The following is a 70,923-nucleotide window of genomic DNA, read 5'->3' as shown; positions in this document are numbered from 1 at the left end:
TCTCTCCACTAAACCGGAGCTATAAATATGAGAAGATGGAAAGGGAAAAGGTTGTTGGAAGGTTCTCAAAAAAATAGAGAGTAGAGAAAAAGAGTGATTTAAAGAGAGGGAGAGAGAGATAGCAGAAACTACGTTGAGTCTCTGTGACGAGAACGACCTAAAGTAGGAAATCCTAAGCCCACCTTACAAGTAAGTTATAAGCCCAAGGGAGGTCAGCTCAACAGTCTCACTTCCGACGTGCACATAAAGAAATAATTTATCTAAAATAGGAAGAAAAGAAAAGATACAAGAATCCTTACTACATCCCTCAATAACATTCCCTCTATCTCCTAGACTAACCCTCCCCCTATGAGTATGACTACTCTCATCTCAAAACTACTCCCCCTTTTTGTCACGAGTGATAAAGGGCAAATAAATCAAGTAGACATCTCATCATCACTAGGTGAGCCATCATCATCATTCTCATCAGCATCATCATTACTGGAGCCATCATCACTCTCACCCTCAAAGGCTGGCAGAGATGGAGAGGAAGCGACAGTGAAACCACCCATGACAGCCTGTCGTCGTGCGATATGACCAACACGGGTTCACCTGACACAACTCATCACTAAAAGTGTCAAGGTGAGCATCCATTTGCACAAGTTGTACCATGATGGCCTCAAGAGTCACTCCACCCAATGAAGACGAAGGAGCAGAGGTGGATGGAGCGGTAGAAGCTGGAGGAGCTGATGTCTCTGTTCGGGGCTGCCTCGAGCAAAGTTGTGCAATACTCCGCTTAATGGTAGTAGCGTCAATGGCACACATGAACGTGAAGTGAGGAGACTCGGGATAGGAGACATAAAAATGGCGAAGGAGCCGCGTGATAGCCGAAGGAAAGATAAGCTTATCATAGGTCGTTGTATCCTTATAGACATCTATAAGAGAGAGTATAAAGTGAGAAGGGAAGTTAATAGAGAGATCCTCAATGAGGGATAACAAAAACTGAGCACGAGGCTTTGTGATAGTGTTATATTGAGACAAAGGATAGAGAATGATTGTCATCACCATGTTTAGGATTCTCGGACCTTTAGCAAAGGCTGAGCATGAGGTGTTTTGACGATTACCCCAAGAAGAAGGTGTCTCACAAAATAGAAATGAGAGTTCGTCTTTGGACATTGTCCTTAGACGTTCACAGCCAGGTAGCCAGGATGCGCTACCCTAAGGACATGTAGTACCTCGGATACTATACCCGGAGTAACTACCATGCGTATACCCAAAACACAAGTGACAAACTGGGGTATAGAGTAATCAAATCTGTGCATATTGGAGTAGAACTCTTGTATGATCACAGAAGGTGCCATGACACAACTAACGTAAGAAAGAGAGAAAGAAGGAGAGAGAGAAACAATCAGAAAAGCAACAACAAGATACAATATAACAAATATCGAAACTTGAAGGTACGTATGCATGAAAATGCATGAACATGTGACATGCAAATATAAATGCATCATGGGCTCAGCCCAATCCAAACCTACCAAACATAACATAGCAACAAAGTAAACACATATCTAAAATGCATGAAACATTGTTATAATGCATATGTGATGCAATGCATGAAGATTTAGAAATCATTTAAACAAGACCCATCCCAAAAATTTCACAAGAACTTCATTAATTTTCAAAAATCCCAAAATTTCTAAAAAAACCAAAAGTTAGGTCAAAAAACATGATAGAATGAGTGAAAAAGATCATACCAGATGAAAGAAGATGATCTTTAGGCTGACAATCTCTTGGGAATGAAGTTTAGAGTGAGAGAGAGGTGTTTGGGAGGTGTAAAGGTTGAAAGCAATCAAGAGAGATCGAAGAGAAATGATCTGAAATTTCAAGGAAGGCTATATATAGAATCTTCATAAATCTCGATCGATCGAGAGCTATCGAAATTTAAAAAGGCATGTTTTAGCTATCGAACCAGCTATCGAGGATCTAACGAGAGGTTTCCTCAACAATGAAGCTCAATGGATTGAGGTAGTTATCAAGGAGACAGAAAATTTCTCAATGGATTGAACTAGCTATCAAGAGCTATCGAGAATGCGATAAAAAGCAGTTGAAGGGTCTTGATAGATAGTCTAGCTATCGAGAGCTATTGAGAAGCTATCGAGATTGCTTAAAACGGTTTTTCAAAGAAGAGAAAAACACAGATATGAATGCAATCAGGTATGCTACTCAACCAATGATCTAAACAACATTTTGAGCTCTCAAAAACATCTCTCAACATGAAAAATGTTAAGCACATAGATCCCAAAACACACACACACACACACACACACACACACAACAAGTCTAACCAATTTAAAAAATAAGTTAAGACAGTTTAGTGAGCATACATTAACACAAGTATTCCTTATGATGACCAAATCACATTGTACCTACACGTATCAAAAGTAGCAAAGAATATTGCATGTTGTGTGTGAAGAACATCGCAAGATTGCATATGTGTTTACATATTATGATGATTTTAGATATGAGAAAATCACTCTAACTCACACACAATCATAATTGTTTGATGGGGACTATCACCTTCGAGGTACATCCCATAACTCCCACATCTCCTAGAAGACATGCTTACAATCATATATAAAGTATTTTGATCTTTTTGCTTTTATTTTTCTTTACATATTTTTCTTTTAAGCAAACCACGCATGGGCATATAAGGGATCGAAAAGAATTATCCAATGATGTTAAGCATTTGACATTCCACTTTTGCTATGTCGAAGCATACAAATGTCATTTCATGATTGGCGGGCAACAGTGGTGAGATGGTTATTTATGCATTTCTCTTAGGATTTTCTAGTCCTTTGTTAGGACATATGTGTTTTACATGTTAGGAACATATGTCATTATTTTACTTGTATTTAGATAGATCTAGGATGTGTTTAATACTTCAAGAAACGTTGTCTCAAGACCAAGTGTTAAAACCATGCAAGTTTGTCCAAGATTCAAGCTGAGAAAGTTCCTGTCATTAAAGCTCGACAGCTAGCATCTATTGAGCTTTAAGAGTTGTTCCAACCCCGTGGCTCGACAACAACTCGATAGATAGCTATCTGTTGAGGTTTATGAAAAAAAGAGTTTCAGATCTATTGTGACTCTAATCTGTTATTATGTGTTTGGGCTTTCTTTTCTCACAACCCTAAACATAAAAAAAGATTATTTTAAGGGCCATCAAAGGTGACACAAGTTGCACAAGTGTTGAGCAAAGTTTGTTCAAGCAAATTGTGACCGGAGATAGAATTTGCCCTAGTTTATCTTTCTTAAGTAGAAGTCATTGCTGTGTTTGTGCATTGTAGGGTTTTGTTACCAAGGAACTTCTCGATCTTCATTGTCTGGATGAACTGAAAAACTTTACAGCCAACAACCTTCTCTAGTTGGTGATTGAAGTCGCGTACTAGGATCTACACAGTTGGTTAGTCACGTATTGGGAGTCGTGCATTACAAGAAGAGATTGTTACTACAAAACAAGTCCAATTGGGTATTAAGGTAAGGGTACAACTGTAGGTTGGTATAAAGTACTGGGATTCCTTTACTTGTAACCGCTTATTGTTATAATAGTGGATTCTCGGGAGTGATGACCTTAAAATCACCCAGTAGGGTTTTTGCCGTGTTGGTTTTCCTCTTTCGTAAACAAATCACCATGTTAATTTAATTTCCGCTGCACTTAGTTTAATTGGTGATTTTTGTGCTACCATGTGCTTTGCATGTTAATTTGATTAATTAATAAACTTGGCTAATTAATCAATTAATTAATCACAAGAGGTCAATACATTTTTGGCCTATCAGGTGGCATCAAAGCAGGCACACTCTAATTAAGTTTTAATTTTTGCTGTATGATCTATTAACCTCTGTTTGTCATGGATAGAGGACAGTCTTTAATTATACCTCCTTTATTTGATGGCATTAACTATGCATACTGGAAAGTACGCATAAGAGCTTTCTTGTAGTCTTTATATGAGAAAGTGTGGCAAGCTATTGAGATAGCTGGACCAAGCTGAAGGAAGCACTAACCAATTGGGATGATACCAAGATCAAGGTGGCAAACTTCAACAGTAAGGCACTAAATGCCTTATTTTGTGCGGTCACTAACGAAGAGTTCAAGAAGATATCCTTTCTGAAACTGCTAAGGAGGCATGGACCATTCTCCAAATAACCTATAAGGGAACCAAGGCTGTCAAAGGCTCACTACAAGCTTTGAAGAAATCAAGATGGAGGAGGATGAGTCGTTTGATGAGTTCTATACCAAGCTCAAGGACATAGTGAACTTAGCCTTCAATCTTGGGGAAACCATTCCTAAACCCAAGATTGTGAGAAAGGTGCTCGATCTCTACCCGAGAAATTCCATGCCAAAATCACGGCGATTGAGGAATTAAAGGATATTGACAAGATCCCTTTGATAGAGTTGGTTGGTAATCTGTAGACCTACGAGCTAGGGTTAACGAGGATTGGTAAGTCGGGTAAGAGCAAGAGCATGGCATTGAAGGCCAAGAGTAATGACACAGATGAGACTTTAGACGATGAAGATTCTAAGATGAAGTCTTATATCACCAGGCAATTCAAGAAGTTCATGAAGAATACCAATGGGAAGGGCTTCGACAAGGACCATAGGCAATCCAACTCTTCTCAGTTCAAGAGCCAAGATAAAGGGAAGAATGATGCTAAGGATGGTGGTCAGTACATTGTTTCTTCAGGACCAAAGTGCTTTGGGTGTCAAGGCTTTGGTCACATGAAACAAGAGTGCCCCATATATCTCAAGACCACTGGGAAGAGCAAGGCACTTACTGCTACTTTGAGTGGCACTGAGCCTGAGAATGATTCCAACAATGAGGATGACGGAATCCTGAATGCCTTCACTACCATTGTCAATCCTACTGAGGGGATTGTTGATGACGTGGATGAAGAAAAAGAATTGGTGCAGTCCAAGTTTGAGAAGATGGATGAACAAGATGACATCCATACAGCCTATGCAAAGTTATACAAGGTCTTAGAGAAGCATGAGAAGATATATAGGTTGACCACCAAGAAGCTTAGTGATGTAGAGCTAGAATGAGAAAAGCTTTCCACAAAGTTTGATGAAGCCAATTAGACTAATGGAGCACTAAGGTTTGAGAATAATTTCTTGGCTGAGAAGACTAAGAAGCTTGAAGTGGAGCTGTTTCAAGTTAGAGCTTAATTGGAGAGAATTTCAAGTGTAAAACTTGATGAGATGCTTAGCATTCAGAAATCAGCTTCTAATAGAACTGGTTTAGGGTATGATTTCTCTTCTCCTAGTGTTGTTTCTACAAGTACTACTGTTTTTGTTCCTCCTGCTAATAATAATGAAATTGAGAACAATGATATTAAAACTGGATTAGCTAGTGAGAACATAGACAAGGGTAAATTTATTTTAGGAACACCTCCTAAGCAAGATAAGAAAGAAGTTAAAAACCTTAGGACTAAGAAGACTAACTCTCAAAAGCCTAAATAGAAGAAGCAGCATTTCTGTCATCATTACGGAGTTGCCAGTCATATTTGATCAAATTGTGGTTAGCCACTCAATAAAGTAATGGCATGATAGCTTTGGGAAATCAAAATCAGCTTCAATTCTCTATTACTTCACTTTGAGATCTTCTCAAAGCCCTCATGTTCCTTTTGAACTTGAACGGTTTTAATTCTTCCCCCTCACCGCCGTTTCAAGGGTTTACGCAAATGAAAGGTTCTTCCAAGGTGTGGAAGGAAAATGGCTCCAAGTAATTCTATCACTTTCTTCTCTCTCTTCTTGTTTTTGTTTTTGCATTACTTGTGTGTTTTGCTTTTTATTTTAAGTTAATCTAGTTTTATGGTTTGCTTTGCTTAATATGTTTTTGTCTGTTTATTTTTAGTTTTGTTTATTTTGTTTTTCATAAAAAAAATTAGAAAAATTAGAAAAATACAAAAACAGTGTGTGTTATGCGTACATTGGCACCTATGTACAACTAAGCAAGTGAGCTTTGTGGCTCGTGTTTGTGATGAGTAAGATTAAGTTATCACTTGTACTTAACACTCATATCACTCTTTTTGACGAAAAGGACTACAAAATCCTAAGAGAAAGTTATAAATAATCATCTCACCACTGTTACTCGAAATCATAAAATGACATCTGTATGCTTCGGCATAGCAAAAGTGCAATGTCAAAAGCTTAACCTGATTGGGTATTTCTTTTCTATCTCTTATATGCCCATGCATGGTTTGCTTAAAAGAAAAAATATGCAAAGAAAAATAAAAAGAAAAAAGAATAAAATGATTTAAATATGATTGCAAGTGTGTATTCTAGGAGATGTGGGAGTTATAGGATGTATCTCAAAAGTGATAGTCCCTATCAAATAGTTATGATTGTGTGTGAGTTAAAGTGATTTTCTCATATCTCAAATCGTCATAACATATAGACACCTTTGCAATCTTGCGATATTTTTCACACACAACACGCATTATTCTTTGCTACTCTTGATACATGTGCAAGTACAATGTGATTTGACCATTACAAGGTTCACATGTATTAATGTATGATCACTAAACGGTCTTAACTTATTTTTGGAATATAAAATTGGTTAAACTTATTTAGTGTGTGTGTGTGTGTGTTTTGGGATCAAAATGCTTGACATTTTTCTTATTAAGAGATGATTTTGAGAGTTTAAAATGTTGATTGGATCCTTACTTGAGTTGCATATTTAGTTGTATTCATGTTTGTGTTTTTTCCTTCTTGAAAAACTGTTTTTAAGCAATCTTGATACCTCATCGACACCTAGCTTATCTATCGAGCTTTTCAGCTGTTTTTTTTATCGCAGTCTCGACACCTCTCGATAGTTAGGTGGATCGATTGACAAACTTTCTGGGTCCTCTTGTGAGAAACTGCGCCCCCGGCCCGTTTTTATAGGATGTTGGGCCAAACTCACGTGAATGGGTGAAGTCGTGTTATTGCCTCTCAAAATGGAGGTTCGATTGGTTATATTTTTCCCTTTAGATTAAGGGTTTTACAATGGAGTTGCCACTTATTTAATTATTGGAATAAATAAGAAAACGAAAATTGAAAAATTTCTCATTTTATTAATTTGTAATTGAATTTACATCGATCATTGGAAAATTACATGACTTTAGTTCTAAATTCAATTTAAGATAAAGTGCATGGGTTTGTTTCCTATTTACAATCTAAAAATCGAAAATTATATGGATAAAAATTTGATCTACTAACCCTTGATCTAAACTCGGAGGCTATGTTACAAGGTGAGAAGGTGTTAGGCACCCTCCTTGCCTAGTGAAACCGGTCTTCTAGACTATGACGGCCAACATTCATATCACAACATCTAATATGTTATCTATCAATTTACATGTTGAATTTAATGTCTGTGAATGTGATAAACCCTAATTCAATATATTAAGCATTGCATTTGGATTGAAAATAAACTCTAGTAAATGTGTGGGGATGGTGATATCCTAGATTCAGGAATTTAAAAGAATTATTAAACAAACATCTTTTTCATGTTTTTTGATGTGGATTTAAGATCGAAACTAGTGTTATGCATGAACATGTGATGAACAAGCAAGAACATATAAAAAACACATAAGAACATTTAAGAACATTTAAACATATTCAAGGGAATTTAAATAATTGTTATCATGCTTTAATCTTAAATTCTCATTATGATAACATAAACAAACAGTTAGGGAAGATGATTATATCTTCATGCAAGATCCATATGGTGGATGAGGAGACTCTTGAGGGATGTCCTAAAGAAAGAGGAAAAGAAGAGTTGGGAGAGGAAGAGTGAGTCTCACTCAATACCTTGAGTCTCAAGAATACCAAGATATAACAAGACTACTCAACTTCACTAGAACTCAAGAAAGGAAATGAGAGGGGTTTTTTTTGTGTGTTTTGAAATGAACGAGAGGAGGGGTTTATAAAGTAGTGGTGGAGGAAATATGAATGGAAGGCTATTTAATGAGAGTTGACAAAAAATCATGAACCTAGACCTCATTTTAGCCTTTAGGGAAATTTGGTGTATTCAAAATGGAGATTGATGAGAGTGAGGAGCAAGCAAAGTTCAGTTTTCCCGTAGCTGCTGTAACAGTCTATAAAGCTAACTTCAAAAAATCATATCTGACTCAATTCTGATCAGAATTGTCTCATTCTTATGCTCAAATTGAAGCCCCCGGATGTCTAGTTTTTGGAAAAATTAACTTCATTCACAGATTCAAAATATCCTGAGAGATATTGATGAAATAGTGAGCAGAGGTCATTTGTTAGAAAATTGTTTCAGCACAATTAACATTAATAGGTTCCAAATTAGCCCCCAACTAACATTAAATGGCTTCAATCACTCCCATTTCAAACTTAACTGGTTCCAAATTTACTCTAATTGAAAGATAATTGCACAAATTACTCATTTAATAATTAATGTTTAATTATCTAGTTAATTAGGTGTGTGCAACCCTACCATATAATGTAGTCTAACCAATCAAATTATGACACATCATTGATCTCAAATTGATTATACTTATAACCAATTGAAATCAATTGTTCATAATTACATAGAGTTGGACTCAATTTGTGATATTGCATCTCAGCCATTAAAACTTGATTTGATGATAACTTTCAATTTGGTAGTCCGATTCGGGCTTATGACGAATTGATTTAATCCTTACAACATCAAGATCATTTTGGTGAAATAGATTAAGGATCTAATGACCAAAATCAAGATGCATATTTCTAAGGTGAAATTACCCTTTTGCCTTTCATGTGAGGTTAAATACGGGTTGCAAAATAGGGTCTCAATACCTCGATAGCTCCTTGACAGCTAGGTGGATTGATCGAGCTTCTTTATAAACTTTTCTGTTGAATTGATCCTTGACAGAACCTCGATGGATGGCTCGGTAGCTAGTACATGTGTTTAAACCTTGATACCTCCTCGACACATCCTAATCGATTGAGCTTTATAAGGTTCCTATTTAAGTGTTGTTTGCGATTTCTTTCTCACTTTTCTCGATCTCTTTCTCGACAGGTCCTTCTCCTCACCTCCCAAACACTCACTTCTCTCTCGAAACCTTCAAACCCATGTGATTTTCGGCCTTTCCTTGCTTCAAATCACTTGGTATGATCTCTTTTTCTGTCATTATTCATGCATTTAGACCTAGGTTTTGGGGTTTTTGAAAAATTTTGGGGTTTTTCAAAATTGTTAAGTTTTTGTTGAAATTTTGGGATGGGTTTTTGTTTAAATGATCTTTAAACCATATGCATTGCATCACATGAGCATTATTACAGTATTATCATGCATTTAGATGTGTGCTGGTAGGATTGGATTGGGTTGAGCCTATGATGCTTTTTATATTGCATGTCATATGTTCACGCATTCCCATGCATACATTCTTTCTTTTCAATATATCTTGATATATTTGAATTGTTTTTGGGACTTTTCTGATTGTCTCTTTCTCTCCCTCTCTCTTCTATTTGCATTAGTCTATGTCTAGGGCACCCAAACACAAGTCTACTCCGTCTTGGAACCCTCTTCGTTTCGAGGCATCCACTTCATATGATCCTACTCCTTCATCTATTCTGTTTCATGATGAGGATGCCCAAAAGCCCTTCTTGGAGAACTTTTCTCGACGAGGCATTCATTCTGAATGCCAAGTCATCCTAGCGGACTTCACCGACACTGACCTACCCACTCTCATTCACAGTCGGGGTTGGGAGTCACTGTGTGACGTCCCAATCACATGGCCATTCGTGCTGATCCAGGAGTTTTACTCCAACATGTATGGATTTGATTATTTAGTACCTCATTTCATTACACGCATTTGAGGTACACGTATTGCTGTCACACTACAGATTGTTGCAAATGTGCTCCGTGTCCCCAGGGTAGAGTTTCCTGACTACCTTGGTTGTGATCATCTAAGGACTGTGTCTAAAGGCGAGCTCATATCTGCTTTTTATGAGCACCCTTTTGAGTGGGGTGAGCATCCGTTCACTTACTATTCGGGTTTTGCAAAAGGCCCTCGGTTTTTTAACATGGTTATGACTTTTTTTTTTTCACCCTCTATCTCATTATAACTCTACCACAGAGTCCCGAGCTCGATTTTTTTTGTCTCTTCTTGAGCATCTTACTATAGATTTTCCTTCTCACTTTATTCTTTCTATCATAGATGTTTATAGGGATACAGCGTCCTGTGATAAGCTCATCTTCCCTTCCATTATCACGAGGATCTTACGCCACTTTTATGTTCTCTTTCCAGTGTTCGACCACTTTACCTACATGTGTGCTATAGATGCTACTACTGTTAAACGGAGTAAGGCTCAGTTTATGTCGAGGCAGTCTGGGTTAGCAGCTCCTCCCAGCCGTTCGGCTCCATCCCAATCTGCTCCATCCACATCCACTTCCTCCTCTTCTATGGGCAATGTGACTCTCGGGAATATCAAGACGTAGCTTCAGTGCATGGATGCTCACCTTGATGCACTCTCTGCTGAGTTGTATCAGGTGAACACCTGTGTTGATCATATTGGACGATGACAGGCGGTCATAGGTGGCTTTGTTTCTGAGACTTCTCCTCCACCTACTCTAGAGGCTTTTGAGGCTGAGGATGAGGTTGATGATGATGGTTCTACTGCTTTTGAGGATGATGATGATGGAGACTCTAGCTTTTCCGGTACAAATGAGATGTCTACTTGACACTCTTATCCTTTGTCACTTGTGACAAAAAAGGGGAGTAATTTTGGATATGAGAGTAGTCATACTTAGGGGGAGAGTTAGTATAGGACCATTTTGTTAGGGGGAGTGTTGATATTTAAGGGATGTAGTGAGGATTATTTGTGTTTTTTTTTTCTTTTCTCCTTTTTAGATACATTTATATCTTGTACATAGGTCTTGCGACCATTATTGACATATATTGTACTTATTTTCTTTATATGTTGATGTATGTTTCTTTCACCTACCTTTACATGTGTTGATTCTTTTCTCTCTTTATGCACATGCTTTTTATTACTTGTATGCAATCTATTATTTCTGTTTCACACAAAGATACCTTGATGAGTTTTGTTTAAAGTGTTTCAGAAATATAGGTTGTCATAGTTTACTTGCCATAAACTCTCTTCTTGCAAAGTTTTTCAAGAGTTTGTATTAGGTAGATTTTATTGTATTCAACAAGTGAGTATGAATTAAGTGATTTATGAATTCTCTCATATGTTCATTTGTTTGTTATGGTTTTGTCACGGATTGCTAAAGGGGGAGATTCTTAGGACATATGTGTTTCACATGTTAGAAACATATGTCACTATTTTATGTAGTTGGCTAATCCTTTGACAAAACACACTTTACTTGTATTTGGGTAGATCTAGGATGTGTTTAATACTTCAAGAAACCTTATTTCAAGACCAAGTGTTAAAAACATGCAAGTCTGTCCAAGATTCAAGCTAAGAAAGTGTTTGTCATTAAAACTCGACAGCTAGCATCTATCGAGGTTTAAGTGCTGTTCTAGCCTTGTGGCTCAATAGTAGCTCAACAAATAACTATCTGTCAAGGTTTATGAAAAACAGAGTTTTAGATTTGTTTTGACTCTAATTTGTGATTATGTGTTTGGGCATTCTTTTCTCAGAACCCCAGACATATAAAATGATAATTTTAAGGGCCATCAAAGGTGACATAAGTTGCACAAGTGTTGAGCAAATTTTGTTCAAGCAACTTGTGTCCGGAGACAAAATTTTTCCTAGTTCATCTTTCTTAAGTAGAAGCTGCTGTGTTTGTGCACCGTAGGGTTTTATAACCAAGGAGCTTCTCAATCTTCATCGTCTGGATGAACTGAAGAACTTTGCAGCCAACAACCTTCTCTAGTTGGTGATTGAAGTCACGTACTAGGATTTGTGCAATTGGTTAGTCATGTACTACGAGCTGTGCATTACAAGGAGGGATTGTCACTACAGAACAAGTCCAATTAGGTATTAGGGTAAGGGTTCAACTGTAGGTTGGTATAAGGTACTGGGATTCTTTTCGACTAATCTAGCTACCTTGAAGAGAAGGAGGGCCACAAACAAGAGCATCTTTTTTAGATATCCCACAATTAAAGCTATTAGCTTAGCTCAAAGCAGAGGAGGAAGGGTGGGCAGTAGGTACCATGAGCCCTCTATCCCACACATCTATCCAGAAGCAAGTGTAGTTCACTGATTCCACCGAATGCTCCTATCTATTGGCAAAGATCGTGAGTTTGTAGTTATGCTTCGGTCTATTTCTGATCAAACTCCCTTCCTGTAATCATATCTTGTGTCAGAATCGCTTTCAAGCTTCTTATTGCTTTCCCATCAGTGGCAGTTTTGTCTCCCATCCCTACCGATAGTAACTGATTAAACTACTACTGGAGTTCAAGAGCATATCTTTTTCCATTATTGGTATCTTTCTATCTCGGAATGCACTAAGGCATCAATCTAAATTCCAAGCCCTATCGCTTGGGAATAAATGCTTCCCCAGTTACTTGCTAGAGAAAAATGAAGCCTTAAAAATTTGAAACTCATCCCTCACTTTAGATTCTAGGGTTTTTTTTTTTTTGGTATGGCTACTGCTTTGCTTCTATTGCTTGATATTCAGCGATGACTTGTCTCACTACTACCTGAGAAATACCCTTATTAACGTTAACGTGGATGGATCGTATGCCCTTTGCCATAGCTAGTTCTAATTTGATAAGCAAGGCTTCATGGTTAGCTACGTTGTTCGTGCATAGGAAGTGACCACTTGATGAAATTTGGAGGTACGCAGGACAAATGGCTAATACTACTGGAAGGATTCCTCTTTGGATAATATGCACTATAACAGGTATTCTTGGAGTGCCACTTTGGTCTTTTATTTCCAAAAATAGGTTTTTGCTCATTTAAAAACCTACGCAAGTCAAGGCCAACGTATGTAAACAGGACCTGTGTATGCAGGCCCATTCCCACATACACAAAACCTCAAGAATAGATCTGCGTATGCATGAACAGAGTTATGCATGCATAAATTCAAGTTGTGTACGCAGGCTTGAGCCTGCGCATGCTAAAGCAGAGATAGAAACAACTCTCCAACATTTTCAAGTATACATCATCCAAAATTAGTCCTAAACATGTTCCTACCCCTCCTAAGATGTTAGGTTTTCATCAAAACCCATCCCATAACAAAACCCAAGCATTTACATGGCCAAAAACACATTGAAATGGAAGATCAGAAAGAAACTTATAAATGAGAAAAAGTTTGAAAACTTATAGATTCAGCCATGGGGATGTGATTCTCTGGCTAGTATGTCAATGGTGGAGGCCCTATCAACCTCGTTGCTGCAATCCAGCAGGTAAGGTGGAATGCATCAGAAGAAAGGAAGTAGGAGGACTTCTTGGCCTTGGGTGCCATTGGAGAAGATGAAGAAAGAAAATGAGAGAATGAGGGAGTTTGAGAAAATGAGACAGTTAGAAAGTGTGAGGAAGAGAGAGGAAAATGAGGATTTTGTAGAGAGAAGAAAAAGAAAGAAAGAAGAGTTATGAAGAATGTGAAGAGGTGAGGTAGATGAAGAGAATGAAGAAGAAAAAGAAACGGTTGGTAACAATTGGAGAGAAAAAAATGAAAAGGCAGGAATACACCTGATGGTAAACTATGTGTAGTTTAGGCCTCACCACTAAACGACATGTAGTTTAGTCATGAATAGTAAAAAAAAAAAAAAGGAAAAAAATCCTTCTTTCACAAAAGGGAAAACATCTCAATATTACCCCAAAACCATTTCTAGTAGATCACACGAAATCAAGAACACTATCCCTAATAAGGAAGCAAAGTACTCTTCCTCAATGGTTTAAGCGCATTAAGCATTATCCACATGAAGGAGGCAAAAGATTCTTCCTCGATAGACCCAAGCACTTTTAAACAATCCCCAATGAGGAAGCAAAAGATTCTTCCCCAAAATATCCTTGGTGAATCAAGTATACCTAAAGCATCCCCTATGAGAACGCAGAAGATTCTTCCCTAGTGAGTCCAATACACCTAAAAAACATCCCCAAAGAGGAAGCAGAAGATTCTTCCTCAAAGTCCTCAACAAACCATGAAGGAAGCAGAAGATTCTTCCCCAGTGGATCACACATTTATACTACTCCTCAGTGAGTTCATTCCTACTACTCTCAATGAGTTTCTCATCCCTAAGCAATTCATGAGAGGCAGAAGATTCCTCCCCATATACATCTATTCCTCAGTGAGTTTTCACCATTCCTAGTGGATCCAACGATCAAGATTGCTTGTGCACATATCCTCTGGGAGTTAAACATGCAGGCACGGTAGAAAAGGGTAAAGATAGTGATAGAGAAAGAGACCAAGGTCAACCTGAGGCAAGAGCCTTACCAGAAAAGGTAGAGAAAGAAGTGAAGAAGACAAGAGGAACAAGTCGTCCGGAGAAGTTTGAGGCAAGAGCCTTGGATGGACACCATAGAGACTATATCCTTTTGTTGTTTGTTGGGTTACCTTATAGGAGCACCCTTGTTTGATTTTTATTTATTTATTTATTTTAGTGACTTTAGGATAGTGAGTCACTCGCCATTTGCTTGCAAGTAGCAAAACAGGTTTTGGGATATTGAACCTGTCGTTGCTTGTTTCCCGAGCAATGAAAGTGAGACTTCAGACATACGAATCCCATGTAGCTCTTCGGAGTTGCAACCCACCCTATGTATGCGTGATGTGTGTCGTGTGTGTAGGTTGGGCTTGAGCCGTACATCGAAACAAAATGTTTTGTCTCTTATACTTTTAATTTCGTTAACAAAGCTCATAAATAAAAAAAGGGGTATTTGTAGACACCGCATTTTGTACCTCTTACGACTTAGGCCCCTGTTCTCCAATGATGCTCGAACTTTGAGGCCTAAGGCCAGTCTAGAACCTAATCAGATATCAAATTGACTTGAGTGTTAAAATGGAAAATATAACCTTTTAAATGAGAAAAAAAAATCTATTTGAGTGACTATCTCCTTTTGTTGTTTGTTGGGTTACCTTATAGGAGCACCCTTGTTTGATTTTTATTTATTTATTTATTTTAGTGACTTTAGGATAGTGAGTCACTCGCCATTTGCTTGCAAGTAGCAAAACAGGTTTTGGGATATTGAACCTGTCGTTGCTTGTTTCCCGAGCAATGAAAGTGAGACTTCAGACATACGAATCCCATGTAGCTCTTCGGAGTTGCAACCCACCCTATGTATGCGTGATGTGTGTCGTGTGTGTAGGTTGGGCTTGAGCCGTACATCGAAACAAAATGTTTTGTCTCTTATACTTTTAATTTCGTTAACAAAGCTCATAAATAAAAAAAGGGGTATTTGTAGACACCGCATTTTGTACCTCTTACGACTTAGGCCCCTGTTCTCCAATGATGCTCGAACTTTGAGGCCTAAGGCCAGTCTAGAACCTAATCAGATATCAAATTGACTTGAGTGTTAAAATGGAAAATATAACCTTTTAAATGAGAAAAAAAAATCTATTTGAGTGACTATCTCCTTTTGTTGTTTGTTGGGTTACCTTATAGGAGCACCCTTGTTTGATTTTTATTTATTTATTTATTTTAGTGACTTTAGGATAGTGAGTCACTCGCCATTTGCTTGCAAGTAGCAAAACAGGTTTTGGGATATTGAACCTGTTGCTGCTTGTTTCCCGAGCAACAAAGGTGAGACTTCAGACATACGAATCCCATGCAGCTCTTCGGAGTTGCAACCCACCCTATGTATGCGTGATGTGTGTCGTGTGTGTAGGTTGGGCTTGAGCCGTACATCGAAACAAAATGTTTTGTCTCTTATACTTTTAATTTCGTTAGCAAAGCTCATAAATCAAAAAAGGGGTATTTGTAGACACCGCATTTTGTACCTCTTACGACTTAGGCCCCTGTTCTCCAATGATGCTCGAACTTTGAGGCCTAAGGCCAGTCTAGAGCCTAATCAGATATCAAATTGACTTGAGTGTTAAAATGGAAAATATAACCTTTTAAATGAGAAAAAAAATCTATTTTTGGAAATAAAAGACAAAAGTGGCCCTTGGCCCACTTACGTGGGCAGTGGCCTACGTACATGGGCCAAAGTATGCGTACATAGGCACATTCCTGTGTACACAACTAGGGTTTCAAAAACATGAAAAATGAAAGTTTTTTGCAATAATGGCTGAGGTTTGAAATGAATCCCATATCGTTTGGGAGCCGATCCAAACCCCATTTTTTCCACCATATAAAGTCTTACATGATACATTTTCAAAAAATAAATAAATCCCACGGGAAAAACCTAAGATTCACTAGAAAATAGTGAATCAAAAGGGATTTTTTCACAAAATACCCTCAAGTCAATTTCATTTGATTGGGACCTTTTTTGGCCCTAATCCTTTTAGGTCAACATTGCTAATCGCTTGTTTAATAACTTGTGATGTTTTTTATTAAGGGGAACTGTCAAAATCAAAGCTTGGGAACTCGTTTTTGAGGTATCAAGCTTCAACTCTATCTTTTTATTTTATGCTTTTTCTTTCAGTTTTATTTTTGTTTCTTTGCTTAGTTTATGTTTTTATATGCCTGTGTAGTTTAGTTTTATGCCTGTTTGATGTTTATAAGCATGCTAAGTTGTTAGAATTAGGATTTTCTTTTGTGCTTAGTTTTCTATCTCATGTTTCTAGGTTAGGGTTTTGAACAAGTCCCATGCATGCATGTTAGAAGCATGCATGTGAAATCCTGCATATGCAGGCCTCTGGCTGCATGCACAGGTGCTTGCCCAGAAACCTAATTCAGATTTTTTAAGTTGTTTGGTTTACTTGTTTCACATGTTTTGTCTTTGTTTAAACCATTTTCTTATGTTTATACATACCTGAGTCTTTGTCATGTATGCTTGCTTATCTTCAATGTGCTTAGATTAGGGCTTCATGTTTATGTCTCGTTTAAACACCGTGATCATTCATTTTAAACACCATGATCATTCATTCTCATGTCCATGCACAATGCCATAGGTGCTGAGATGCTACAAGGTAAGCAAGGTAAGTCATGCATTCACATGTACATGCATGTTGTTTGTTTAATCCTCTCTTGATATGTGTACGAAGTTGATGCCTCGTTTTTTATTCATGATATGACTTGCTTTGCTGCCATGTTTGGTTTGTTGCCTTGCCTTGAGATGTAAGATAGGGTTTCACATGCTAGAGTTTCTCATATGTGTTTGGCTCTTTATTGCTTTATGGATAGATATTTGTTTTGAGACCAAGATGCCATGATTGTAGTAGAATACAAATGTTGAATTTGGTTTTCAATAAGATTAAGACATAAGACACAACGATGGGAGGCCAGCCTTAGGGTTGGGCGATCTTGGGTGCCTAACACCTTCCCAGAACGTACCTAAACTTCGAACACATACTTTGGTAGTATGATCAAAGGTACTTCCTCGAAAAGGACGCTATATATATGGTTTCTAGACCATTGCAAAAACTAGGTAGCAACTCCAAGCAAGACCCCTTGTGTCCACAATGGGTATCAAACTTACCATTTCCACTAAGACCCCAACATAAAGAATCGTTGCCTACTCCTCATGGAAGATGAGTTTGAGTAAAATCATGAAGAGAAAAAGAAGCAGCAAGCTCCCAATCTTCAAAATCCCTATAAAATCTCAAGTTCCAAAATCTAACATCATCCCCCTCTTGATGACACAAAACATCAGAAATACAAGCTTCCTTATCAGCCAAAATCACATATAACTCAGGGTAGAGGATTTTAAAGGGATCAACCCCAAACCATCTATCATGCCAAAAAAGGATTCAGGTACCATCATCCACAATAAAGGAAAAAAGCTTAGAAAAGCTCTCCCACCTTTCACTAATACTACGCCACAAACCACACCCATGAGTCCTTTTACAAACTTCAGTACTCTAACCCCCTTGACCCTCCCCTTATTTAGAGGATATAACCCTCTGCCAAAGATGAGTAACTTCATGCCCGTATCTCCATAACCACTTCCCTAATAAAGCTTGATTAAAGTACACCACAATTCTTATCCCTAAAACTCCCATTTCAATAGATGTGCAAACCTTGTCCCATCCCACCAAAGGGTATTTGAAACTCCCCCCGAACAATCCCCATAAAAAGTTTCTTTGGATTCTTTCTAGCCTAGCAGCCATAGCTATAGGAATAGTAAATAACGATAAAAAATAAGTAGGAAGACTAGAAAGAGTGCTTTTCAATAAAGTGAGTCTATCACCCTTGGATAAATAGAGGCATTTCTATCCCGATAATTTCTTTTTCATCTTCTCCGGAATGGGATTCCAAATAGAAGTTGTCTTAAAAGATGTACCAAGTGGCATCCTCAAGTATTTCATAGGTAAACTGCCCACCCTACAACTAAGGATATTAGCCAAAGCATCCTGATTATTCAACTATGGATGTCTTGCCATTGGCTTCATCATTCACAATATTAATTGCTTGTACTATTCTCTGTTTTGCAATGTCAAGAAGTCCACTCGGTACTTTCATGGAATTCTAAGAAGGTGCCTGTAGGAAAACAAGGTGGATCTTTTAATCTTTGCAGAATTACCCAATCCCAATACACATTTGGATTAAATTTACTTGGGGTGAGTATTTTCCTCCATTTTGTAAGCACGAAAAATTACTAATATCTAGTGTTCATATAAAATCATGTGCTTTATGGGAATGAAGACTAAAAAGGTTTTCACAAGAACATTTGCAACAGTAGATACGTTATAAATCATGCATTTGCAAGTTGCAACAGCAAGAATAGTTTTTTTGGAGGGTCTGGAGCCGTACATAGATCAGTACAATGATGGATTGGATCACTTTAAATTTGTTGCTAGAGCATCTTTTTTTCTTTGAAAACTGTTGAAAACTTGCGCCTAGAAGCAAGCACAATTAAATTGATCCATTTTTTATTAAAAAATTCGTACTTAATGCATGAATTTTGTTGGGGTATGGGAGAGGTGATTGGCAAGCAACCTTATTTCCATTATTTTTTTTAGAGAGGTTGATTCTTGAACTCGAACTTACAACCTATCACTTTAGGTGGAAGGAACTTACCATTACGCCAAGGCGAAAAAATTATTAGTTGTGCACAAATCCTTTACATATTTCGGAATGACAAGTTCTTTACTAAATTTAAAATTACTCTAGAGTACATATTTTAGAAATTTTTATGGGGTAGTATGGGGGAAGAGACTAAGCTACATTTAGTTAAAGGGGAGACTATTTGCACTCCTCTTTCTTCATGAGGTTTGGTTTTTAGAAAATTAAGACTTTTTAATGAAGCCTTATTAGGAAAATGGTTGTGAGGGTATAGTTTTGATAGAGATGCTCTTTGGAGAAGAGTGGTAAAGGTGAAATATGGTGAATTTTTTTGGGGGGAAGGGGGGGGGGGGGGGGGGGGGGGGGGGGAGGTGGTGTACTAACTTAGTCCTTAGTCCCTATGGTGTTACTCTATGGAGAACTATTAGACAGGGTTGACCATATTTGTCTTCTCACATTTACTATGAGGTTGGTGATGGAACATAGGTGAAATTTTGGCAGGACTGATGGTGTGGGCAGATTTCTCTTGTTGTTTGTTACCTTGAGTTCTTTAGACTTAGTCAAAATAAGGATGCTAGTGTGGCAGATTTATGCATTTGACCAAGATTGGGAATTGGAGTTCTTGATGACTTTTTTTTTTTTTTTTTTGATAGGTAATAGATATTTTCATTAATAAAAAATACATTATGTTCACGATGATGAATAGATTGTACTTGAAAAAAATACAAACAAATCAAAGAGAAACAGAAACAAATTGCAAGAAATCAAATACGGAAATACATTGTCTAAAACCCAAAATACGAGATCACCCAAACAATGTCCCAACTAGCAAAGATTTCAAAAGATCAACAGATTTATCAACATCCTCAAAAGTACGAGTATTTTGTTCCTTCCAAATTAGCCACATCAAACAAGCTGGCACCATATTCCAAACCGAAGAAGAGTGTAACCCCAAATAATTCTCCAAACCTGGAGTACAGTAGGTCAAGGCCGGATAGGATGAAGGCAACTTGTCATCCTAAGATCCCATCACCTCTTAACATTCCTACCTAGCACAATCTTTCTTTCTTTCTTTCTTTCTTTTTTTGTCAACGCTTGTCACCATGATCAAAGTGAGAGAAAAAATATACTTGTTCACATAAATTGATCTATTCCAAAATATGCCACTTTGTCCTCTAGTATGTTTAATGGAACAATGCCAGTTTCTCAAGTCTTGATGAAATTTAAAGGAACTCGGGCTTCAAAACAGGACAATAAATCTTGAAGTTTTTTTTTTTAATGAATATTGTTGTTATATTTTCTGGTACTGAACGTCTGAAAGAGAGACTTTTGAAGATTGATATTCCATTTCGCAGCGACCTAATTTCAAGCAAAAGAATCTTTTCAAGTTCAGAATGCAAATAAAGCTTTTGAGTGAGGAATTTCAACAACCATGCTTAATGGATGGATTTTGTCGAACATTTTGTTTCTCTGCACAATAATATCATATCATAACAACATATAATATGTTGTTATAATTCACGAGGCGCTGAGCTTATCATTTCAAATTGATGAAGTTAGAAATTTATATAATTATAGTTGTGGATTATAATTTGCATTATCTTAAATTGTATTTTTATTTTCAAATTGAATTTAGATGGGAATTGCTTCCTATTTTTTTAAGATTAGATTGTGATGAGGTCATCTCATTTTTTATTACTTATATACATTTTTTTCATGATATGGAACTTCACCAACGCAGGGGGCTCTTTAGACTCACCACTAAGAAGTAAACTATGGATATACAACCCCACCTACCAGATGAGAATTAAACAAAAAATTAACCCTTGGATTGTCTTTCTCCCTCTTAGGAGGCTAGTCACCTCACCTCGAATCCACTAAACTACCATTCTATTTTATCAGTTCGTAACAATAACAAGCTGACATCAGTGAGAAACATCAAAGGGCTGCAAAACCAGCTCCGCCACAGCTGAAAATAAATGACTAAAATTACTTACCTCTATCACCCTCAAATATGAGAAAACCCAATACCATTTCTTAGCAAAGTTCAGGTCGTTTATGGAAGATAAATTGACTATAGTTTTTCTCTCTTAATTTGTTGTGGTCTAATGGCATTCTCTTAAATTATGCATTCAAGCGTACTTTACTGCTGTTATATAAGTGGCAGTAGAGAGTAGTACTAGTAAGTGATATACCATGGAGGCTTTCAAATCATTAGAGTAAGTGAATTCTTTTGTTATAATATTTGACTTTTTTTCTTTTGATATTACATACGCACTTGGTGAGTGTTAAGCATAAGACCTTAGCCTCTATCTTACTCTTACAAGGGAAGATGTACCGTTTGAACTAGAACTCATTAGCATTCTAAGAATATTTGGCATGGAAGAGGAAAAAGAAGGTAGGGTGTATTGCGAAATTCTTCCTTAGTTAAATAGTACACGAAAGACTCCATATCAATTTATTTCACATATGAATAATAGTTTGAGTATAAGTATCTGGAAATGACTTGCATAGAGTGTGCACTGATCCATGAATCACCATGAAATATCTTTTCACCATCTGAAATAATATGTATAGGGAATTTTTTGTCAAACACTGATCCAATGTACAAAGAATGTATTTCCTCTATAGGTAAGCATCCTGACTTCAGCACCAACACACCAGAAATGGCCTTGCAGCTGAAAACTCCTCTCATTCCCGCAGTTTCCCACACAAACTTGAAAAGCCGAAGAGCCCTGTCCAATTGCCTCACCCCACTCCAAACCATCTTATCCTCTTCTGTAGTCAAAATCTTTCCCATGTACAAGCAAAACCTATCCTCACCACCAACGCTATAAATTTGACCGCATAAATCCACTTCAATATCTCTAGCATGTCCATGGAGGTAATATAATAAAAGAGTAAACAAGCACTTGGAAGAGTGGCCCAATGTCTAGGAAAGCTTCTTCTGCACTAGGCTTTCTTGATGCCGAGCTTCTTTGTATCCAATACTTTTATCAATCAATATGTCCTTGATTTGAGACAGTCCCCTTTCATGACCTCAACCTTCCCCACAAGAAGACATAATTCCTTTTCACTTTTCAAACACTCAATGAGATCATTGAACATCTCAAGAACATCTTCCCATTTATGCGAAGCAGAGGAGCCAACAACTTTTGCAGGCGCAAGCTGCATCCACGAAGCAGAATCATGGTCAAAGGAAATAGCTGTGTCAGCCAGGAACTTTAGACAGCTAGAAACAATCTGCTGACCCATCTTGGTCCCTTTGCTAGAGCATTGACAACTTAACAAATCCAACTCAGATTTCAATCCATTTAGTATCTCCTCGAGTGTACCTGTCCATATCCTCATTTGCGTGACCTGTGGGCATATTGTGTACCGAACCACCTTCCTTTGTTGTGCAGAAATGTTCAGGAAGTTGCACACTTTAGTGAGTGAATTCACAATCATAGGCTCTCTTTCACTAGGTTCACTGAAACAAACAAATGGGGTGCAGTTGTTACTTGCCACCAATGATAAGGCCATCACATTTTTCTGAATCTTTTGCTGAATTGATGGAGACCCAATAAAGACCCTGGCCAGGGACTCGAAAGTTTGCATTTTGTGTTCAATTTCACCATCTAAGACAATTGAATTGTCCCTGACATGAACTACCCTCCCATCAAGCCAATCCACATTTCTCAACAAGTGGCTCAATTCTGTTATCTTTGGAAACTCCTTCTCATACCATTCACAATGTAAAGGCTCTTGATGGGATACTTCTGAACAGTGATATAGCATAACATTCATATAAGCAGCTCCATTTTGCTTAGTTTTTAAACACTTTGTACCATGGACAAGCTTCTGTATATATGTGTGCACCATCATAAGCCAGCCCAGACTCCTTTATATATATAATAAAAAAACCTTTTGGATCAAAACCCAAATCCCACCTTAACACATTAGCTGTAAAATTTCGTTTGGAACATTCATCAAACATGTAGTGTACATAATATCTTACAAAAATAATTGCATCATAATGAGAGTTAATTGAAGGAAAAATATATATATACACACGTAATGACAAAGAAGGAAATAAAGATAAAGAAACTAGCTTACCATAATCGTGTTCGATGCTGGCAGTGCTAGGCTCTACTGATCAGTGATCAGGGACAAGCCTGCAATTTTAGAAGCTACGTGGAGAACTTATAAATTCGACCATTTTTTTTTTCTTTCGGCATAACTTGGGCTTGATTTATAAGGTCAATGGTCCACTAGTGCAATATATTCACTATAATGAATGGGCCAGAGCTCAATTTTTAATACACTCTGGAAGATTTTTAAAAGCCCATGAAAAATATTAATATCTCTATCCTTTTTATTTATTTATTGGGTTTTATGTTTTAACTTCTTTCTTATTTTTAAGTTTTAAGTTTTAACCCCTTTTTCCTCAAAATAAAAAAATTAACCCTTTTATAATATATTTATATATATATATATATATTAAATGAAATATAACATGTGACATATTAGATCCTAGTTTACGTCCTCTGAATATCTAATGACAGGTTAATAGAAAACGATTTCATAGAATTTTAGAGCTTCAATGTTGTAAAATTTATGGAAAAATAAAGGAAATGATTTATTGTGTCATTTTTTTTTTTTTGGTGGGTTCTATAATGCATTGTTTTGATTGGAATGTCGATGTTTTGATTAGCTATTTCTTGTCTGAATGTGATATTGAATATGTATGGAATTTTATTATATATGTTATACAATTGAAGTATGATATGGACCTTGTCACTATTAAATATGTTATTCTCTCTCTAAACGATTATGGCTATAAACATAATGGGATAAGGGGTCATGTTAAAGAGTGCTCTTAAGGCAATTATTAATAAACCATATCAGGAAAGTTTTTACCACTTTCACCGGAAATATAAAAAACTGAGAGAAAAATTACTTGTTTTATCATTTTCTAATAAAATGTTTCTAAAAATAGTTTTTAAACCAATACCTTTAGGGCATTCATTAAAAAAAATGCTATTGATTTTATTTTATTTTTAGAAGCTATTAATTAAGTAAGTTGTCGAGGAAAGCGATAAGTCTTTACTCATGCCATGGAGAATAGTGTTTTGTAACCGTTAGATCTCTTAGAAACCTACAATTTTAAAAAAAAAAAAAAAAAAGTAATTTTTAAGTTATGTTAGGCATACAACTTGAACCTATCTTATATATTGGTTCATCTCAACCATAAAAGGTATCCCCTAATGCTCAACCCTTTTAATGCTAATTTTAGCTATAATGGTCTATTGTTTTGTTAAGTGGCACTTTCCTTAAAAAATGAATAAAAAGCCTCTTTCATGTTAGCCTACCACCTCATCAAGATAATTAAAAAAAAAAAAAAAAATCATTTATTTCTAGGCTTTTCTTAATGATGCTTTGAGGACAGCAAGGTGCATTTAATACTTTATTAAATAATATTTTATACATTTTTAACAAATCATATACCCAAAAAATCACACATAATGACAATGAATTTGTATATGTCAGCCAATAAATCATTAATAAGTAATAACTGTCTTTTAAAATATATATGTGCATTATAGCTCATAATTTTGAATTTATTCATTCTTAACATACATTGGTTGTGTGTGTCTAGTATTCGCTGTTTATAACCCCAATCTACAACTATAAAGGTTGTGGTGGGCCTTTTGTGATTTTGGGCTGGACTGCCTCCTACTACACTGGGCCCAAGTGTTCTAGATAAGAGAGTTGGGACCGGTCCAATTGCAACTCACCTTGGTCCAGCATGCGCACAAACTATGCTCCGTTTGCCGAAACTTTGGTCAACATGCCCATGACAAGCGAAGCTTGCTATAAAAGAGTTATGGCAGATAAACGCAATAAAACAATGATAAAAGAAACACGTTATTGTAAAGCAAAGCAAATAAGAGATCCTTAATTAAAATAGGGAAAAAGAACGATATGGCAACAAGAAACACATTATAGGTTAAATTGCAAAGACAAGAGAAGAAACAATAGCAATAAGCGATAAAATCAAAGAAGGAAAAAATTAGTTTGCCGTGTTCAGTTGTATTACCGAACTAAGGCCAAGGAAGGAACCACTTCCTCAACGTGGGTAACTTTACAGGAGGATCTTTCTATAAAAATTATCCACGTTAAGGGAATGGGCCTGAATGGCTTGTGCCCAAACAAGTTCTTTATCTTCAACAGAGGGTAGGCTTTTAGAGGGAGAGATGAGATTAGCCTATTGGTGCATGTCTGCCATTCTACACTCTCTATTTCTCCATTTTGTTACCTTGATTCTTTCCCTCCACTCCTTTCCTTTTCTTCTTAGTGCTTACTTGTGTAGTGTTATGGTGATGGTGGTGCTGTGATTGTCTCTTAGTGGTTGTTACTCTCTTAGTGGTTGCTACTATTTTGATGATGTTACTATGCAAGGCAAGGACCCTTTATATACTGCCTGCCGTGACTGATTTTTACCATTTTAGCCTTTAACTACTTTTGTATGGTTTAGGGTTTTCTTCCCAACCACCCACTAGTTTGTTAGCTGCCAAGCCACCACTAACCTACGTTGGATGTGCCACTCTCCATTATTAGAAAAAAAAGATTGTTTAGTTTGCTTACTAACTGTGGCATTCTTATCCACCACAGCGTAGGTGTTCTTTCTTACTATCCCTCATGGCATGCATCTAGTGGTTCCAACTCATCCTTCTTTCTTTTGGGTAGTATGTCATCCCAACAAGACATCATCCCCTAAAGAATCTGAGCAGGAACCCTAGAATAGGTTTTCCTTTCTCCCCACCGCCAGACCATACCCTCTCTTACCTCTGACCCATGACCCACCACTCCTGTATTGGTTAGGTACAGGTTGGTAATGCTTGGGCCTTGCGCGTGCTCCACTTTTGGTGTACATCAAAAGCCTGTCCGCTACTCATGCATTTGCCACGGTCTGGAGGCTCATCTATGCATTATGTCGCTAATCCTTAACCTCTTATGACGTGAACTGATCTTCTGATTTTCTATTCTTTATTGGCTTGCTTCTTTCGAGGGCTGGGCCTTACTTGATTGTGGGTTTTCCCCTCTTTAGCCAATTCTTTGTTCCTTCTGTAATCTTGTTGCCATTCTTGCCATACTGTTGTGAAATTATAAAATACTCGCAAGTGTACGAACCGTACCGAAGTATAATTGGACAAGAACGAGGTCGAACCCACAAGGACTTGAATAAACGTAGGAAAATTGATTAAACCTTAACCAAACTAATCCTAATCTAGTTTAATAAAAACTGTTTTTTTTTTGCAATTAAATATACTAAACAAATAATAAAGTTAAGGAAATAGTTAAACTAAGCAAAAGATATAAAGCAAGAAAAAGATGTAAACAATCAAGAGAAATGAATTAAGGTTTTGGAATCCACCTTGTAAGTCATATCGGCATATATTTATGATCATTAATTTTTCCCAACCACTACATGATAATCTAGAAATCAATCTTGCTATCATGGAAAATATCATCATTAAAACTTATGTTTAAAAATCTAAAGTATGTTCTTCTTCGCTTCTTAAGTATAAAATCAAATCATCAATTGTATCCGTAGTCAAACAAATCACAAGATATATCCAATTCTAAAAATCAAATCATAAATTGTATCCATTGACAGACAAATCACAAGTGATATCCAATTTTATAATCAAGAATTAATAAACCAAGCATTCAATTAATTAAGACAAATCCTAAATCATGAGAAAAACATGATTGAACTCATATCTAGAATCCCATCTTAGTCAATTGATATGAAGCAAGAACAATTTAAATCATTAAAGAATAACTATTGTAGGAAAAATCAAATCACATAAATATAACTGATAATCCTTAACAAGGTTTCATCCTCAACCCTAATTATAAATTTAGCTACTCATAGTAATTGAAAGAAAACACAAAAATAAAATACTAAACATTAAACTAGACAAATAAAATAAAACTAACTGTCATGGAAGAAGTAGCTGCAACTCTCTACACATTCAGCCCTCAGCCCTCAGCCCTAGCACTAGCCTCCCTGAATTTTGCCCTAAAGGGCCTTTAAATAGGTTAAAGAATCCTATTACAAGTTGAATTCCCGGTTGGAGAAAATTCCAGATTTTTAGGCTTCACTTAACCGACTATTTTGCCCCATTTAACGTCAGAATTTGGACTTTTGGTAAACTACAAAGTTGTAGCCCTTTAAGTTATCGTTCCAGCCCAACTTGAATCATCTCGATTGAACATCTGAGCCGAAAGTTATGCCAAAAATACTAACTGATGTGCAGTCTGGAATCCTAATCCGAATTGGACTTGGATTTGGCGCAAATTTCCTTTGATTCCTTACTCCAATTGGACTTAAATTTAATTAGGTTGGTCTTTTCTTGAATTCATGCCTGGCTGGATGTAAGTTGGCTTGATTCAATTGGCCTAGCCCCATTTTGCATGTAAAGCCCTTGTTACCTACAACACAAAGATATTATAATCAGTCACAAAATAATATAAAAGTATGGCTAAATATGTAGATATGTGAGTACTTTATTGTATATATTTCATGCACATCACATACCACTTTGCTATTCCTGTCGTGGTGTTATTTGACCCATGCTTACTAGGCCTCTTTTGAGCCTACTGCCTGTTTTTCTCTCAATGACTTAGTATGGTCATTGGATTTATACTCATGCAACTTTGGGCTTTCTTGACCCATTACATTGCTTGTGGACTCCTTTGTCCCATTTCTTTCTTCTTGGACATCCTTGGCTCATTTGCATTCCTTGGGCATCCTTGGCCCATTTTCTTATTCTACAATCCCATGGGTTTTTACTAACTCTTTTGGACTTCCTTGGCCCAATTACCTTATCCTTCATCCTTGGGACTCATGGACTTTCCATCAACCTCTTACTTTCTTACTTCATTATTCCGGGCTTGATATGACCCATTCTTACTTTTCTACATCACATAATACTCATGGGTTTACTACTTCTCTCTTCGGGCTCCTTTAGGCCCATTTATTTACTTTATAGGCCTATGATCCATTGTTCCTGCCATTTGGCCTTAATGATTTTTCTTTCTATCCACTAACTCTTCTCTGCCCATATTGTTGGGCTTCTTCTTGCTATTGGGCTTCCAAAATGAGCATCAACAAAAGTTAGGCCCTTTGTAATTGTACTCTGGTTAAATAATGTATTATAAACCTAGTTTAAAACACTAATATTACTATTTTTGTGTGTGTTCTAATAAGTATTACTGTTTACTCAAAAAAAAAAAAACATATGCTCATTAAAAAGACCATTATTTCTATGTATTAATGAGAAAAATGCATTGATTTTCAAGTAATTATCTATAAAAAGTGCATTAATTATTTACAAAATAGTACTTATATGGTTATTAAGAATATTTTTTTATCAAAAAGAAATTTGATTTGTAATATTACAATTTTCCTAATGTAGCAATTAACAAATGATCATTCATTAACAATCATAATAACTTAATTATCCTCAAATTTTGGATTTGACTTCTGCTTATCATCCATTAACAATCATAAAAGCTACTGAAATTCAACATTCAGTTGCTCAGGTTCTTAAGCATTCAATTGATCATCCCCACCATAAATTGTGTCCCCCAATGCTCACCTCTTTGGACATTAATTTTAGATATAATGGTCTATCTTTTTGTTAACAAATGCTCTAAAGTAGTAGTTAAGGTGCATTTTTTTAATTTATTAAATAATATATGAGAAATGCTAACAAATGCCCTTAGGGCATTGGTTAACAATCCATTTAAAAAAGATTTTATGGGAAAAGAAAAAAAGTTGTACACATATATTTATATATTTTTGAAGAAATAAAGTTAAGCTGTACACAATATCCAAAAAGTATACACAATGATAATAATTTGTGCATGTAAGCCAATAAATAATTAACAATTTTTTTTCTTTGAAAAAAGTGTCATAATTGAGCATTTATTAATTCTCAACTTGTCTAGGCACTCATTAAAAAAACCCTTATTCCTATGTATTGATGAGGTAATTGCATTAATTTTCATGTATTAATTATCTATAAGTAATATTGTGGTGCCAAGTCCAAAATACTATATGAATTTTTGAATTTGACTCCCAATTTACTTGTTTTGAGGGGTATGAAATTCCCTACAATGGGAAAACCTCTAAAAGCCAACCTAACAGCCCAAGATAAGATGTTTCAAGCCTAATTGGAATTCTTTGACCTTGTGCGTGTGCTTCCCGAGAATACACAAGATAAGTAGTACTGAGTTTACTCTTTTTAATGGTTCCTCTCTTTTCTCTCGTGTATCTATCTTCCCCCCAAAATTACCGACCCCCTTTCTCACACCTTTGACCCCTATTTATAGACTTCCCTAAGTGGGGTTGTCATGATGAGAGGATTGCTTTTCATGTTGGTGGGTCCTTCTGGGATTCCTGACCAAATGGGACTTATTTCTCATGACAAATGTGACTCTCTTGAAAGTTGCACCTGTTGCCAAACGGTGCTCGGTAGGCAATTTCCCCAAGGCAATACCATTACCTTCCTACACAAACTTTGACCTAGTACTGGACCTTGATCAGGCACTGGTCCCCCAAATTGACATGGGCCCTAACCTTACATTGGGCCCTATATTCTTAAGCATGCGCAGGTTGATGGACTAGGCTTATAACTAATGCCCATACAAGTGCATTGATATCTACAAATTTTATATAAGAATTTTTTTTATTAAAAAAAAAAATGTAACAAATGATAATTACCTTCACAATTTGGATATGATTTCTGTTTGTCATCCTTTAACAATCGTAAAAGCTTCTAAACTTCAACATTCGGTTGCTCAAAATCTCGAGTATTTTCAATTGATCATCTCCATCATAAAATGTATCCCCCAATGCTCACCTCTTTGGATGTTAAATAACATTTCAATGTTTAATCCGCATTAGATCTTGCAATCATTACAACAAATGAACATCATCCTCTTCATTTTCAGATTATGTGCCATAAAATATTTCTTCATTATGTATTCATGGTTATACGTCTAATCCATTACATATATATAGTAGAAAAAAAAAAACATTTTGACATCATCTTGAGTAACATGAAAGAAATTGTGACAATTAAGGCAAGGACATCTCATTGTGCCCTCGACCTTGGTCCCTGGACATGTAAATGTAATATATAGGAGCTCATCAACACCTTTTTCATACTCTCCATAAGGAAACACCAACAAGGTATCTCAAGAAGGTCTCGTAAGACCTCTGATTCACAATATGTGGCATTAGTATTCCGTTTTATGTTTCATCAACCATAGTTTGCTACATATCTGTATTATTCCTTATAAAGTAGTAATTAATGTTTAAAATTGAAAAAAAAAAAAAATTAAGCATTTGTTATACTACAATTGGTGGAAAATAAAGTGTAAACACTAGTCCACTCTTAGTGTTCTACTAATTGAAAAAATTATACGGGAGTGCAATAATGTCATACTCTCTACTCTCATCTAAATAGTATATCTCACCATGAAATTTAACTAGTGGGAGTGTGGGACTCACTATTTATGTGAAAAGAGGAAATATGACATTATTTATATTTATTAAAATTTTTATAAAGCAACCAAAGTTTGATATGGACAAAAGACACTCAAAAAATTATAATTTGTGCATCACAAACTGAAACACATAACAAAAGTTTATATCCTTGATTCCATGAGTTCCTATTTTCCTTGATAAGCATGTTGATAGATAAATAAATAAATAAAAACTGGTAGTGACAACTAAAAATATAATTAAGTGGCTGGATCTGTACTGTGTAACAAGAGAGTATTCATAAATATATATTGTTAATGTTTATGGTACATGAAGAAAATATAGAAGTTAATTAATAATTTGCAGAAAATCATAAGATCTTTAAATCCCACACTACATATTCCAAAAAGAGGAGAATTAAAAATATTATGTTTTCCCTCCATTTTCATTTTATTTTTTCAATTTAAAAAAATCTGAAATAATGAAAATAAACTATAACTAGGCGTGAGTTTGTATAGGAACGCATTTGCGTTGCGTCTGGCGTTTACACTTTTTGGCTGGGTCCTGTGCACTGTTTACGAGACCCGTAAGTACGAGAAAACATAAATCTAACTTTAAAATTGGGTCCCATGACACTATTCACACTTTTAAAAATTATTTTGTTATAATATTTTCAGTAAAAAGTTTTCAGTTTTCAGTTTTCAATAATAAGCCATATCCAAACAGAGGTCCAGAAGTGCCCTTGTCCATAGCCATAGCTAGAGGGAAAGCTAGAAGGATTAGTTCTACTGGCATTAGGGGCAAAAGGGACGGTTCCTTGGGCAAAAATATAAGCAAGAAAGGTAGAAGAAGAAGAGGGTAACCCAGCTATAGTCTTCTCCTTCATACAAGGGCACAGAACTTTGTGGAACACCTTCAATGATTTATTCATTTGTTGTAACTCTTGAAAGTTAAGCTCTCCTCAGAAGAAACCTCCCGTCAACCCCTATTTTCTCTTGCCTTTTTCAGTTTCTGAAGTGCCTTTTCTCGCTCTTTCTCAGCCTCGAGTTGCCTGAGAAGCTCATCGCATTGTTGGTTGAGCTATTGATTCTCACCCTCCAATATTGAGCCTCCAAAGGATGGGTATTACTATCCTCTTGGGCTTGTGAAGGGTTTTGTTTTAGGAAGCGGTTGGCCACAGACTCAACTGAGGGATGACCAAATGACAAGGACTTTCCAGCTGGAAAGAAAACTACCACACCAACCTCAGCACCACATAGAGTCACCAACTCACTAGCTTTTTTGTTGATAGCAGTCCAGACCTACGTTTTGAGAAAGTAACAAGACGATCAACTTCTTTGTCTATTTTCTTCATCTCCATCTTTTGTTTTCCCTTGGTCTTTTTGCTCTCCATAGCTAGAAAAATAGAGAAAAGAGATGATGGTCTTTAAATTTCATGTTTGGCTTGAACAGATGGCTGTCTTGTTTTAGTAGTGATGCATATAAAGAAGTGGAAAGCTTAGGTAATTAAATGATTTGGATTATCATTATCAAATAAAAAAATGATTTGGATTATCCACAAGCTATAGCCACGTTTTCCAAAAACGCGGCGATAGGTCCAGTTGAATAATTTTGAATTGGAGGGTGAGCTATAGCCGCGTTTTTAAAAAAACGCCACTATAGCTAACATAAAACGCAGCTAAAGATAAGCTGTAGCCGCGTTTTAAGAAAATGCAGCTATAGGTCCAATCGAATAATTTTTAAAGTGGACTTATAGCCACATTTTTGGAAAACGCGGCTATAGGTCACCTTTAGCTGCGTTTTAAAACCTGAGAAATGCAGCTACATGTTACCTATAGCCGCGTTTTACATAAACGCGGCTATAGGTCTTGACATATAAAATTTTTAAAAGCTTACCTATAGCTGCGTTTTTTAGAAATGCGGCAATAGGTAGCACTTAAAAAAAAAAAAAAAATTTCCTGAAGCTTCCCACGTACACCTCCTTTCCCACCTACCCCCACATACTTATCTTTTCTTTCATTTCCCATTCTTTCTTCATTCTTCAGGTTCCTTGTTCTCTCTTTTTTTCTTTTCTTTTTCTTTCTTCCTTCTTCACATCTGGGTAACTCTTTCTTCTCCTTTTTTTTTTTTTTTTTTTTTTTTTTCCTTCTTCACATCCAGGTAACTCTTTTCTCTTTTCTCTTTTCTCTTTTTTTTTTTTTTTTTTCCTTCACATTTGGGTACGTACCTTTGTTTTGTTTTTTTTTTTTTCCTTTTCCTTTCTTCCTTCTTCACAGGTTTGTGTTCTTTTGTGTTTCTGAGCTTGTGCTTTTGTTTTCCTAAATGGTTTTAGTGTTAGATTTGGTTGGTTTTGTTGAATGAGAGGAGATTCATGGGTTTGTGTTGTTATATTTTGGAGCACATTGTGTATGATTTTGAATTTTTTGGGTGTGTTTGTATTGTGAGTATGTTGTGTTTGATTTTTAATTTTCTGGGTTTGTGTTTGATTTTGAATTTTTTGGGTTTATGTTTGATTTTTAATTTTCTGAGTGCATGTGTTTGTATTGTGAGTATGTTGTGTTTGATTTAGAATTTTCTGTGTGTGTTTGTATTGTGAGTATGTTGTATTTGATTTTGAATTTTCTGGATTTGTGTTTGATTTTGAATTTTTTATATTTGAATTTTGAATTTTCTGGGGAAAAAAAACCCAGAATTTTTTTTTTTTTTTTTTTTTTGTTTTTTGAAAAACCTATAGCTGTGTTTTCTGACGCGGCTTAAAGCTGGTCTGTAGAAAACGCGGCTATAGGTCTTAGCCTATAGCCATGTTTCTAAAAACGCAGCTATAAGGTAGACCTTTAGCCACGGTTACAAAAACGCGGCTATAGGCCTATTGCTGCACTGCTTAGGCCGCGTTTGTAAACACGGCTATAGGAAACACGGCTCTACCTTATGGCTGCATTTTTTAAACGCGGCTACAGACCCATTTTTTTGTAGTGGTTGTCTATTTCTATGGACTACCCTCTTAATTTTGAATAGTGAATTTCATTGATTGCACTATTAATTTTCTTTTTAACATGCCAGTTATTGATTGTGTTTCATCTATATTCCCCATAAAAAATAAAGCATTTTTATGTACTCACAGTTCAAGAAGTTATTATAGGTATCTAATTCCCTAATTAACAATTTCTGTTTCATATTAATTATCTATAACCTTCTTATAGGTACTTTAAGATGCATCTCTACTAGTCAAGAGCTTTGTAACTTAATTGTCACATTTTAATGTACAAAGTGTTTGGAGATTTAGGAGGAAAAAATGTTTGAACTATAGGATTAGCAGCATATTGTAATTATCTTTTAAAAAAAATACTAAATCTATTATAAATTTTACTACAAAAAACTTACAAACTGATATGGAAGAGAATGTGATTGGTAGTACTTCAATAACTATAAGATAATAAACGAGTATTTGAAATTGCTTATTTTGATTCTTGACACAATACTTTGTAAGATCTATTTAATAAAATTTGTAATATTTCTTACATCATTCAATTTTTTTAGCATTCTAAAAGTGGAAGGAAAAATGTATAACTCATTTATAATAATATTGCTTAGTTTCCCATTTTGGGGCCTTTATCCATTAGAGGCCCTAGGTCATGGCCAGGCCTAGGGTCGACTCTAGATACAACTGTATCATGGTCGTTAATTAGGGTATTGGGCTTAAAGAGTTAGATATTAGGAGAGCTTTCGACTCCCTTGTTGGTAGGAAAAAAAAAGTGATGGGCTTGTTTTGCTACCACGTATACAATATACTTTATACTACCCTTTAATAACTACCAATATAATATTGGGACAATCAAAAACATTTATTAATTAGCATAAAGTTCACACACACGCACAAAATACTCATGAAAGCCCTTTTTATGAGGGTGAAGTTCTTTCATAGTGAGGGAAGAGGAAGTAGGCCACCAACACAAGAAAATTATAAATTACTCTAGGAGTATAATAAATGTGTAAACTCTCACATAATTGTAGGTCTCACTAATTAAACTCAAGGTGAGACCTGTTATTTATGTGAGAGTATAATAAATGTTGCACCCTCACTTCTCACATTACTAGTGGATCCCTTCATAAATTTAATTAGTAAAACATACAATTATATGGGAGAGTACACATTGATCATAGTCCTTGAATATTCTATAATCACCCCACCAACACTAAGGAAACAATGGGCTGCTAGTTAAACCCCAGTAAAAGCATTGTTGAACAAGGTAGATGAGGAAAAATGAAATTAACTGCCAATCATTGAATAAGAAAAGTTGTTGAAAAGAATGTATCAATATCCTCTAGAGTTTCTAGGGTACACTACAATGTGAAAATCTTTAAGGGTCTATTTGGTTGGAGTGAAAACTAAAGGGATAGAAAATGAGAGAGAGAAAATGGGAAAAATGTGTGTTTGGCTGGGAGTGGAAAGGGGTAGAGAAAATGGTGCAGCTCAACAGTTTTCTTTCCAAGCCCATCAAAACTTAATCTTCTTGGGGAAAAAACACGAGGGAAAATGGGGAGTTGGGTTTTTGGACGAAATTGCCTGTCCAACGTTCAAATTTTTATTAAATCTTCTTCTTCTTCTTCTTCTTCTTCTTCTTCTTCTTCTTTTTTTTTTTTTTTTTTTTTTTTTTTTTCCTCTTTGCTATTTTGTCTTTTCATAATTTATCATTTCTTTTTTCTTTTTTATGTGCACATCCTTTTTTTTTTTTGTATTTTCTGATATTATCATTCTTTTCGTTTTTCCTTTTCTTTTTTGGTGCTCATCCTTTCTTTTCTCAACAAATTTTTTTTTTTTTTGGAGAAAAAAGTTTTGGGTTCTTTGAACTTCTTGTGCGCTTTTTTTTTTACTGAATATTATTTATTTAAAATGATGTGTTCATTCATACACAATTTTTTAATAGAAATTTAATGTATTATTTTTTGTTTTATCTAATTGGGACACGATAGTAAATTTATACAAATTCCTCTCAACTAAACAAAAAAGTTTTTCATCTCTCCACTTTTTCATTTTCCCAACCAAACACCATGAAAGAAAATTAAAATCTCTTCTACCCTCCAACTTTTCTATCACCTTCTAATTTTCTATCCTCTCACTTTTCCACCCTCTAATCAAATGGACCCTAAATCCCAACATTTCCTTTATAATAAAGGGGGAAGATTTTGCTGCATGAACATACCACCCGTCCCCACCCTCCTCCTCCCATGGCCAGTAGCTGGAGTTATATTCTGATTCCAGGGGTGTAAAAACTAATTTTATCACGTTGATTTTAAACCAAATTAACAACATTTTTAAGATATAAAAAAAATTCAAAGAGATTGTCACAGCATTTTACTTACAACATCCGCACGTTTTATGCAAATTTGAAGGTTGCAAGTGCCATCATTGACCTTGTGGCCTTGATGCCTTGTCTTTAAGAATGGCCCTGTGGTAGTACATAACCTGTCCTCGTAGTAATTGTATCCTGTTGTACATAATTGCAATTGCTCTTTGCCCATCCCTCTTTTCTCAACAATTCTCAATATGATTAGTTTTTGATAAACATTCACAGCTTCTTGAGGGGACTATTACAAGAAGGGAGACTATTAGAACTATTACAAGTGAGGGAGACTATTAGAAGTGTCAAGAGCTGCCATTGTTGCAACATATGTACAATAGAATTGAGGTTTGGGGTATTGCACCGAGTGCATTACTTCTCAATGACTGAGATTGAGAATTATGAAAGAACTTTCAATCTTAGACTTTGAAGTTTGAATACAAAAATTTAAGAAAAAAAGTTGGGGAAGTAAAAAAATTTGTGAGACGTATAAGTAGGCATTGCACCCGGTGGGTAATGTATCAAATCTCAATCACAATTACTATGACAATAGGTACTGTAATAGAGAATATGAGAGACTATTCTTATTGTACCACCACATATTAGCATGTCGAATAACAGGCGTTGTAGAGTCATGCATCAAGCACCATGTTGTTACCTTTAACCTTTATATGTTTGGTTTGTATAACGCATAAATCTTGACTGTTATATCAACACATAATGAAGTTCCCAGTAATTTAATCTATGGCACCCTGCAGCTTACCAATAAGACTTAAATTCACCATATAACAATTGACAAGCTTCGAGCAACCAAGAAAAGACCAAAAATAGCAGCACTGCCTAGTTTAAAAGTGCTTGAATTTAGGGTAAGACGTACCAAAAAAAAGTTAGCCATATCAATGCTTTACTCCAAAAAACCTAGTCTAGTTACAATTGAGAGACCTCATAATCACTTAAAAACCTAAGACCCACCTAATAAATATCAGATATGAGACTTAGCACACATCAACATAAAACACACTCGCACAATCCAATCCAATCCAGTTTGGGATATCACATAGATCTACTCTCCTGATTGATTTTGAAATAGATATAGTGTATAGAGACGCAAAGAAGAGGATCCAAGATTATCAGAACGAATAACATCTTCTAATGTGACACACATATATATGGCCACGGTGCTTTAAAGATCAACATGATCCTCTCTATTTCAAATCCTGTTTATTTCATCCATTTTATGGTTTAGATTTTTATTTTCTGCTTCTAACAAGGTACAAGTTGTCATATTATTTAAAATTTTAAATGATGCAACTGTATCCACCATCCCTCACCGAGTTTTGTTTGCCAAATATGCAAACATGGTTACTGCCTTACTGGATAAACGATAGTTAAGGAGGGAATCATCTTTTTTCAACAACCAATAAAGACTTTTTACTTCTTTTTTATTATTGGAATTCTTTCTCAGTAACTTGTGTGCCATCGTCCAAAGAATTCTTTCAAATTTACCTTTATGCCTCCATCTTTCCCACTATAATTTGATCCTAACAATATCCCTCCCCTAAATGACTGCTCTTTCTTGCTTGTAACTTTTATTCTTCGAGCAAAAGGTTTTTCCTGTGCATTGACGGTCCAAAATTTGAGGAATGCTTCCAAATGTCGAGTACTTCATGATTATTATTACTATTTTTTTTGTCTATGGCTTTGTAAAAACGGCTAGCTCCCGCAAGCAAAGCTGCTCAATAATTCCACTTTTAACTGTTTTGTTTACTTGATGCAGCTTGATCTCATAAAGCTTTGGCCAATGTTTTCCTGTCACTGTTTTGGGGGGAAAATTAGATACAATTTGAATAAGCCATGATCAGCAGATATTCTCGAAAACAAGTCTTATTAGATGCAACATTATTTCTTTAAAAAAATGTGTTAGGTTCTAAAGTGTAGGACTTTATGTATTTAGAACTCTAATTTGTATTGTTGGCAAACCATGATCAAAACAATGTGTTTAGAAGTGTTTAACGCTAGCTCAGATTTGTATGTCAATGTAAAGTTGGAATCGAGTGTAAAGCAGAAAGCACTATGGCTTTCGGCCTGGCTCGATCGATCGAAGCTTAGGCTCGACCGATCGAAGCTCGGGCAGATTGCTTTTCTGCAGAATTTTCCAACTCAGCCCTAATTGTTTTAAAACGTTTTTAGGGTTTTTTATTTGTCCTAAGTATAAAAGGCAAACCCTAGCCACGTTTTAGTGTTGCTCATATTACGGTTTGTGTAAATCTCTTGTGAGATCTAGAGGAGCTTTCATTTACATAAACTTAGGGTTTTCAAGGAGGAGATATTCTCTACACCTTGATGATCAAAATAGTTGCTGCCATTAAAACTTAAAGAATACACAAGCGGGGGTGCTTGTAGCTGGTGGGAATCCAAGAAAGAAGGAGTCCGTGAATTCGGAGCTTGCACGTGGTCGTGTCAGTAAGTTCTATTGGTTGGTAGCATTAGGAAGTCGAGCGGGGGTGCTTGTAAGTCCTTTTGTATGAACTTCGATTCTTTCTGATAGTGGATTCAAGTTTACCTTGAGGATAGCTAGGTCAAATCCTCCCCAGGTTTTTACCGGTTTGGTTTCCTGGGTAATCATATCGTGTGTTATTTATTTTCCGCTGCTTTGCATGATTTGATCTTTATTATTGTGATAACCTAGACTTGTTTAATTGGACTAAGTAACAACTTGGCAAATTACCTAGGTTGAATCAATTGTGTAAGGGGTCTAAAAACCATCAAAATGCTTGAGTTAATATAAACATTAAGAGATTGCAATGACAGAAAAGTAGGTAGATCGTAATGAGCTTTTAACGAGAGAAATTAAAGAATAAAAATTTGCAGGCAGCATCAATTAATAACATACAAAAACTAAACAACAAAAGAGTGCAATATATTCCAAAACCCTCTTTTATCACCCTTCCTATACGGTCAGCTATCTGCCTCCAGAGAGCCAGTTTGAAACTTAAAATATTTAGGAACGTGCAAATCTTGGTAAACGTGGGGAATAATTATACCATAAAACTAGTGAACCTGAGTTTTAGCTCACTAACTTTTATTTTTTCTGTTTTTGGCAGATAAGCTCCCTAACTCAACTGGTCATGAAACATCAAATATCCCAAACAATTCACTGGCCACATGCAAGATGATGATAATGCTGATTTTAGAGCAATCATATCAAACATTGGAGCTTACCAAAGATGCGCTTTGTAGCACTGTTCCAGGCTATGCCATTTAAAACATCAATACCCTAGAAGGACATGAGATTTCCAAAGAAAAATTAATTAGACAACTTCTGACCAAAAAATATAGAGGCAACTTAAAAGAATTTTTTTTTTTTTTTTAAAAGCATTTAATTCTGAGAAAGATTAAGAAGAAGTAAAAGTAGATGCCTAAAAGGAAAGCCATTTTTAAGGAGTCTTTTCCTCTCTTTCAGGGAACCAAATAAGGCCTACATGGTACTACAATTCACAAGGTGCACTATAATGGCAAAGTAATTTTTTTAACAAAGATAGAGTATTTTATATTTTGATAGAGTATTTTATATTTTGTTCAAATACTTACATTATTTCCAGCTTGTAACAAATTTTCCCTGTAAGAAAAGAAAAGGAGAGAAAGAGGACAATTGAGTGCAACTTTCAAGAACATAAAATAGAACTTAATTTATCTAATTGTAGGTGTAAACATCAGTTAATTCATCAAAATGATAGGAAATGCAAAGGAAAACCTTAAATTTTGAAGAAGAACCCATCCAAGTAAAGTACCATCCTTAGGTGAGATTCTAGCATTGTAGTCAGTCTACAGAATGAAAATTTTGAGTCATAAAGTAATCCAAGAAAATAGAAAACTTCTCAATCCATGAAATAATGTTCATCCAACAAACAACAGTATCATGTAAATTGTAGATCATGAAGGTAGCAATAGCTAAGAAGCTGAAGCTTCAAAGAAGTCCACTTGTTGGAAAACCCTGGTCCTACAGAGGATATCCATAACAACATACTGCAATGAGAAGTTGCATCTTGGTCTATCCCATGAAGCAGGATTTAAATGGTCAAAGATACTTTCGAAAGGGAGGAGCTGATTTGGGAAGCAAAAGAGACAAATTTAGTTTCGTTTTTGTTTGAACATTAATTGTGTTTTTATTATAGGCCCTAGTATTTAATTAGGTTAATTAGAATTTTTATTTAAAGTTTAGGGTATTTTTGTCATTCAATAAGTAGGGTTTCTTACACCTAGGGTTTAGTTTTTCCAATATAAGCAAACAACTGTACTCCTTTTGGAGATGATTTATAGAGATGATTTGATGAATCGAAATTTCTATTGGTTTCTTTGGTTTGGTGCTGATTCTAGCCAACCCTAGGTGCTAACTCCTAACAGTTTTTTCCTCGCTTGGTGCTGAATTCTAGGTTCTTGCCGTTTATTTCCCTGTCTTTTAAATTTATTGTTGCAAAATTCAGGTTGTCCTGCACCAAGAGCATCTCATGTTCCAAATATGGGAGGCAATAGCAGGGGCTTTCACATGGCATAGTTGGGATTGTAGCTTAGCTTACCACAAACACTAATCAAAAGAGTGCGATTTAGTGAACTTTTCTGGAGAAGCTTGTAATTTACTGTTGTATCAGTAAAAATGCAAGACATAAAACCATATATACAAACTCTCCACTCATGCCACGTAAAAAAAGATATTTTTTAAGCAAGTAGATTTTTCCATAGGTTGAAGGTTTACAAATTTCATACTCTGCTGCTAACTTTCCGAAAAGAGGTCAAATATCCCACCAAGGAATCCCTAAGCCAATGCCACTTAGATATGCAAATCATGGCCCACAACTAATAAAAAAAAAAAAAAAAAAACTAAACACCATGAAAAACATATCAAAGAAATCAAATCAAATTCTTTGTAACATATATAAATTTATCAAAAAGAGAGTTAAAACTAAACAAAAATCTACTATCACATTTTGGGGGGATAAAAATTAAAAAGCTCATGAAAGGGGTAAAAGACTACAGGCCTGATAATATATTGCTAGAGAAAGCTTAAAATCACTTATAGATTTGATGTAGCATCAGCAATGTCAGGCACTTAAATAAACAAATTGCAAAAAAAAAAAAAAAAAAACAGACTCACTTTTTCTTTCTTTTTTGGGGGAGTAAGAAATGGAATTGATACCAACTATTGTATATAAACAAACCTTTGAAATTTTGATGGTTAATCAGCTACAATGTTGAAGTCCCATCTCTTCCAAACAAGACATTTTCATCAATTGCTAGACCCCAACCATCTTTCATCTGATGAGTAAATTTCTCAAACTGCATGGAGTATAAAACCATGAAGCTTGTTACATATGTCGATCATCATATTAGGGCACACCAAAAAGGAAGAATCTCAGTCAAAAAGAACATTGCAAGAAAAAGGAAACAATTAAAAAGTCAATAGTATGGTATATGAATGACATGTTCATCTAGGATGAGATTAAAAAAAGGATTGCTTTCTATATTTATACAACACATCAATATCACCCCAAAAGGTAATTACAATGTCGAAGACATCACTTATTCCAGATCTAAGTGTGATTTTCACAATTAAATTGTACTAATTATTTCTATTAGCAGAGCCCACATGATCAGGAAGTGAAATCTTAATGGATAGTCAGCTCAACATCTCAAAGATTCCAAACACATCTGCCATTGGGGCCAGTTTGGTGGGAAGGATAGAAAAGTAAGGGATGAATGAAATGGGATGGGGAAAAAAATAAAATTTGCAACAAAATTGTCTTTTTTTTCCTTTACTATTTTTTGGTAGGAAAGATGAAAAAGTGAAAGGATAAAAAGGAATCTGTATCTTGTAATAATTTCCCATTCTATCTTTCTATGGAATTGTTTTTGATGAATTATAGGATAAATTTGTCAAATCCTTTATTCTTGTCATTTTTCTCCCACTTCAGATGAATGGAAGATGGTGAGGCCAGAAGGAATATGCTCATGGTCCTTTTTCTTCTTCCCCTTTTTATAGTCAACCAAACAAGAGAAAATGATAAGCCACCCTGCATTTTCATTCCTTTCAACAGTCCACCCTCCCAAAAATAATAGGTTTCCAATGCATTTCCCAACACTACTCCATCAAGTCTTAATTGGCCCCAACAATCTGATGTTATGTCTCATTTCCAAAATTAATAAACAATTGGAATTGCAAGCAGAAGAATATGGCCCACACATGCAAACATATAGGAAATTTAAAACTAGCTGGTGCAGATTTATTTTTAACAAATTTTTACAGTACTTTAAGTCTTGTCTTTCTTTTCTTTTCTTTCCCTTTTTAGGTGTATTTTAATTCGTTTTGCATTGCATTTAAAATAAGTACTACAACCAAAAAAAAAAAAAAAACATTACACAAGGAAAAGAGGTGAAGCACAAACTTTGCTTAAATTATGTCAATCATATATGAACCTAGTATCCTTCAACCACGTTACTTGGAACAACCTATAAAGAATGTGAAAATTACTATATTAGCATCATTACTCTTTCCATTGTTAGAAGCACAAAACATATAAAAATAAACAATTAAGAAACTACGTGATTAAATACAAAGAAAGTGATGAAGCAAAAGTGCAAAATATATTGGAGGAAAAGCGAAAATGTTAAATAAATTAACTACACATGCTCAACAATTCTATATTGCAAATAAAAAATCTTGCTGAAAGTATTGAAACTTTAGAAAGAATTGTGTGCAAAACATATATGTTTTTTGCTCTACCGTTATTTTAATCCACTGTTTTTTACCTACTTTTCTGGCACTTTTATTATTGTTGTTTATCAAATAATGAAATAGTAATCAGAGAGAGGTTTCCATTGCACCAGCCCCACAGTTACGTAATAGATAGAGAAGACCTATGTCTTAAAACCATAAGGATAGATAGTCCTTGACAACATGCTTATTTGCACCAAGATCTATCATCATGGACTTCTTTTATGGTGTTAAACTACTCAAAATGAAAAAACAATCAATCCAATCAAACTTAAATCTAAACAAGTTATGATAAAGAGTGAGGCAATCAATGGGAAACAGAAGACATCATAAATCGCATGCATATGAATTTGAGTAATATTCCTAGAATGGGTGGGTTGTACACATCCGTGTGTAGGTGCACATGTTTGCTGGCAAGTGGAAACAATGTAAAAACTATATTTCAGATGTATAGAAGTGTCTCATGCAAGCCCAAAATGTATGTGTATGTGTATATGTGTTTATATATGTGTATGTGTATGAGTGTGTGTGTATATGTATGTGTATGTGTATGTGTATGTTTATGTTTATGTGTATGTGCATGTGTATGTGTGTTTATATTTATGTTTATGTTCATTTATGTTTATGTATGTATGTATGTTTATGTATGTGTATGAGTGTGTATGTGTATGTGTATGTTTATGTGTGTGTATCTTTATGTTTATGTATATGTGCATGTGTGTTTATGTTTATATTTATGCATGTTTATGTATGTTTATATTTATAAACATAAACATAAACATAAACACACATACACATAAACATACATGAACACAAACACAAACAAATATACACAAAAACAAACAAACATAAACACATATACACATAAACACGCATAAACAAACATAAACAAAAACAAAAAAAAAATAAATAAACATACACATAAACACACACACATAAACATAAACACACATACAGACTAAAAAAATTAAACCCTCATATAGACTGGAAAAAATTATAAACTAACATCAATCCTCAAACAATTTCGTTAGTTACTTTGGTGTGTTAAATCGAGCATTTATGTGTATTTATGTTTATATTTAAGTTTATGTGTGTGTGTATGTTTACGTTTATGTGAGTTTATACGTGTTTATGTGTATGTGTGTTTATATTTATGTATATATATATTTATGTGTATATGTATGTATGTTTATGTGTATTTGTATATGTATGTGTATGTGTGTGTGTGTGTATGTGTATGTGTATGTGTGCTTATGTATGTGTATGTGTATGTGTATGTGTGCTTGTTCAAAAGATTGAGTAGAAAATCTATCCATTCTTTTTAGTTTTTTCATGTGCTTCAAGAGATCCACAAAACTCATCTAGTGTAAGCTTTGATAAGTCTTTCGCTTCTTCGATTGCAGCAACCATATGTTCAAATTTTATTGACAAACTTCTTAGTATTTTCTATACAATTTTTTGATCATTTATATTATCTCTATAGCCTCTAATTTGATTTATTATTGCTGAAACTTTAGAGAAAAATTCTTGTACAGTTTCACTTTCTTTCATTTGCAAGTTATCAAATTCTCTCCAAAGATCCTGTAGTTTAATTGAAATTACTTTATCATAGCACTAAATTGCTTTTTTAAAATTTCCCATGCTTCTTTGTTTAGTTGCACCTGAAATTCTAGGGAAAATAGTTTTACTTACCCTTTGCTGGATGAAGAGTAGAGCCCTTGCATCCCTTTGCTTGTACTCCTTTAGCTTTGCTATTGTCAAAGTTGACAGATCTTCTAGCTGTTCATAGCCTTCTTCAATTAAATCCCACAAGTCTTGTGAGATGAAGATTGTCTTCATTTGTGTGCTCCAAAAATCATAGCTTTCACTGGTGAAGAATGAAGATGGGAACAATGTTTTGGGCATAGTTGAAGGTGGCTGTACTTGTACTTGTTGCCAGGGTTTATGGTTTGTGTATGTTTGGTTTATAGTTTTAGGACAAAAGGGGCTGGCAACTTGCTTTGATATCAAAATTGTTGGGTGCAAGTTCTTAATTATATGGCTAGGAGTAGAATTTAGTTTTTAACTTTTGTAGAGATGTTACTGTTATGCTAGTTATGAAGGAAAAACAGAGTATTGCAGCATAAATATTTCATTGTTCTTTTTCCGAATGTTACATACTTCATTTTACAACTCACATCTATATATAGATGTGTTAGGAGTTTAGGATGACTACAAGCTTCAAGAATTGCAGAAGTATGGTTTATTTCTCATTGATTGACACTTGTCCATGAGGTGTCCACTTGTTTCCTTGTTCAATTTTGCTACTGCTAGATTCTTCATTTGTTGATATCTAGATTATAGTTAGGGACCCACTTTGACAATTACAAATTACATTCTAACATGAACAGCGTTTATATCCCGAAAACCCATCCCCCCTTTTTTCTTCAGGTCACACAACCTTTTCCAGTTTATCCAATGTACTTTCTTCTCGTCACTTGTTTGTCCCCACCAATATTTCGCAATAATAGAGTTAATATCATTGCAAAGATTCTTCGGCAGTTTGAAGAGGCTCATTGAATACGTTGATATGGCTTGCACAACGGATTTGATGAGGACCTCTCTCCCTGCTTTCCATCCGGTGACTCGCTTAGTTGTTCTCTCTCTCTCAATTCTTTGAACATATTCACCTTATTCTTTCCTCCCACCATCGGCAAGCCTAAGTATTTCTCAAATTCAGTGTTGTATCACTCTATCTATATTTGGTTTGAAGAATAATGCTGCTTTCTGCCAATTTATGGCTTGGCTAGAAGCTCTCTCATATGTGCCTAGTATGTGGAGTAGAAGACGGCATTCGGTCGAGGTGGCTGGGCAGAAGAGTAGGCTATCGTCGGTGAAAAGTAAGTGAGAGATTGTAACTCTGTTTTGGTAAGACATGATGCCCTGTGTGTGTTGTGCTTCAATGGACTTGTGGAGCATCCCTAAAAGTCCCTCCACGCAAAACAGGAATAAATATGGTGATAGCAGGTCACCCTATTTTATTCCTCGTGTCAGATGGATAAAACCTCGATGCTCTCTATTGATGAGTATCGAATAGCTTGCTAAGGATACACCTTGCATGGCTAGATTTACCCACCTGTCTGAGAACCCCATTTTGAGCATTATCTTGCGCAAAAACTCCCATTCGACTCGGTCGTATGCTTTATTGATGTCGAGCTTGATCGCCATGTGGCCAACCTTGCCCTGTCTTCTATTCCTCAATCTATTCAGCATCTCGTACACTACTAAGGTGTTATTTGAGATTAGTCTATCCGGTACGAATAGACTGATCCATATTAGGTAAAAATTAAAAATCGTGAGGGGTTATACAATATTGTTGTTTTTAAATATATTGACAAAAGCTTTTATGTTAAGGTGGTGCCCTACTATGTTGTATCAAATCCTCAACGATTTTAATTTAATTCGTATTAATTGTTAGGTTTTGTCTTCCTCAATGTTTCTTCATATTTATAAATGGAAACATTTATATTTAAATTGCCACTTGCCCACCAAGCAGCGAACATAGGTGTTGTCGTTAGAAATGATGAAGGTCATATCATTGTTGCATTGATGATAAGAACACAGTATGGGTTTGATGTTATTAAGGGATGTCAAGTATGTTAAAAGAAAGGTATAAGATTAGGGTTATTAGGTTTGAACCCATTGGTGAATACAATAAAAATACCAGAGAAATAGAATAACATGTATTTCACTTTTTTATTTATTTATGTAGATTTAAGCTCTTTACGGTTGGCACGATTCAAGTCTAGTGCAACAAACCTTCTCCTGTCGAGTCCAAAACTCCACTGAAAGAACACCTCTCTTTACTTAGAAATTCTCTGGATATGTCCATTTTCGTTTATATTATTACAGTTGGGCCCAATTTTCACATTTACAAATTAATAATGATTCTCTCTTCTTATCAATGAAGGATTCTACATTTGATAATATACTATCTCCTCACTTACCATATTAAAATCTCATATCTTTTTATTAAATTTACCAATTTATTATTCATTAATTTATTAAAATAACAATTTAAAATTAAAATGATCAACAACAATGTTTGGTTATGTGGAGATATGGTTGAGTGGATGTGAATACTTGTTGGTGTGAGGGTTAGGATAAGGAGTTTAGGGTATGGTAGGGTCCAGTGTGTGACTTCTTTGAAAAAGAGTCACCTTCTCCATGTGAGACTAGTTTTAGTTACTTCCCTAAATGAGAAACTCTTTGTCCCTCTTGCTCGAAAAATCACCCACAAAGTCCAAGGAATAACAAGCCTTCAAAGGATTGGGATTGGGCTCATTTTCTCAATAGCAGCTATGGTTGCTGGTGCAGTTATTGAGAAACAAAGGAGGGAAATTGCAGTTCAACAGAATCACAAAATACGTGCTTTCTGGCTAGTACCTCAGTACTTTCTAGTGGGTGCTGGAGAAGCTTTTGTCTATGTTGGACAACTTGAATTTTTCATCAGAGAGGCACCAGAGAGGATGAAATCCATGAGCACAGGGCTTTTCCTAAGCACCATCTCCATGGGTTTCTTTGTTAGCAGTTTGTTGGTGTCTATTGTGGAAAAAGTGACCAACAAGAGCGATTTAAATATGGGAAAGGTAGACAACTTTTACTGGCTGCTTGCAGTGCTCGGATTACTGAATTTCTTAGTTTTTCTGACCTTTGCAATGAGACACCAATACAAAGAGAAGCAGCATATCAGCACTTGTGACAATGGGGAAAAGGAGCTTAAGACTTTAAATGGTCTTACAGTTGATAAAACAGAAGAGAAGGTGAGTATTTAGGCAATGGAGGTACCCTAGCATGTATGTATGCTTTCAAGGGACCCTAGCATGTATGTATGCTTTCAAGGGACTTGTAGTACTACTTGGTCCCAGATATTGTAAAATCAATGTGTTTCATCCTCATAAATCATCACATGGTAATTGGTCATTTGATCCCTATTAAATATTTTTTGATTTATGAAAATGTCACATTAATGTGCGTTCTCAATGTTCATGAACATTCTTAATTAACTACCTCTGCCAATCAGGGACTCATCAAAAGAAACCATTCACTAAATTGCAGATATAAATTAAAAGGGTACTAGGTTGTAGGATTTCTCCATAGAGCAACTTCTAACCTGATAATGTTTCCAGCTGAGAATCACAAGACTCAAAAAAAATATAGAAATTAATAAACAACTGGGTCCATTGATACATTAGTAAACTAGACAAAGCATCAAGATTACTGAATTGGCAACGATTCTGGAAAAACTGTCTACTTAACAACAAATCCACATATAAAAAGCTTAGAGCTGACCACTGAAAAAAATGCATAGACCCTTAAGAAGAATCACTTGCTGAAGCAGGTAGGTGATTTATGACCAATGGGGGACGTAAAGCCTGGTGGTTTGCCTCCTTTTGTTTGCGAGCCTTGTACATCTCTTCCGTCTCAATCACTATCAATCTCTTGACCTGATTGGTTTATAAAATTACTAATCAGAACAAGTATAGATACACAATTTCAAGCAAAGGATGAATTCAGTGTAATATTGAAACCTGTTGGAGCATTCCCCTGACAGTAGGAGTATTCCATCGCATGACAGTTCGGTTGCACTTGCGCAGTCGCAATGCCTCTAAAGTGCGCCGGTGAAGTCTCCTTGTCCCTGGAATTCCCCTCACCAAAGTTATATATAGGTTAGGGCTCCATGCAATTGGGGCACAGGCTTTGTAAGCCTTGAATGCATTCATGTCTTCACCTTTGATCTACACAGTCCATGGTAATCTCTAAGCACTACTCCAATATCCTTCTGTATATATAAAATAAAAGATGCAAGCTACAACAACGATAATCAAAAGAAATGGGAAAGCCAAAGTAGGGAATGCAATCAGAAGGCTTAAGCATAAAACTCTCTCTTCAAGGTAAAAATAAGCATATAGACTAATTCATCCAAGTAAGAAAAGGGGAGAAAAAAGAAAAAGAAAAAGCACATAGATTACCAACAAGTGAGATAGAAGATATTTTATAAAAATTGCAAGGAGCATAATTCACTTTCTATGCCATGGTTAAATATCACCATTAGTCAATAGTAAGAAATTTGCTTAAAGTCCCAGACATTTGAGGACAAAGCCTTGTTTAGTATAAAATAGCAAACATAAACACCAGAGAAATTGCTAAAATAGTAAAATCAAGCATCCCAATCAAAGTACTGGCTACATTATTATGCTCCTTGATGCACAATTAAGGGTCTCACACACATGGAATTAGCTTTCATGGATTTGATTCCGTTTTCTTTTTAAATTTATCTCTTGATGTGAACTCAACCATAATTAACCAATAGTCCAAGGTAAAAAAAAAAAAAAAAAACCATCAGACTTCTTGAATCAACATTTTCTTTTCAAATAAGACTTCACTGGTACTCACAGGCAGTCGCATTATGGTTCTGAAACGCCAAGATCTAGATGATTTTGAATCAGGGCCGGCCCTTCCCTTAGGCGAGTTAGGCAATTGCCTAAGGCCCCCAAGTGGAAGGGGGGCCCAAAATTTTAGAAAAGAACCGGGTAGTAGAGGGAAAAAAAAATTAGTTTCAAATGAATTACAAAAATAATCTAGCACATCCTTTTAACCAAAAAAACAAAAATTTTGGTAAATCCTATTAAACATTGGTTCTAAACAAAATCATTGACCAAAAATCAACCAGATAAACTACAAATCCGGTCTAAGAGATTAACCACAAATCAAAACAAATAAATCCACTCAAAACCCTAAAAACTTTACCTTTCTCTCTAGTCTCTGCTCTCCGCCTCTCTCTAGTCTCCAGTCTCCACTGTTCAGTCTCCAGCTGGACCGCCTCAGCCTCTCTCTGATTCTCTGCTCTCCGCCTCTCTCAAGTCTCAACTGCTCACCTCACCGTATCAGGTTCTGAGGTTCAGGAATCAGGTATAAAATTATAAATATTTGGGCACAGGGCACTCCATTTTTATTTGTTAAGAACTTAAGATAACTTTGTTGATTTGGGCCCTCCCTGGCTGGTTTTGTAACTTTGTTTATCACTTATCAGTTTATCATTAGGGCTGCCTGGACCCTCCCTGGACTGGGCGTTAAGTTTGGGCCTTCAAGTTTTTTTTTTTTAAGCCTGCATTTTTTTTTTTTTTTTGGGTTATAGATAGGATTTGTTTTTTTTTTTTTTTTGGTGGGTCTTATTAATAAGTCTTGTGTTAGTGTTATGGCTGTGCTTAAATTTTTGTTATGCTTGTACTTAATTGATTGAAATTGCTAAAAACTTGTTATTGTTCAATGAAACTACAACAATACGCATGTGTTCATAGGCTTTTCTATTTTTTGGATAAGGGTTAATTTTGAACATTTATTATAATTTGGGATTACTTTATTTTCCAATCACAAAAAAAAATCTAGGGGTGTGATGAAAAAATTAAAAATATCACAAAATCTAGCAGGTGAAATAATTTTTTCATCACATCCTTAGATTTTTTTTTTTTTTTTTTTTTTTTGTGATTGGAAAATAAAGTAATCTCAAATTATAATAAATGCTCAAAATTAACCCTTACCTAAAAAATAGAAAAGCCTCTGAGCATGCGCGTGAGCTCGTGCTCAAAGGCTAGTATTCCGTAATTATTATCCTTTTTTGCCAATTTTGTTTATGTATTAATCAACGTGTTATTAATTGGAAGATGATGGTATAATTTAGTATTAACCTATAGGGGAAGGAAAAAACAGATCCATTGAATAAATCTTATAAATAGTGCATATAATGAAAATGCATAATGAAATCGTAACAATAAAACTACTTACAAAATACATGTGGTGACCAACGAAATATTTAACCAAAAAAAAAAAAATGTTATATGTGTAATATCAGTCATTCACAAATGTGTAAAATTAATGGACAAACATGTAAACTTCGACTAGGTATAAATAGAAAATTATAACATTAAAACCAAAAAATAAAAAAGAGCCTCATCACACGTGCTCCTATATATCATCCAAATTTTGTGTTGCTTCTAATGTGAATGTTTATAGATAAATTTTGAAAACCTTAATATAATTAGAATTTGAAAGTGTAGAAGATTGTTCAAACTGGGTTTGTGATTGAAAAATATAAAGCAACAGTTCAATATTGTCATGTACTTCATTTTTAGATTTCTCTGTTAAAGTGGCCCAACTTCCTAACAAAAATTACCCTGTAACATATGGAGAATCCTGAAGAATGAGGGGTCCTAGTTAACTTGTTAAAGAACATCGGTAGCATAAAATCTTGTTTTTTATTTTATTTTTTTATTTTTTTATTAAAAAAAAATCACCCACCATACACATGCAGAAGTCAAAATTTCCAAAATAAACATGCAAAGGTAAACAGAAGCATAGATATAAGATTAGGAATTGACAAATAAATAATTTCCCTCTTCATTTGAAAAATAAAATAAAATAAAAATGAAAGAAGGGAACACCATAGGTACATTGTAATTACACATTCAAAAAATAATTCAATTATTTGATTGTTGCTTTCCATGATTCAAATGTAATTACACATTCAAAATTAAGTTGCTCAAATGTGAAACATGAGTAAGAAAAGGAAATGTAAAAGTTTGGTAACTTCTTCATAAAATCTTGGGGTTCATGCAATCTTAACACTTTCGTTTGGCTAAAATCTAAAATCCTAGATTGGCATCAGTTGTCGATCTATCAAGGTCGCTTTATAGTGCTTTCAGTTGAAACACATATCTAAAAAACCACAATGTGAATGGAATAAGGATGTTACTATCTTTCTCAAGAGTTTTTGGTCCAAACAAAGTAAAAGAAAATTTTTGACAGAAAATTTGAATAGATTGAACCGTGCAAACATACCTTTTAGTACATGTTTCCCAATAGTGATAATGTCCATTCATCCTCATCCACCAATTTGAAACCAAAATCCTTTCATTCAAAATGGCATGCAAAACGTATTAGATCAAATTAGACTCCATAAAATTATTTCATAAAAGTAGAAGGAACAAAAGCAAATATCATAGGAAATAGGAATGAGATCAAACTTGCTAGCACTCTTGAAAGTATAAGAGATTTCGCAAATTGGCGGAGGAAATAACAGACTCTTGAATCAACATCATTAACAATTTAAATGATGAAATTAAAATGGAGATGGTAATGAGAGTTAAAAAAATAATAAATAAATAAATAAAGAAACGTGAAAACGTGAAACATGGGAAATAGAGAAGTTTGAATAATAGACTCTTTTTTTTTTTAATAAAGGTAATTGATTTTTTTTTTTGCAATAACGGCAGATGTGTGTGTTTTTTATTTTTTATTTTTATCAATTATAATGGCAGATATATTCACAAACAAACTTGTGTTTGTTTTATTTATTTATTTATTTTTTATAAATGGATAAAACAATTTGAAAACCATCAAAAGAGTGGTCTTATTTTGTAGGCAATGTTTTAGTGCAAGTTAGACATATATTTTTACCGGACTATCCTTTACTTTTGTCTCTACTTAAACATAGGCTGTAGGGGTATTTTGGAACAAAAAAAAATCCAGTCCAAACAAGTGTAGCCTCTTAAATAGTATTATAGATAAATAAATAAATAAAACAAACACACGTTTGTTTGTGAATATATTTGCCATTATAATCGATAAAAATAAAAAATAAAAAACACACACATCTGCCGTTATTGCCAAAAAAAAAAAAAAATCAATTACCTTTATTAAAAGGGTAATTCTACAATACCCCATCTTTTTTTTTTGGGTACGGTATCCACTAGTAAGCAACCTGCTATATTAGGTTACCAAAACATCACATTTGATAGTATCATCTTCATATTGTGTAGTACTAACATCACATGTTATTATACTTTGTTGTCACATTTGGTGGTTCTCTTATTTTTTCTCATATTTGATGGTACCATTCTCATATTGTGCAGTACCAACATTACATGTGACTGTACTTTTGTCACATTCGATAGTTCCTTTATTTTTTTTTTCTCACATTTGATAGTACCATCCTTACATTATATAATACTAACATCACATATGATTGTACTTTTGTCACATTTAGTGGTTCCCTTATTATTTTCTCACATTTGATGGTACCATCCTCACATTGTATAGTATCAACATCACATGTGACTGTACTTTTGTCATATTCGGTGGTTCCTTTTTTTTTTCCTTACATTTGATGCTACCATCCTCACATTGTGCAGTACCAACTTCATATGTGATTGTATTTTGCCACATTTAGGGGTTCATTTATTTTTTTTTCCTCACATTTGATAGTACCATCCTTACATTGCGTAATACCAATATCACATGTGACTGTATTTTTATCACATTCGGTAGTTCCCTTATTTTTTCTCACATTTTATGGTACTATCCTTACATTGCGCTGTACCAACATCACATATGACTATACTTTTGTCATATTCGGTGGTTCCCTTATTTTTTTTCCTCACATTTTATGGTACCAATCTCACAAAGTGCAGTATTAACATCACATGTGACTGTGCTTTTGTCACATTTGGTGGTTCTCTTATTTTTTTCTCACATTTTATGGTACTATCCTTACACTGCGTAGTACCAACATCATATGTGACCGTACTTTTGTCATATTCGGTGGTTCCCTTATTTTTTTTCCTCACATTTTATGGTACCAATCTCACAAAGCGTAGTACTAACATCACATATAACCGTACTTTTGTCACATTCAGTGGTTCCCTTATTTTTTTCTCACATTTTATGGTACCAGTCTCACATTGTGCATTACCAACATCACATGTGATTGTACTTTTATCACATTCGGTGGTTCTCTTATTTTTTTTCCTCACATTTTATGGTACTAGTCTCACATTGCGCAGTACCAACATCACATATGACTGTACTTTTGTTACATTTGGTGGTTCTCTTATTTTTTTTCCCTCACATTTCATGGTACCAGCCTCACATTGTCCAATACCAATATTACATGTGACTGTACTTTTGTCACATTTGGTGGTTCCTTATTTTTTTCTCATATTTGATGGTACCATACTCACATTGCACAGTACCAACATCACATGTGACTATACTTTTATCACATTCTGTGGTTCTCTTATTTTTTTTCTCACATTTGATGGTACCATCCACACATTGCACAATACTAACACCACATATGACTGTACTTTTGTTACATTTAGTGATTCCTTTATTTTTTTTCTAACATTTGATGGTATCATCCTCCCATTATGCAGTACCAACATCACATATGATTGTACTGTTGTCACATTCGGTGATTTTTTTTCTCACATTTTATGGTAACATTCTCATATTGTACAGTACCAACATCACATGTAACTGTATTTTTGTCACATTTGGTGGTTCTCTTATTTATTTTTCACATTTGATGGTATCATTCTCATATTATGGAGTACCAACATCACATGTGATTGCACTTTGGGCCCACCAGATGACTTAGATTCTTCTACTTCGTACAGATGCTGAATTATAAATGCAACTTTGGTTCTGTATATACGAGTATAAAGCCTACTTGCATTTGTGCTCAAGTTTTTAGAGATAAATTGAGAGAGAAGAGTTAAACATGATGGGCAGGCCAAGATTTTGGTTTGATATGTTATGAAATGGATGAATTGCTGACATCTTAGTAATAGTCTTGTTTTATGTTGGGATTGAGACACTATGAGTTGAAGATATTAACTGTGGTAACATAGGGCAATCAACTTAGACAAGCTAACATGTGCTCCCTTCTATTTGTTTGTTTATTGTATTGATAGACATGTTGTAATTTTTTATGCTCCATACTGTTTGTGGGTGAATGCAAAAATGTAATTGATATTTAAGTATAATTCAATGGCTTGAACTCATACAACTTGAAATCTATTATTAACTCCTTCGTGTTGGTAAAGTGCAGGGCACAATTGAGTGAAAACTCTTGTTGGAGCCTAGGCACAGTACAAGTGTGCACTAGATTGATGTGAAGCACACGTTTAAAAAAAATAGTTTGATAAATTTGAAAATAATTATTAATGGAAAATACAACAATTAAGAGATCAAATAATCATGTAAATGGATATAAAATAATTTTATTAATTCATATGAAAGTTATAGAAGCCCATCATTTTGCAATTTTACCATAAATAATGCAAGTTAAGTCATTTTTATTTTTTGGATAAGCTAAATGAGTACTTTTGGCAATATCCTTTCTTAAATCTTAGGTAACTATAATGAGCAATGACTAATTACATATCTTAGTTATATATTTAATCACTTAATAATTATAAATCTATAAGAATTAGCTAATATAAGATGAATGGTGGACTGGAGTGATTGTGGTCCCAAATTGGTCTTATATAGTAGCACACCTTAACATTGAATTTTATATACCAAATTAATGGTTTATATCAATAGTGTTAAGATACTATGGCTACAATTAAGTTTTGGTTTATTTCTTTGAAAAATAAAGAAGTACAAAAAAAGCATGCCTAAAGTGTGCTTCTTTAAATACACCTAGCTTCTTTTTTCTTTTTCTTTTTGAGAATTGAATACACCTAGCTTTAGAGGCTACATGTGCTGGAGCTGTGGCGCTTTGCGCTTTTGCCAACATTGTGATTCCCTGGAGTTGGTTGGTTTACTGAGTTCGGTCCATAGCATGGTTAATACCTTGTACTCTGCAATGTATGATGGCGGTCACATTTCATTTGTTCCCTTGAAATTGTGTTACTCAAGACAGTCAAATTGTATTAGTCAATCAACGGTGAAACTTTGTATAATCACATTATTAAGTGAATATAATCACATTATTAAATTTAATCCATTTTGTATATAACACTAGAGGAATTATTATACTTAATATTTATACCGCAATATAAGCATATATATAAAGCCTCAGTTGTAAAGCTTGAATATTATATGCAAGAGTTATGTCCTAAAGAAACAATGAAGCTTCTCCATGTCAAAGCTACCGTTGTCTAAAGATTCTTACGTACCAATCATAATGAAGTCTGGACTTATGTTTGTGTCCAGGAAGCTCTTTTCATGAACAATATTTGTTTGTGTTTGTATTCTAGCTGTAAATCGTTACATGCCAAAGTTGGAACCAAAAAAAAAAAAAAAAAAAATTATCAAGCTCCACTCTAGAGAGGTAAAAATCAATCTCATAATTGCCAATAGCTGATAATGTATTACAAAGAAAATGGAATAATCAGAAAGCTCCATAAAAGAACTACATCAGATCTCAAAACCTTATCTTTAAACTCCTAATCAACTAGAATAACTTGTAAGCGCCATAAAAGTCAAATGAAGATATAAAGAAACACACAAAAAAACCTTATTAAATTAAATATTAACAAATAGCAAGAAAATTCACAATTGATGAAGGCTTCTATCAAGTCTTTTACCTATCATCTTCTCATCTGAATAGACTTTCTTCATACTGATTTCTATGCATATGTTTAAGACAATACTCCTCACTTCTAGAAGTCACTGATACCCAGTGATCATTCAATGACCCTTTTGGAAGTGTTAGTAGATGATCATTCCCACAATTTGGTGCATTTCTCAATTTGATGAATCACCTTCAAGACTGCATAACATGCATATAAAATAGCTTAACATCATTTCAAAGTTTCTAACAGATAATTTCACAAATATCTCCTATGCATTTCCAAAATCAAAACTAAAATAAAATATATTTAAAAATCTAATATGTATAGATTAATGTTAAGAGTATACACAGTCCAAGATTAAATCAAAATCAAGAAATTCAGAGCTTCACAACAAGTGCACAAGATTCTACAGAATAATGTTACTTTGCTTTTACATAACAATGTTTGAAAACTCAACAATACAAATTTAAATAAAAAGAATGTGCAAAGCTAATTATCAACGTGTCCACTTGCAAGTTAGCAAAATTAATAGTATTGTTACATGAATGGCTCAATGACATAATCAAGCAATTAATAGTATTGTTACAGAAATTGCAAAGCTGCACCAACTAATGCTTACTAAAATAAAAAACTAAGTGGAGTTCATCATCTCTTTATTAATTACAATGATAATTGACACTAGCCCATAAATCTATAATTTTCCATCTTCATTGGGGTTGGAGACTTTGGCATAAAATATACACGATATCATTGTTAAAACTCTCTTATCAAAATTTAAAACTATAAATCAGATTCTTCATAACTACCTAAAACGATTGAGAAACAAAGGGTGACATCCATAAATTATAAGGAAATGAACATGTAATGGAATCTAAGCTCTTTTTCCAGGCTTAACTTGGGACAAATTTCTTACAAACTGACAATTTTATGCACGCTGCTCTTATTACTAGTAATAAAATGACAAAACGAAAAATGTTGTAATAGAATTATAAACCTGAAATCGATAAAATACTAAAAAAAGCTTCCCTTTGGTGGAGAACACAATCAAAGAAACCTCGATTACGAAGGCAAAGTGTTGCATGAGTGGGCATTTGCCACATTTTGAAGTTGGTGACTTCCAAGCATGCACATTTTCACATCCAAATAACTCAAGGAACCGTGAGATTAACATAACTATAAATTATCCAAAACTTTCAAATGGGAACTTGCATAATTATAATTGTTATTTGTTTATAATACTCTAAACAATAACAATAAAGACACACCAGATTGCCATAAAACATAGTACATCACCAATAGGAAAACTTGGAAAGTTTTCAATCCTCGACTGATGTAGTGGAACTGGAAGGCATGGTTGCAAATGCCTGCAGAAAAATAAACCATGTTTGTAAATAGAACAATTTCATTATTGAAAATACCAAGGAACATATTAACAAATCAATTTTCACATTAAGAAAATCAATTGGTTATCATCAGGAATATGATGACAAAGAAGATCCTTCAAAAAGGAAAACCCAAGTTATTAAACTTTGAATTAAAACTTCAACAAGTAATGCACCATTTACTGCCAAACTACTTGCCAAAAGTTGGGAAAACTTAGACACAAAGCTTGAGAATATATATATCTATGGGAAGGCAGGTCATAATTGGGATCCTAAAGCTGACAAAACTAAAATGCTGCAAACTTTTTTTTTTTTTTTTTTTTTTTTTTTGAGAAGCCAACCTGGAAGTCCAGGAGGGAAATTTATTGAAAAATAACAACAATAATGTGACGAAGTGAAGATTATTCAAATTTTTAGGTCCAAGAATGGTTTGGAAATTATATTCAATGAAATGGAATTTGATGACTTCAATTATATCTGTCAGCACAAGGGCATACATTCTTTGTTAAAATATGCATTCCTACAAGATGGAAAGTGAGTTCCTACTCCTTTGGGATGATTCTTTGAAATTAGAATATACCTAATCTACTTCCCACATTACACAATTTCTTCAATAAAAAATAAAATAGCCTACAATGTCACATTTTACAACCACCAATGACTCATAACCCTGTGCATCAAAATCAGGCACCAAGACATTTTATTCCTCAATTTACATTCCATGGGAACAAACATAACTAATCTCCTCTAATTTAACCATATATATACACATAGAACTACGGCAAGCATGTACAAATCATACGAAATTATAAATTATAACATTGAGAGGAAATAAATAAAAATCAATAAATAGAGAAAGAAAAGAACCAACCTTTTATTTCCTCCAAAAAATGGGGTCTTTTTTATACTTATATATTAATTAAATTAATGTATATTTAATATTTTTATATTATGTTTTTCATCATTATTTTCATTTTCTTCTAAATTATTTTGAAGTTCATTATCAAGATTTGTTGTATTGCAAAATTGAACATCATTTTCTTCTAAATTATTTTGGTGAATTTCTTGCTCATTTGTGATATTTTCATCTAAATTTTGTGTTATATTTTGTTTATTACTAATAACAAATTTATCCATTGATCCTTTTTGAGACACAATTAATTTTTCTTCTTTCTTTCCTTTTTTAAGTTTTCATATCCAAATGCATATTTTCTAGTAGACATTTCTCCTCAAACAATATATTTATAAAGACTAAAATAAAAAAATAACTTTCAAGTGTAGAGCAAATGAGAAATAGAACCTGATTTATATATACTACTATTTAAGGGGCTACACCTGTTTGGACTGGATTTTTTTTTTTTTTTTTGCTCCAAAATACCCCTATAGCCTATGTTTTAAGTAAAGACAAAAGTAAAGGATAGTCAGGTAAAAATATATGTCTAACTTGCACTAAAACATTGCCTACAAAATAGAACCACTCTTTTGATGGTTTTCAATTTGCTTTATCCATTTATAAAAAACTAGCCTCTGAGCACGTGCTCATAGGTTCTTCTATTTTTTGGGTAAAGGTTAATTTTGAGCATTTATTATAATTTGGGATTACTTTATTTTCCAATCACAAAAAAAATCTAGGGGTGTGATGAAAACACTGAAAGTGAACCCACCATTAAAAAAATATATATTGGTTTTGTTATTATATTTTAGAAGAAGAATCATTTTGTTGAACTAATTTTAGATCCAAATTAATAAAACACATACCACAAGCCAGAACGATAGACTGAAAGCAAAGCAAAAAAAATTGTATTTCCCAGAAAAGTGTTTTTAGAAAATAGAAAGGGTAAGCAAAATATAAAAACTATTTGCTTTATAATCTCAAATAAATAAATAAATAACCAAAAATCACACACCATAATCGGGTGAAGCCTCATGAGCCACAATTTCACCTAAGATGATTGTCTGAGTTGAGAGGAAGAGATTTTCATAGTCTTTGGCTCGGTAGCACAATTTTTGATTTCCTTTCTTGACGTGGCTTTCGCTCGCTCCTCTCCTATTAGCCTAGGCTATGTATAAAAAGAAATAAAAGGAAGAAAAACAGAGCACCACGTAAAAAAGAAGAAAAGAAAAATGGTGAGAGAAGAAAGACAAACTGAGATCAAGTGCACTGTCGTAAGTATTTTTTTTTACATTTTTTACTCTTTTTTTAAAAAACCTTTTTAACTCTCCTTTAATATATTTTATTTAATGGTTGAGATTGAAAGTTGTTTTTTCAACTTTTAATCTCAGCCATTAATTACAATTGCATCAGGGTATCGCACTTGAATCTGAAAAACACAAAAAGACCTACACATACACATACACATACAAATACACACATACACATACACATATATAAGCACACATACAAATACACATACATAAGCACGCATAAACACTTATACATACACATAAACATACATAAATATAAGCACTCATAAACACATATACTTACAAATACATAAGCACACATACATATACACATACACATATATAAGCACACATACACACACATAATAAAAACATACACATACATATACAAATACATATAAACATATATATATATATATACATAAATATAAATACACATTCACATAAACACGTATAAACTCACATAAACGTAAATATACACACACATAAACTTAAATATAAACATAAACACACATAAAGACTCGATTTAGCACACCAAAATAACTAATGAAATTGTTTGAAGATTGGTGTTAGTTTGCAATTTTTTCCCATCTATATGAGGGTTTAATTTTTCTCAGTCTGTATGTGTATTTATGTCTATGTATGTTTATGTTTATGTGTGTGTTTATGTGTATGTGTGTTTATGTTTGTTTGTTTTTGTTTATGTTTGTTTATGCGTGCTTATGGGTATGTGTGTTTATGTTTGTTTGTTTTTGTGTATGTTTGTTTGTGTTTGTATTTATGTATGTTTATGTGTATGTGTGTTTATGTTTATAAATATAAATATACATAAATATACACACATACATAAATATGCATAAACATAAATGAACATAAACATAAACATACATGCACATGCACATACACATAAACATACACATACACACACATAAACATACACACACATACACATATACATATACATACACATACATAAATATAAATGAACATAAATATGAACATAAATATAAACACACATGCACATAAACATAAACATACACATATACATACACACATAAACATACACATACACACATAAATATACACATACGCACTCATACACATACACATACATAAACACACATGCACATATACATACTTTTTTAGTTCTCGCCTTAGGCCCCAAAATGTCTAGGGCCGCCCCTGCTTTGAATGAAAAAAAAATTCCAGCAAAGAAATGAACAATATCCTCATCCCAGACTACATTCAAAACAGTACCAGGAAGAAATGTAAACCAGAACTCATTTGTTCACAAATCTCAGTCTCCTTAAAACAATGCAATCTTTGAATTTTCATTATTACCCACTTCAGAATTCTGTTAACCCATCAAACTTACATAATAATCAAAGAAAATTCACCAAGCCCAATCACTCCAATATAATAAAAATATACTCATCAAAATTACTTTTGAACAGAGATATAACCACATCCCAACACAAAATGGTAGCACACTAATTGGGAAAACAAAACAAAAAACCTTTTTTTTCACAAAGGTCAGTCACTTGAAACATTGATTTCTTTTAATTAGTTAGTTTTCACAATTACCACTTCAATTTAATTTGGATAAATAAAGTTTTTGGCCTTAGGAGAAGGGGATTGAGAGGTTCATACTAGTGACCTTTGGTTGATGAAGCTAAGATTGAAGTTTTCAATAAACATTAACTAAACTTTCAAGCAATGAAATTTCTTTATTTTCATCTATACCCAATTCAAAAAAATTTAACTTTAGTACTTCTATGAGCGAGAATCAATTGCATGTTAAAGAGAAAAGGAACGAGTAATGTAAATGTAAGAAATGAGTTAGACAAACCAATAACTAAATTTAAAACAAAATATCAACAAAAATGAAACAACATAAAAGCAGATGAAGAAACTGAGAGAGAGAGAGAGAGAGAGAGAGAGAGCTGGACTTGGAGGTGGGTGGGACTCGAGCTCGTAACTAAGCTCAAAGCTTGTGATGAAGGAGGCGAGGGCTTATGGAGAAAGAAGCCAAGAAAGAAGAGAGATAAGCGTAAGAGTGTGTTTTTTTAAGGCCCATTTAAATTAAAAACCGTAGACAATTATTAATACTAATTTTTTTTTAAAGGTTTGGGTTTGACAGTAGTGGGCACACATACACACACATACACAAACATACGCATACACATACACACATACACATACACATACAAATACATGTAAACATACATACACATACACATAAATATACATATACATAAGCATAAACACACATACACATAAACACATATAGACTCACATAAATGTAAGCATACATACACATAAACTTAAATATAAACATAAACACACATAAATGCTCGATTTAGCACACCAAAGTAACTAACGAAATTGTTTGAGGATTGGTGTTAGTTTACAATTTTTTCCAGTCTATATGAGGGTTTAATTTTTCTCAGTCTGTATGTGTGTTTATGTCTATGTATGTTTATGTTTATATGTATGTGTTTATGTTTGTTTGTTTTTGTTTATGTTTGTTTATGCATGTTTGTGTATGTGTGTTTATGTTTGTTTGTTTTTGTGTATGTTTGTTTGTGTTTGTGTTCATGTATGTTTATGTGTATGTGTGTTTATGTTTATATTTATGTTTATAAATATAAACATACATAAACATACACACATACAAAAACATGCATAAACATAAATGAACATAAACATACACACATGCACATGAACATAGACATAAACGTATGGTCCGGTCCGGGTTTCACAACCTTGGTTTTAGGGAGTCTCTATCTCTAAACAAGACTACTCAAGTTTAAGCACAATTGAGTAACCTTTATTCAATGAGAACAGTGAGAGTTAAAAATCCTTATTTATACAACAATAGAACTAACCTAATTGGCGACTTGACTTCATATTATTGTTTCACTAATCCCATATGTGCTCTTACTAATTAAGAATGAGTTTACTAGAATTAACACATGTGATTAGCGTGCTTGACCTTAACTAACTCACTATAGCCCATTTAATAATCACTAACTATCCAAATCATGTTCAACCTCTGAAAATCTTATATATCCATTTGAGCTCTTAGTTGTCACCTCAAGACTAACTCAAGTACATGGAAGAGCAGAGGGAACTACTTTGTGAGTTAATAATCATTTTAGCAAAGGAGTGTTGATCAACACTTCAAGGCGAGAGGAGGTGTTGATTAGTCTCCTTGGAGTGTTGATCCACATTTCCTCTATGTTAGGGAAATTTGATGATGTTGCACTTCCTTTATGTTCCAATCAATTGAGCGAGAAAACAACGAAAGTGCAAACAAAGGAGGGAATAGAGCTTTTGGCAATGAAGAGGGCAACTCAATTTGTGCATGAATTGGGTACGGGATGTGGATTGAAGGCAACTCAATTGGTGTTATATAAGTGTGATTAATGACGAAGATGCTAAGTTTGACATCCATCACTTAATGGTGGGGATAATTTAGACATAATACCAAAATGTTAGAGACTAAATTGACACATTTAAAATGCTAGAAACTGTTTTTAACATATAGGGAAAACATTAAAGACTAAAATAGTAATTAGACCTTTTTATTTTTATTTTTTTCATAAATGTGCCAAGTGCCAAGTCATTACTGATTTTTATTTCAAATTCACTTATATTAGATGGGTTGGTCCATCATGCTTCTCTAGATTAGTAGAAGTTTAAAGTTTTGGTCAATGCAACAAAGCAGGTATACCGCCAAGAACTTCTGATCAAGTACTTAGTTTTCCATGGAATAAAAAAATTGGATTCATATTTGGCTCTCCACTTGTTTATAAATTCTTTAAACCCAAAAAAACCTAGTAAAAAAAAAAAAAAAAAAAAAAACTAATTCCTTTTTCGTAGTATGAAAAATAAAAAGAATGAAAAGAAAGAAGGTAACAATGCTCTCATTTTATACTCCTATATTAACTGTATTTCAAATATAGCAAAATAGTGAAGGTACACATAGGCTGGCACACCTTACTTCAGCCAACCCAAAAAAAAAAAAAAGAATAATAATAACAACAAATAAATAAATAAAAAGAGTAGAGGAATGTTGTTATAGAAGATCCAAGACTATTTTTCATTTGATAGCATTTCTAATAAGAAGCCAACAAAGGCGAATCATGATTCCAATCCAAACTCTGGTCCTCTAATTGCAACAACTTTGCCAAAACTCCAACCAATGGGGCTGTATTATATGTGCAGGCCTCAGTCTGCATATAATTATCCCTTTGGTCCACAAACTTATCTTGACAATTTGGTCCTCCAACTAAGGCCCCAACTAGAACATTGGGGTTGGGCTCCTGATTGCTGTACTAGTAATCATAGCCTTGGGTGCACCCTATGAACCCCTTGTTCTCTCTATATGACACAATTGAGGCTCCCCTATGGTGCACCATTGTGGGGTAATTTGAACCATAGCCCACTAATTCCAGTTTTTCAAAACTTAATCCCTGTAGTGTCAGCAATACCTTATTGTAAGTCAACCTCAAAGCCTGGTTTCTTTCATCTACCTCTTTAAATTTGTGTAGTCTTGCCTGTTCAAAATTTAGAGCGCTTTCTACAGCCCAAAGTACTTTACCTATCATCACGTTGCCAATTGATGAGGGAAAAATATTAAATGAGACAAATCACTAAACAACAAACACAAAGCATGTTATAATCAAATCCACTTCATTAAAATTTCTTAACTTCCACCTCCTTTAAAAACCAAAACAATCTCAAACTTCCAACTATTTCTCCAAAAAATTTACTACCTTAATAAACATAGACAATGAAAAATAAGGACACAGAATTTTGGCCAAAATTCTCAATTCTGAATACATTTTTTCCACTTTAAACAGCAATTCACTTAAGTTGTCCACCCCAAATCCAAAACTTACACTTTCAATGAGATACAAAAAGTAACATTCTGAGTTGATACAAGCACCAAACAAGTTTCAATTTTTTTTTTCTTTCTTTTAAGCAAAAGCCCTAAAATTTGATTTGATGCTCGAAACCCAGAATACTATAATAGCTGAGAACAGTAAATCACCAATCCTAAAACTTTCTAATTAAACAAAAAAAACCCAACACCACACTTCAAAGAAATAAATAAAGAACAAAAGAAAAAGGGGAGAGGCTTACAATTTAAGTCCCAAGTTTTTTTTATACAATAATAAGTCAGTAACACAGACTGTTTGTAACAAGAGAAGGTAATAAACATAACAAACCACCAAATAGTATGATCATTAACATACATATTCAAATATAATAACATAATTGTTCCTTAGCACAATACAATGTGCCCCACTAAACCATACAAGCAACTGAACAAACTCCCCTAGGATGACCTAGTCAGATACTTGATCCAGCCCAGTCGTCTATCCGGAGCGAAGGTGATGAAAGCTTCCCTCCATTCAGCCGTTACTAATTTTTCAGTGGCCTTGAACATGGTTTTATCATCAAGATCATCACACATAGAGATCAAAATTTTTGTGACCTTTGCCATTGAGTAGTCAGGAACTTGTGCAGATTCTACAGTTTTTCGACTTTCAGGGGCTCAGGCAAAGGACACTGCACTGGCGTGTTGGGTAGAGGATGTTTGTGCAATAGTGGGGAGGAGCTGTCTTAGCAATCCATAGTGGTCTAGCCCCTTTTTATGAAAGTCGTTGTACTTACTGTTCGACTAGAAACAGACAAGATATGCTATACATGGGATTAGGGACACTGGTATATATGGAATTGTTTACATGAAGAATTTAAAGAATGAACGGCGTGGAAATTTATTAAATGTATAACACTCACCTTCACTGCATCTAACCACGCTGCATCACTACCTTTGACGGTGTTAGTATTAGAATCCCATTCCATATCGGTTCTACCAATTAGTTGGGAAAACGCATTGTATTTCTTTTTAAGCCGTTTAAAATTTTCTTTTATTTGATCGACGCTATAGTGTTTTCCAGTTCGGTTGTTATACTCCTCTGTGACAACTGGCCCAAGGTCTTTCTTCATTATCCCATTACAAATGTTCCCTTTAGCTACTTCTTCTAACAAAATTTCAATGAACTGCTTTTCTACTGGTTCAGGCCATACCTTCGAATCCGCAGCATTGGATGTCTCTGCCATCTAATAGGACATACACACTTAAGCCCTAAATATTTGTTTTATAGTTTCTCAACTTGAACCTAACCCTATGGTCTAACCCAGTAATTGCACAATGGTAAAATGGTCATTTGAACAGAAAACTGTACCAAACAAGTTGTAGAGTTATGTATAAAAGAAAGTGATGCATCCAGAGCAACAAGGAGTGAAGATTAACTCAAAGTAGTTATACATATATGAATAGTTAGAAGGGCATGGAGGAAAAACGTGTCCAACATCAAGAGTAACAAGCAACAATGAAAACCCAGTAACGGTAAACATACCATTTTTGAATTTAACAGAAACATTAAACACTTACCTTAGATGCAGGAACGTCGTTGGAGGAGGATGATGAAGATGGTGCAAAGATTGAGGAGGACGAAGCAAGCTCCATATGTAATGCCAGATGTGGGGTGAAGGGCAATTAAAGTAAGAATTTGCCTCACTGCAAGTGGAAAAAAAACAATCTATAAAGATTTCTCTTTGAAGCTCAAAATCAAAATATGAATATGCCTCACTGAATATATATATATATATATATATATATATATATATTTTCTATGACTAACAATGGATAAATGATTTACTTAGCAAACAGTTTCTTAAACAAAATCAAGATATTGAGACCTAAAACTTCATTTCTTTAGTTTTTCAAATTCTTAGCACAAATTCAATAGATAAAAAAGAAAAAGAGAAATTCTCAGCAGCCAAAGTGAAGCTCAGAACCAAATCAAAAGAATTAAAAAAAAAAAAAAAATTCCAAGCTCGAGTTCAAATAGAAGATCATAAGCAAACATTGAAAATATGAGATTTCACAGAGAAGAAAGGAATGTAATCGCCTTCCTTGTACTCCCAATCTTCCTTCCTTGAAGGCTCAATTCTCAAAATTTGAATTGCGAATACCAAAAATGGCAAAGCAATTAGTATCAAAATCTCAGTGATCAAGGGTGTAGCTGGGCTGTGCAAGTAGATTAGGGCTTTGATTTTAGGGGAGAAGGACAACATGATCAACAGGCCGTTAGGGAAAGAGAGAATCCTGGGGATAGAGAGAATCCTGGAGAGTGAGACTGTAAGAGTGAAAAGAAGACGAAAGGGGAAGAGGGGAGACTGGAGAGTGGTAAATGGGGGCAGGTAGGTTGGCTCTGATGTTGTACTGAATAGAGGGTGATATGACTGTAGATTTTTTTTTTTTTTTTTTTTTTTTTTTTTTTTTTTTTTTTGTTTCTTGTTTTTGTTTGAAATTTAAAGTTTGAACCTGAGCATCGTTTGGTCACCAACCCTCAATTAGTATGTCTTTTAGTTCAAAAAATCTATACTTATCAACCGTCCATTGTCAGATAAGCAGATTATCTATCATAGTTTCTTGACTTCTTCAACTCTCACTCTGTTCCTATATTATGTTTTTTTTTTTTTTTTTTTTTTTTTTTTTTTTTTGAGAATTTTTCCTTTATTATGTTGATTAAGAACATTGGTGAAAATTTATTAGTTTGACCACCTCCATTCCTATGTCATCCAAGTATATGATTATTTTATCAAGTGGTGGGTGAGGGTGTTTTAATGTTATAGGTGGGGGGTAAGAAAATTTAAATAAGGAAAAAGTTAATCGATGGAATGGTTTAAGAATTATTTTTTAAATTTTTTTACTTTAAAGATGTTTCTTTAGAGCAAATATTAAAACTTTATAAAAATAATCTATTAAAAAATGTCTAAAAATAATTATTTAAATAATTCAGTTAATGAATGTTTTTATAATTGAATTATTTAAATAACTAAGAAATATCAACTTAGTTATAAAACTCTCGACCAAAAAAAACTAAATAGATAAAAAATTGACTTCAGGTTTATTAAAACGTTTAACCTTACAAATATTTCCTTTCAAAAAATTTGACCATAGGTCCATATTGCACCTGAATTTGAAAAAGATAAAGAGATCTACACATACACATACACATACATATAAGCACACATACACATACACATACACATACACATACACATACACATACACATACACATACACATACATAAGCACGCATAAACACATACACATACACATAAACATACATAAATATAAGCACGCATAAACACATACACATACACATACATAAGCACACATACAAACATACATAAACATAAACATACACATACACATACACACATACAAATACACAAAAACATACATACACATATACATAAATATACATATACATAAACATAAACATACATACACATAAACACATATAAACTCACATAAATGTAAACACACATAAACTTAAATATAAACATAAATATACATAAATGCTCGATTTAGCACACCAAAGTAACTAACGAAATTGTTTAAGGATTGATGTTAGTTTGCAATTTTTTCCAGTCTATATAAAGGTTTAATTTTTCTCAGTCTGTATGTATGTTTATGTTTATGTGTGTGTGTTTATGTGTATGTGTGTTTATGTTTATTTATGCGTGTTTATGTGTGTGTGTTTATGTTTGTTTGTTTGTTTTTGTGTATGTTTGTTTGTGTTTGTGTTCATGTATGTTTATGTGAATGTGTGTTTATGTTTATATTTATGTTTATAAATATAAACATATATAAACATACACACATACATAAACATACACACACATACACACTTATACACATACACATACATAAACATACACACATACATAAACATAAATGAACATAAACATAAACACACATACACATAAACATAAATATACACATACACACACATAAACATACACATACACATACACACTCATACACATACACATACATAAACACACATTCACACACACATACATTTTTAGTTTTCGCCTTAGGCTCTAAAATGTCTAGTGCCGCCCCTGTTTTGAATGGAAAAAAAATTCCAACAAAGAAATGAACAATATCCTCATCACAGACTACATTCAAAACAGCACCAGGAAGAAATGTAAACCATAACCCATTCGTTCACAAATCTCAGTCTCCTCAAAATAAAGCAATCTTTGAATTTTCATTATTACCCACTTCAAAATTCAGTTAACCCATTAAACTTACATAATAATCAAAGAAAATTCACCAAGCCCAATCTCTCCAATATAATAAAAATATACTCATCAAAATTACTTTCGAATAGAGATTTAACCACATCCCAACACAAAATGGTAGCACACTAATTGGGAAAACAAAACAAAAAGCCTTTTTTTTCACAAAGGTCAGTCACCTGAAACATTGATTTCTCTTAATTAGTTAGTTTTCACAATTACCACTTCAATTTAATTTTGATAAGTAAAGTTTTTGGCCTTAGGAGAAGGAGATTGAGAGATTCATACTAGTGACCTTTGGTTGATGAAGCTAAGATTGAAGTTTTCGATAAACATTAACTGAACTTTCAAGCAATGAAATTTCTTTATTTTCATCTATTCCCAATTCAAAAAAAATTTAACTTTAGTACTTCTATGAGCGAGAATCAATTGCATGTTAAAGAGAAAAGGAACAAGTAATGTAAATGTAAGAAATGGGTTAGACAAACCAATAACTAAATTTAAAACAAAATATCAACAAAAAGGAAACGACATAAAAGCATATGAAGAAATTGAGAGAGAGAGAGAGAGAGAGAGAGAGAGAGAGAGAGAGAGACTTGGACTTGGAGGTGGGTGGGACTCGAGCTCGCAACTAAACTCAAAGCTTGCGATGAAGGAGGTGAGGACTTATGGAGAAAGAAGCCAAGAAAGAAGAGAGATAAGCGTAAGAGTGTGTTTTTTTAAGGCCCATTTAAATTTAAGCCCACTATTGTCAAACCCAAACCTTTAAAAAAAAAATTAGTATTAATAATTGCCTATGGTTTTTAATTAGTTTTAACCCTTTAACCTACCTAATATTCGGGCAAATTTTGATGCAATAGAGTAGTAACTAGTAATTAGAAGCCAAAAATCTTGTAAGTCAACTGCTTGTGATTCAAATATTTTTTTCTCTCAACTATCGAATTTAAAAAAAAAAATAATAATAAAAGAAGTACTGCTAACTAATGAACTCTTTTCAAATGATATTGTTTTCTCTTATCAACATGGCTCTATCTTGCATGGATTTTTCCTGTTTTAAAGACATTAATGATGGCATACCAATCAATGGTTGCTTGGTTAAAAGACAATGACAAGAGCAATGTAAAGTAGCAATTATAGAGACACTTATGGGTTGTTCTTCGGGTTGATATACACGAGGGCTAGGGGGTACCATACAACGCTTATACTGCTAGTTAAATCAAAATTAATTTTAGGTTGACTAATTTTTTTTAGCCAAGTCAAACACTAGATTTTTTTTTTTTTTTTTTTTTTTTTTAATACAAGATAGAATTTCTACTCTAACCTAATCTAAGTGTATATGTGTGTGAAACTCCCTCTTGCAGATTTGAACCCCGATCCTTACCCCTCATACTCCACAAGTATTTATACTTGTGGAGTGACCATCGCACCAAGAGTGCGTGATGGTCAAACGCTTGAAAATTTGAAAAACATTTTATGGCGAAACAAAATATATTAATTCATAGTATCTCCTTGGGAGGAGAACAGTTCAAAGTATTTATTTATGTTTTCTCTATCTAGTGCTATCTCTAGACGGCGCTCACGATGATGAAACCCTAGTACCTATCACTGTATAGGCCCTCTTTCCCCTCACTGGTGGAAACCCAGTACCCACCCCATCCTTACACCATACCATAGGTCTTGTACTTCCTTCCCACCCTCTTTCCTTACACTCTCTGCACTTACACCACACCACAGACCTGTACTTCCTTCTCACCTTTCTCCCCTCAATCTTTGCACTCACATTATAGATGACCTGACTGGTAAGTGGGCCCGCTTGTTGCTCAACACACAGGAGAGTCAAACGGTCCCACTAGCACCAACCACAGAAGACAATACCAGAGTTTTTATTGCAAAACTCTTCACCAAGCACCGAGTCAACATTGAGGTGCTATCAAGAACACTTAGAAGCATGTCGCGTTCTATCCAGGAGTTCGAAATTTGTGACCTTGGATCCAACACGGTTCTACTTCTCTTCTTTAGTGAGGCCGATACTCTCAAGATCTTGGCGCAGCAACCACGGTCGTTTGACAAGTATGGTCTCTATAAG

At 34.3% G+C, this 70,923-nt stretch overlaps 3 protein-coding genes across 6 annotated transcripts; all 3 read right to left on the bottom strand.

Annotated features, from left to right (window-relative positions):
• Positions 1–21,419: 21,419 nt before the first annotated feature.
• On the bottom strand, positions 21,420–23,247 carry LOC115965609. Of its 3 annotated transcripts, none has more exons than XM_031084872.1 (2): positions 23,137–23,247; positions 21,420–22,983 (listed from the first exon to the last, which is right to left on the bottom strand). In XM_031084872.1, the coding sequence occupies exon 2, from the start codon at positions 22,903–22,905 to the stop codon at positions 22,039–22,041; it is 867 nt and encodes a 288-aa protein (XP_030940732.1). In that variant the 5' UTR covers positions 22,906–22,983; positions 23,137–23,247; the 3' UTR covers positions 21,420–22,038. The 3 variants fall into 3 exon arrangements, with proteins under 3 accessions (XP_030940732.1, XP_030940733.1, XP_030940734.1); XM_031084873.1 differs by having other exon boundaries at positions 21,420–22,921; XM_031084874.1 differs by having other exon boundaries at positions 21,420–22,881.
• Positions 23,248–37,605: 14,358 nt separating this feature from the next.
• On the bottom strand, positions 37,606–44,596 carry LOC115965258 (glutaminyl-peptide cyclotransferase-like). The gene is made up of 5 exons (XM_031084429.1): positions 44,384–44,596; positions 39,677–39,747; positions 39,514–39,541; positions 39,145–39,199; positions 37,606–37,737 (listed from the first exon to the last, which is right to left on the bottom strand). The coding sequence occupies exons 1-5, from the start codon at positions 44,594–44,596 to the stop codon at positions 37,616–37,618; spliced, it is 489 nt and encodes a 162-aa protein (XP_030940289.1). The 3' UTR covers positions 37,606–37,615.
• Positions 44,597–47,807: 3,211 nt separating this feature from the next.
• LOC115962562 (50S ribosomal protein L30-like) lies at positions 47,808–49,693 on the bottom strand. Of its 2 annotated transcripts, none has more exons than XM_031081418.1 (3): positions 49,481–49,693; positions 48,262–48,512; positions 47,808–48,177 (listed from the first exon to the last, which is right to left on the bottom strand). In XM_031081418.1, exons 2-3 carry the CDS (start codon positions 48,451–48,453, stop codon positions 48,046–48,048), a joined length of 324 nt encoding a protein of 107 aa, XP_030937278.1. In that variant the 5' UTR covers positions 48,454–48,512; positions 49,481–49,693; the 3' UTR covers positions 47,808–48,045. The 2 variants fall into 2 exon arrangements, with proteins under 2 accessions (XP_030937278.1, XP_030937279.1); XM_031081419.1 differs by having other exon boundaries at positions 48,262–48,468; positions 49,481–49,692.
• Between the last annotated feature and the right edge of the window lie 21,230 nt (positions 49,694–70,923).

This window comes from Quercus lobata, chromosome 10, assembly GCF_001633185.2.
Source record: "Quercus lobata isolate SW786 chromosome 10, ValleyOak3.0 Primary Assembly, whole genome shotgun sequence".
Taxonomy (NCBI): Eukaryota; Viridiplantae; Streptophyta; class Magnoliopsida; order Fagales; family Fagaceae; genus Quercus; species Quercus lobata.
The sequence above is the reverse complement of the archived record's forward strand: the minus strand, read 5'-3'. Positions and strand labels throughout refer to the sequence as shown.

Bases quoted from the DNA above. Each gene is read 5' to 3' on its own strand.
- LOC115965609 (XM_031084872.1), bottom strand. From the start codon at position 22,905: ATGATGGTGCACACATATATACAGAAGCTTGTCCATGGTACAAAGTGT.
- LOC115965258 (XM_031084429.1), bottom strand. From the start codon at position 44,596: ATGCCCAAAACATTGTTCCCATCTTCATTCTTCACCAGTGAAAGCTAT. The intron at 39,542-39,676 runs GTTTTCCTTTGC...CTTTTCTTACAG, and splicing joins GTTCTTCTTCAAAATTTAAG to GGAAAATTTGTTACAAGCTG. The intron at 37,738-39,144 runs GTAAGCTCCAAT...CCCCCAAAACAG, and splicing joins TGCTACAAAGCGCATCTTTG to TGACAGGAAAACATTGGCCA.
- LOC115962562 (XM_031081418.1), bottom strand. From the start codon at position 48,453: ATGAATGCATTCAAGGCTTACAAAGCCTGTGCCCCAATTGCATGGAGC. The intron at 48,178-48,261 runs GTTTCAATATTA...TAAACCAATCAG, and splicing joins TCAGGGGAATGCTCCAACAG to GTCAAGAGATTGATAGTGAT.